Source organism: Dipodomys spectabilis, unplaced genomic scaffold, assembly GCF_019054845.1.
Source record: "Dipodomys spectabilis isolate Male_0828 unplaced genomic scaffold, ASM1905484v1 ptg000504l, whole genome shotgun sequence".
Lineage (NCBI taxonomy): Eukaryota > Metazoa > Chordata > Mammalia > Rodentia > Heteromyidae > Dipodomys > Dipodomys spectabilis.
This window is the reverse complement of record NW_024871181.1, coordinates 2,167,029-2,238,033: the sequence shown is the minus strand read 5'-3', so window position 1 is coordinate 2,238,033 and position 71,005 is coordinate 2,167,029. Positions and strand designations below refer to the sequence as shown.

The 71,005-nt window shown below is 45.2% G+C and overlaps 2 protein-coding genes across 4 annotated transcripts; both read right to left on the bottom strand.

Moving 5' to 3' along the window:
• Window positions 1–12,904: 12,904 nt before the first annotated feature.
• On the bottom strand, window positions 12,905–16,352 carry Rsc1a1 (regulator of solute carriers 1). Its single transcript, XM_042669697.1, has one exon. The coding sequence runs from the start codon at window positions 16,350–16,352 to the stop codon at window positions 14,583–14,585; it is 1,770 nt and encodes a 589-aa protein (XP_042525631.1). The 3' UTR covers window positions 12,905–14,582.
• A 2,724-nt stretch (window positions 16,353–19,076) lies between these two features.
• Window positions 19,077–54,890, bottom strand: Ddi2 (DNA damage inducible 1 homolog 2). Of its 3 annotated transcripts, none has more exons than XM_042669699.1 (9): window positions 54,676–54,890; window positions 41,771–41,900; window positions 37,655–37,891; window positions 34,366–34,492; window positions 30,117–30,244; window positions 28,225–28,353; window positions 25,264–25,367; window positions 22,906–23,098; window positions 19,077–19,139 (listed from the first exon to the last, which is right to left on the bottom strand). In XM_042669699.1, the coding sequence occupies exons 1-9, from the start codon at window positions 54,811–54,813 to the stop codon at window positions 19,123–19,125; spliced, it is 1,203 nt and encodes a 400-aa protein (XP_042525633.1). In that variant the 5' UTR covers window positions 54,814–54,890; the 3' UTR covers window positions 19,077–19,122. The 3 variants fall into 3 exon arrangements, with proteins under 3 accessions (XP_042525633.1, XP_042525635.1, XP_042525632.1); XM_042669701.1 differs by having other exon boundaries at window positions 19,077–19,142; window positions 22,912–23,098; XM_042669698.1 differs by lacking the exon at window positions 19,077–19,139 and having other exon boundaries at window positions 22,877–23,098.
• Between the last annotated feature and the right edge of the window lie 16,115 nt (window positions 54,891–71,005).

Below are 71,005 nucleotides of genomic sequence, written 5' to 3'. Positions count from 1 at the left end.
GGCCCAGAGTTCAGGCCCCACGACTGGACCCAAAAAAAAAAAAAAAAAAAAAGACTCTTATGGACTTTCCTGCCAGCAGGAGCTCGCTTCAAACCACAATCCTCAGATCTCAGCCTCTTGAATAGTCAGGATTACAGGTGCAAGTCACTGGTATCCAGCTTTTAGAAGGACTTACCATTTCCCTACCCACCAGGTTTCCTAAGATTGCACTGGAATGCAGTGGTGGGAGAAGAGAGAGATGGCTGGCTTGACAAGCCTGAGAAGAGGTCAGGTGTGTTCCTGCATAGGTAATGGTTCTGACAGGGGATATACACTGCCAGGAAAGCACAGGATGCCTCTTAGTTCTGTTGTTGGGAGTCATTTACATTTACAATTGAAGCCCATTTATTTATTGTGCAAGACTTGGCTGGTCACATGGGAGGTGCATGAGACTCTGAGTCAAAAGGCAACAAGAATTAAAAGCTTGGACTGATTCATGCCAAGGCCACAGGCAAGTCATTCTCCGCCTTCGCCTTCGCTTCCAAATCAGTGACACAGGACAAAGGATTTCAATGTGTATGTGTTTAATATTGTCTTCTTGTAAGTCTCACAATGCTTAGTGCCATCAGATGAGGCAAGATGGGAGGCCAGGCAAGAATCTAGAGAGGGGTGCGAGGGCCTCTTAATATTCTATTTTATTTTTTTGGTGCCTGTGTTAGGGTTTGAACTCAGGGCCTGGATGCTTTCAGTTTAGCTTTTTCACTCAAGGCTGGCACTGTACCACTTGAGCCACATAGCTATTTCTGGATTTTTTATGGTTAATTGGAGATGAGTCTCATGGAAGCCAGGCACTGGTGGCTCATGCCTGTCATCCTAGCTACTCAGGAGTCTGAGATCTGAGGATTGCGGTGTGAAGCCAGCCAAAAGTCTGTGAGACTTTTTTTTTTTTTGTCAGTTGTGGGGCTTGAACTCTGGGCCTAGGCACTGTTCTTCAGCTCTTCAGCTCAGGGCTAGCACTCTACCACTTGAGCCACAGCACCACTTCTGGTTTTTTGGTAGTTTATTGGAGACAAGAGTTTCACGGACTTTCCTGCCCAGGCTGGCTTTGAACCTCGATCCTCAGATCTCAGCCTCCTGAGCAGCTAGGATTACAGGCATGAGCCACTGGTACCCAGCTAGTCTGTGAGACTCGTCGCCAATAAATTATTCAAAAAAGCCAGAGTGGCACTGTGGCTCAAGTAGTAGAGCTCTAGCCTTGAGCTAAAGGTCAGGGACAGTACCCAGGCCGAGTTCAAGCCCTAGGACTGGCCAAAAGAAAAAAAAAACAACATTTAAGGGACTTTCCTGCCTGAGCTGGTCTTGAACCAAGATACTCAGATCTCAGCTTCCTGAATAGTTAGGATTACAGATGTGAGCCACTAGTGCTCTTTGCAGTGATGTAGACTGCCTCAGAGAGAAAAAAGGCAGGAAAAAAATTCTGTCAGTTTTATCTCTAAAAAGTCATTCGAGAGGGTTATTTAAAAGAAGAAAGAAAAGGAAATCAGAATGGTAGAGCACACCTGTAATCCTGGCATAGCACTTGGGATGCTGAGGCAGAAAGACTGTGAGCCAGCTTGAGCCAGACTCTCTCAGGAACCCGTGGGGGCTGGCAATGTGGCTTACTGGTAGAGTGCTTGCTTAGCATGCATGAAGCCCTGGGTTCGATTCATCAGTACCACATAAACAGAAAAAGCTGAAAGTGGTGCTGTGGCTCAAGTGGTAAAGCGCTAGCCTTGAGCAAAAGAAGCTTAGAGATAGTGCCCAAGTCCTGAGTTCAAACCCTGTGACTGGCAAAAACAAAAACAAGACAAAGAAAAATCCCCGGGGAAGAGGTGAAGGGTTTAGGGCCACATACACCTGTAGTCCTAGCTACTTGGGACACTGATGTAGAAGGAGGAATTGAGCCTAGGAGTTAAAGGCCAGCCTGGGAATATAATGAGATCTGTATATATGTAATTTATCATTTATTATCTCTCTTTATCTTTTCTCTCTCTCTCTGTCTATCTATATCTTTATCTTTTCATCTATCTTTTTGCTGGTACTAGAGCTTGAATTCAGGACCTGGGAACTGTCCCTTAGATAGCAGCTACAATTTTAGACAAAGAAGTAGGCGAAAGGCCTTATTAGGTAATGTTAGGTTTTTAAAAAGAGGTAGCCGAGTAAGAACAGCACCAGTCACGTGGTATTCAGGTAAGGGGTAGGTTTATTCAGTAGACCTGCTGGGATCAGGCAAGGTTGGCACTCCACGTGGCTGGGAAAGGCCTGGGAATGAGAGAGCTGGGAAAGAGAGGAAAGAGAGAGGAAAGAGCTAGAGCAGAGAGAGCTAGAAAAGAGCAACGAGAGAGATAGAGAGAGCTAGAAAAGAGCAGCAAGAGAGAGTCTGGGCCTGCGCTAGGCCTTATGTAGAGTATGGGCGGAGAAAGGTGTGGCCACATCAAATTCAGATGTGACCTCAGCGGATGCAGATGTGACCTATTCCAGGTGTCCCAGTTGCCTAGGTAACGCAGGTACTGGGTGGAGACTTTGCTGCGAGGAGGGTGGAGTCTGTTAGCCATCCAGGAGTGGACCTTACAGGTAAAGCTTAAGAAAAGATCTGAACTGGGCACTGCTGGCTCACACCTGTAATCCTAGCTTTACAGGAGGCTAAGATCATGGTTTGAACCAGCCCAGGCCCAGGCAAGAAAGTCCATGAAACTCCAAGAAATCACACAAAAAAGTCAGAAGTGGGGTGTGAGTCAGGTGGTAGAATGCCAGCTTTGAGTGAAAACGCTGAGAGGGAGCACAAGGCCCCAAGTTCAAGCTCCAGTACACACACACACACACACACACACACACACACACACACACACACATACACACTCAGGCCTGAAAGAAATGAGAGATGAAACCAGGAAGCATCTAAGGGAGGAGCATTCTAGGTGAAGGAAGAGCAGTTCCAGGGCCCTGGCTGGGAGTAGGATCACAGAGACCATGGTACTTACAGGACGGGGAGGGGAGGAAAGTAGGAAGTGAAGGCAGAGGGGTAAGGAGGGGCTTTGGAGGCATCCCAGCTGGGTTTGTACACTCTCACAGATGCAGAGAGCTCAGGACAGCATGCAGGTGAAGGAGGGCGGGGCAGGGGGATCTGCTGCTTCCCTGGGTGAGGAGGGATGCTGCCTGCTGGTTCAGGCTTCTGTTACAGCTTGAAGTTGGATGGGTTGGACACAGGATGGGAAGAAAGGAGTCCAAATTTTATTTTTGTTTTTTTATCTTTTTTGCTGGTCCTGGGGCTTGAACTCAGGGACAGGCCAGTGTGCTACTACTTTGAGACAAACTCCTCTTCTGGTTTTCTGGGGGCTAACTGGAGATAAGAATCTCATGGATTTTCCTGACCAGGCAGGCTTTGAACTGCAATCCTCAGATTTTAACCTCTTTAATAGCTAGGATTACAGGTGTGAGCCACCAGTGCCAAGCTTGAAACTTTTTTTTATTTTTTGTCAGTCATGGGGCTTGTACTCAGGGCCTGGGTGCTGTCCATTGGCATTTTCACTCAAAGCTAGTACTCTACCACTTTAAGACACAGCATTATTTCCTTGGCTCCTACTTATAAATGACTGTCTACCCTTACATTTTCCTCCTGGAAGCTATAGGCATGGATTTTTGGCTATAATCACCACCCCTTCCCCCATGCTTTTTCCTCCTTGATTCTTTGTTTTGTATAGGCTTGCGTGTTTATCTTTGGTGCCAGTACTGGAGCTTGAATTATGAACCTGATCCCCGTCCCCCCCCCTTTTTTTTTTTTGTCAGTCCTGGGGCTTGAACTCTGGGCTTGGGCGTTGTCCCTGTGCTCTTCAGCTCAAGGCAAGCGCTCTACCGCTTGAGCCACAGCACCACTTCTGGTTTTCTAGTGGTTTATTGGAGATAAGAGTCTCACCGAGTTTCCTGCCTGGGCTGGCTTTGAACCGCGATCCTCAGATCTCAGCCTCCTGAGTAGCTAGGATTACATGCTTGAACCACTGGCGACTGGCAGTCCCTTAACCTTTTCAGTCAAGGCTAGTACTCTGCTATTTGAACCACACCTCCACTTTTGGTGTTTTGCTGGTTCATTGGTGATAATTTTTTTTTTTTTCTGTCGGTGGTGGGGCTTGATCTCTGGGCTTAGGCACTGTCCCTGCACTTTTCAGCTCAAGGTAAGCACTCTACCACTTGAGCCACAGCGCCACTTCCAGCTTTCTAGTGGTTTATTGGAGATAAGTCTCACAGACTTTCCTGCCCGGGCTGGCTTTGAACTGCGATTCTCAGATCTCAGCGTCCTGAGTAGCTAGGATTACAGGCGTGAGCCACTGATGCCCGGCGTGATAAATGTCTTATAGATTTTTTTTTTTAACCTGGGCTGTCTTCAAACCTTAATCCTCATGGGCTAGGAAGGTGGCTCAGTGATAGAGCGCTTGCCTTGCACACCTGAGGCCCTGGGTTCGATTCCTCAGCACCACATAAGCAAAAAAGAAAAAAGTTGGAAGTGGCGCTGTGGCTCAACTGGTAGAGGGCTAGCCTTGAGCTGAAGAGCTGAGGGACAGCGCCCAGACCCAGAGTTCAGGCCCCACAATCGGACCCTCCCCCCAAAAACAAAACAAAACAAAACACCTTAATCCTCAGATATTGGCTTCCTGAGAAGCTAGGGATACAGGCTTAAGCCATCAGTGCTGAGCCTCGTTTATTTTTGAGGTGTGAGAATTGTTCAACAAGCACTCTACCACTGAGCCCAACCCAGTCTTCATGGTGTTTTAATACTCCCCTTTTTTTCCTCAGTCAAGAATACCTTCTTTCCATTCTACTCTTACTAACCAGAGCTCTTTCTTTCTCAAATACTATAAATCTCATTTCAAATGAAACTGAATAGCAAAGGTTGAAATCTGAACAGCAACTAGAAATGGCCTCTATGCTCATATTTTTAGGCAGGTAAGGAAAGATAACCACAGAGGCAGGGGTTTATCTGAGCCATTTTCTGCTTAGCCAGCTAGCTGTCTGTACACTGAGTCTCTTAAATAAAGACCTTGTGGAACACAAAGCACAAAACAATTATTCTACCTTGGTTATTTAACTCCCCCAAGACAATTTAAGTTCTTCAAGAATCTTAAAAACATAGCTTGGGCTGGGCACCAGTGGCTCATGCTTATAATCCTAGCTACTCAGGAGACTGAAATCTGATGATCATGGTTTGAAGCCAGCCTAGACAGAAAAGTCGCTGTGAGACTTTTTTCTTCTGGCCGGCCCTGGGCTTAAACTTAGTACCTGGGCAATATCCCTGAGCCTCTGTGCTCAAGGCTAGTGCTCTATCACTTGAGCCACAGCACCACTCTACTTCTAGCTTTTTGTGTTTATGTGGTACTGAGGAATCACACCCAGGGCTTCATGCATGCTAAGTACTCTACCACTAAGCCACATTCATTCTCAGCACCCTCTGTGAGACTCTTATCTCCAATACACTTACTCAAAAAACCCGTGAGACTCTGATCTCCAGTAAACTACTAAAAAAAAGCTGCTTTTTCTGTTTATGTGGTACTGAGGAAGCGAACCCAGGGCTTCAGGCATGCTAGGCAAGCACTCTACCACTAAGCCATATTCCCAACCCCAGAAGTAAGGTTTAATTGATAAACTGACATTTGAGGCTGGTTTGCCGCAGCAGTTAGCTTGCCATAATTCACACAGAAATTGTTACTGAAATGGAACTTGGTTTGTCATAAAAAGCTGACACTGGCTTGGCGGCTTGATTACACCTGTAATCCTAGCTACATGAAAGCTTGAAATCTGATTGATATTTGAAGCTAGCTTGGAAAATCCATAAAATTCCATCCCAAAAGAAACCCAGCAAAATCCAGAGTTGGAGGCGTGACTCAAGTAATAGAATACCAATTAGGCAAAGAAGCCAAGCAAATGTGAGGCCCTGAGTTCAATTTAGCCCCTGGCTAAATTAAAAAAAAAAAAAAAAAAGGCTGCAAAAATGGAGATCCATGTTACTGAGGACCACAAAACACTGAAATGGTTGCCTCCTGTGGTGACGTGGACATTCACTCAACAGCCTAAAGTTCTCATTAGGAAGAAAAACTTCAGTCATGGTAGGATGTTGGCTTCTATGTTATGGTCTTTTCACAAGGACCTAAGCTCAGGAGAGAATTGGCTGATTATAAAAAAGAAAAAAGCTGGAAGTGGCGCTGTGGCTCAAGTGGTAGAGCGCTAGCCTTGAGCTGAAGAGCTGAGGGACAGCGCCCAGGCCCAGAGTTCAGGCCCCACTACCGGATCAAAAAAAAAAGAGAATTGGCTGATTATAAACAGGTATAACAAGGAATTGAAGTAGGGTGCCAGTGGCTCACACCTGTAATCCTAGCTACTTAGGAGACTGAGATCTGAGGGTTGTGGTTCAAAGCCAGCCCAGGCAGGAAAGTCTGTGAGACTTTTTTTTTCTTGTCTGGCATAGGGCTTGAACTCAGAGCCTGAGTGCTGTCCCTCAGCTCTTCAGCTCAAGGCGAGTACTCTACCACTTTGAGCTACAGTGCCACTTCCGGTTTTCTGGTGGTTTATGTAGATAAGAGTCTCACAGACTGTTCTTCCCTGGGCTGGCTTTGAACCGCGATCCTCAGATCTCAGCTTTCTGAGTAGCTAGGTTTACAGGCATGAGCCACCGGCGCCCAGCCATGAGACTCTTATCTCCAATAAAAGCAGAAGTGGCACTGTGGCTCAAGCAGTAGAGTGCTAGCCTTGAACTGAAGAGCTGAGGGATAGAACCCAGGCTGAGTTCAAGCCCCACAACTGACAAAAAAAAAAAAAACCCAAAAAACAAAAACAAAAACAAGGAATAGAGCAGGAATATGTGGGACCTCAAGAGGTTGAAAATAAAAACCAAACAACTTCTTACCTGGGTATAGCAGCACACACTTGTAATCCCAGAAGACATCAAAGCAGGAAACATTAGGCCAGCCTAAGCTACATACCAAAACCCTGTCTGAAAAACCAACAAGTAGTTTATACTGCACAGCCTGCCTTGTGGCCTAGCATGGTCATGTGATCGAGTTCCAACAGTGAAATGTGTGCAGAAGTGATCCACACATCACACACCACTTTCTAGGCCTGGTATGAGTAAGACCACCCTCACTCATTTCCTGGTGTGGCCGCTGGTGCTGGTGTCTAAGGCAGTCTTGGACGAGACCCACTAAAGGAGGTAGATCCACAGGTCTCTGGGGCAGAGACCTCGCTGCACTTCTGGTAAGTCCTTTGAGCAACTTCAAATCCCTGGAGAGACAATGGACACTGCCTCACATCTAATGAGAACTTGTTCAAATTCCTACAATCAACCTTATTATTCCTCATTTTACTGGTGAGGAAACGGAGGAACTTATATTATTACCCCATCATATAAGCTAAGTGGCAAATAGAGAATTGATACCCAGGCAGTCTGGCTCCAGTCAAGCCTCAACCACTGCACTCCATCGTCAGCTCCATGTGTCATGGCATAACGTAGTTACAAAATTCATGTCTCAGGACACTCATTGCTTCTGGCCCAAGCATGAAACTGGCCACAGGTTACAAGAATTGGGTATAAGCATTTAAAGGGGGCATAAGACAAAGACGAAGAAAGTAGTGAGGTAACTACCTCAACTTAAAAGAAACTGATCAAACCAAAGTCTTATGATAAAAACTTTATTGTCTTAAATATCAAATTGTTTTACACACCACTTTTTCTTCAGAAAGTTCCAATTTAAAAAAAGAAAAATAAAGTGTTTTGATTATTTAGGGCTGACTTACATTTCAGTATGTGACAAAAAAGTTCAAACTCAAATGCATCTAGTTTGCTCAGCTATAGACCGGTCCTGTGTTCAGCCCCCTAAACCAATGGCACCATGCAACCAACTTTGGGATTCCTGAGTTTGATTCCCTAAATTCTCAAGAGTTTTCCCAACTCTCAAAATTTCCAAAGCATTGGGGAATAACTAAGCCACTGGCAAGTCGATTCTGCCAACAAGCTTAGCTCTTTTCATAAGATGCAGTAGTTTCAAAGCTGAAAAAGAAAAGCTAGAAAATTTTGCAATACATCCACAACTCCAAGGGTAAGGGAAAGAAGACAGGGGTGGCTATTTACTACACATTGCCAAATATGGCTAGAAAACCAGTAAACACATCTTTTCTGAGTGCAAAGGCATTAATTAGGTTGACTTGCCAGGAAGATGAGACTCTGAACAAAAATGCACAAATCATTTGTCACTATTGGTACAGGCAAATTAAATCATGTTGAGTGACTTTAGGCTTCACACCAGAGCTACTTCAAGAGCATGACCAGGGGAATGGAGAATGCAACCCAAGTGGTCAGATGGAAAGGTCTTGTAAACACAAGAGATCTGTGGGTAAGGAAAGCAAAGGAATCTGGCCAAAGAATATGGAAATAAATCCATCTGACTGGCTCTGGCAGTCAAGCCAGTCAGACGCCACAGACGCTTTTATTGGAGGTTGCAGGTGAAAACAAACTGGTAAACAAAACTACATCCCAGCACAACTCTGCCCCAAATCAGTGAACAAGAACCTTACTATGCAGATAGTTCTATAAAAAGGGTTCTAATACTGTATTCCACACCACCATCTGATTATCTCTAGTTGGCTGAACTCTTTTCAGTGGAGAAGTATTTTCCAACTCCTATGCCTTTAAGCTATTTCCTGGGTAAATTTCATAAGGCAGTGAATGCTCTGTATTTAGCAATCTTCCTCCCACACAGTCCAAACCTGCAGGGTCCATATGACAAATCACCAATAGACAACTGATTAAAAAAAAAAAAAAAAAAAAGACGAGCCTTTTAAACTGTAAACTTCTGAAATCACTAGTGAAGATGTAGAAATTTTACCTTTATGGTTCAGGATTACAACTTATAGTGGTATTGTAAATAATGGGTTAGAATACCTCTCTGATGGAGACTTAGGGCCTTGAATTCCATATATCAATCCTGCCTCCTACCCTCTCCTATGCTTCATTTTTTTCTTGATCTAGATTCCCATTTTCATATACTTTTTTTTTTTTTTTTGGGGGGGGGGGCTGGTCATGGGGCCTGAACTCTGGGCCTGGGCACTGTCCCTCAGCTTTTCAGCTCAAGGCTAGCGCTCTACCACCACTTGAGCCACAGCACCACTTCTGGCTTTCTTTTTTGCTTATGTGGTGCTGAGGAATCGAACCTAGGGCCTCAGGCATGCAAAGCAAGTGCTCTACCACTGAGCCACTTTCCCAGCCCTCATATACTTTGAAATAGTGTGTTTTGCAGAGCCCTCTGCTATCCTGCTAGTCCAGACGATCCTGATTCTAGAGCAATGCACGGGCAGAGTATGAAGGGGAAGGCAGGCCCCAGAGGGAAAGCTGGCACTGAGGCATATGCTGGGTCATTTTTCATTTATTTGAACTTCTGTCCATCCTTTTCCTGCCACCAGCATCATAAATTGCTTTCTCAATGCCTCATCTCTCCAAGTTCTTCTTTCAAAACAATATTTTTTAAACATTTCTTGTTTTATTTTGGTGCTGGGACTGAATCCTGTGCTCTACCATTTGAGCCATGCTCCCAGACTTGATTCAGCCTTTAAAGTCTCCCCCCACCCCAGCATTCAGGAGGTAGACAGGAGGACTTCAAGTTCTAGGTTAGCCTGGGCTACATAGCAAGACCTTGTCTCAAAACCGCCATCTCTCCTTCCTTTTAAAATAAAAACAAAAAAACAAACACCTCTAAACCTAAATTTTTGGAGTAGTCTGCCTGTGCTACGCAAGTTGAGACACTATTTCAAAAACACAATCAAGCTCACAGGCAAAAATAGATTCTGTGTTTGAAGCCACAATTTGCTTTCCTCCCTTTTGTACTGGAAGCGCCACAAGGCAAGATTCCAAGTCTGTTCCAGCTGCCCTGAATCCCAAGTCTGCTGTCTCCGACAGCATGGACAACTCAGCATTTGTTGAGACAATCAAGCAACCACAACAAATGCACAATTAACCTCTGGAAGCCATTTTTGGCATGCTGGATACAAAGCCCATGTAGTGGTCCTCTCTATCTGGAACTATCTGATGCTTGTCATAGTGACATGGGCCAGCCCAAGGGCCATATCTCCTGAGGCCCTCCACCTCCAGTAGGGCTTTAAACCCCTTCCCCCCACTTCCATTCCCCACAACTTGATGTCTCTGCTAATCAAAGAAACTAAGGCACAAAAGAAAAGCAAGTACATCAAAGGCTCCTAGTAGCAGCTACAGGGGGCTCCAGTACCATTGAAGGCTTGAGGGGGGGGCTTCACTCACAGTTCTCAGGACAGGCTTTGAGCTTCACTGTGCTGAAGAGGAATTGGCATTCATTCTTAGGAAAGAAGGAAAAAAAAGCCGTCTTTATGAAATTCCTAACATTCCTGAGGAGGCCTCTCTCATCTTCCACAGAAGCACATCCCGATTTCTAGTCAGTCACAGCCTACACTCACCAAATTCACGAGAACTTTTTATTTGTGCTGCAGAATGCAAAATTCATTAGTTTCTCTTAGCTATGTATTAGCTATCTCTGGTGCTCGGAATCAAACCTGAGGCCTCACACGTTAACATGCACTCTCTCACACTGAGCCTCACCCCTATGCTCCTTAGCCTAAGGATCTATGACCAGTGGGAAGTTTCAAACATGGCAATTCAACCATAATGCTCCCTTTCCAGGAAGCAAGGAAAATGAGCTGCCTGTCCTGGCCAGTGGTTTGCAAGGCAGTGTATGGCATACATGCAGGATAAAATTACCATGTAGAATATAGGTAGAACAGGGGCTGGGAAGGTGGCTCAGCGGTAGAGCGCTTGCCTTGCATGCCTGAGGCCCTGGGTTCGATTCCTCAGCACCACATAAGCAAAAAGAAAAAAAGCCAGAAGTGGCGCTGTGGCTCAAGTGGTAAAGCACTAGCCTTGAGCTGAAGAGCTGAGGGACAGTGCCCAGGCCCAGAGTTCAGGCCCCACGACCGGACCCAAAAAAAAAAAAAAAAAAAAAAAAAAAATATATATATATATATATATAGGTAGAACAAACTTTTTTTTGCTTTTGAGCCTTTGGAAGATGAACTCTAGGCTATCATCACCAGATGCATGTGATATGTACAGACAGGAGCTGAAGAGTCAACCAAATAAATTTTTATAGCTTTCACTAGATAGAAAGATTTAAGAACCATCAGACTCCATGTTCACTGATTATCATAAGAACAGTGACAAAGTCTCAAATCTCATTCCTAGGCATCTGGTGCTAGGGGGGTGCTTGGGGAAAGCCACAGGGTTGTATCTCCAGCTTGTACATAGAGGCAAGGAGCTCTGGAGAACATGGGTACAGAAGCTAGCTTACGCATGCACACACGCACATGCACGCACACTCACACACACTCACTCACCATCTCAACTTCCCTTGCCAAGTAACTGATCATCTTTCCATTAGATGAAGCACATCCTGCTGGATGGAAGCTTCTGGCTAGAGATCTTGAGGCCTCCATAGTTATAAAATGATTTAACAGTCAAAAAGCAAAAATCTACAGCTTAGGAATGGTTGACGGCACCTTCTCTACACAGGACGCAATTTAAGGATATAGTACACATTTTACAGGAAAATCCTCTTTGGTGAATAAACAGACATCCCTGAAGACAAGCTATTCACCAGCTGCCTGTGGCTGGCTACGGCAAAGGAGCTGTCCAGGACAACTCACCCTTGCCGGTTATGTTCTGTGGACAACCAGGCAGGTTCACAATCTGATCTTCTTAGAAGTTGACGAAAATTTCTGCACTTCCAGAATCATAAAGTGTTAAACACAGGATAAAAGCTGTTCACCTACCTAGTGTAATCTCCTTTAATGTACTTTGCATTCTATAACTGCTCAATTTGTCATTCAGAATGCTAACAATTAACTACTTTTTAAAATATGTGCTGGAAACATTTAAGAAATCAAAAGCAATTATAGGTTCAATAAAAAAAGATCAAAAGGGACAAGATATTTGGTAGGTAAGTGTAAGCTCAAAGTATTCTTAACAAGAATTCTAGGCTTATTCAATTTTCTCATATATATGTGTATATATGTGTGTGTGTATATATATACATACATTATATATATGTATATGTGTGTATATATATATACATACATTATATATATGTGTGTATGTATATATATATATATATATATATATATATATATATATATATATATGAGAAAAGCTATTGTAAAGAGGTTTTTGCCAGACTGATATTAGATACTCTACCTGGGACTGCCCCAAACTTGCACATTGTAAAAATCTAGTGACATCTGCTGAACAGTGGCAGAGTTTGGTCTGTTCACACAGAAGGCCTTTGGAGAAGAACCTTGGGTGAGATTCCTCCATCCATCCCACCCAGAGAGCAGTAGTAAGCTTAAAATACACTCCCAAATCATCGCCCCTAAAGCAAATTCAAGCTCCCACTGTACTGCTGCTGGATTTCACTTCAATCACAAGCACCAACTAGTTAACTACAATCACAGTTCTAAAAACTGGCAGACAAATCCTATGATTTGTGCATTTTTTCATCTTTGGTGTAGGACAGGCAGTAACACAAGGCTGTCTAAAAAGACTATCCTAAAGACAGACTGACCAATCTGTTCTGAGAGCCCTCTGGAAAGCAGTAAACTGGAACTCCTGTCAACCCATTCTGTAACTTGAGAAAGGATCATGATGAATCTAAGTGACTTGCCATGCTGCTGCTGTTTTCACACACAAGCAATACAAAAGAAAGGAAGGAAGGAAGGAGGGAAGGAAGGAAGGAAGGAAGAGAGCGAGGAGGGAGGGAGGGAGGGAAGGAAGAAAAAGGAAACCGGGATAGACAAGTGTCCCACAGTAAAGTTCCAAAGAAACAACTCCTGAGATACAAGCCTCCATTTAATTGTTAGACGACTTGGATTTTGACAGGAAGAACCAACTTTCAGAAAATGAGATTTCAGACAATATCATTTAGCACTAAGGACAGAGATCACTCTTTCAAAGCTTCTATTTCAAACATGGTGAAAATGATTAACTTGGAACCAAGAATTATCCTTCTCAAGAAAAGCAAGATTCCAGAATCCTGCTAGTCCCTAAGAGTTTACTTTCCAGGAAAGAATTACCCAAAACCTATCTAGCAGGATTATTGCACAGTGGGGCCCGCAGGACAATGACTTCCAAGGGCTAGTCCTTACATTTAAAAAGGCCACAATACATACACCTATATAGTATGCCCCACCCTAACCAGACATGGGAAATACAAATATGCATCTTGCTTAAAAGAAACTCCTGAGGAAAGAAAGGGAGAACTCTACAAAGGCCACTTGACTCAGAAACTGCTTGACTATTTCCACTGCCATGAAGGACACTTGCTGAACAGCCCATGTCCCAAGCACCAAGATGAATGGTGATAGATATCACACTTCACTATTTACCTCTGATTATAGCTCAAACAAAATTTCTTCAGAAGGAAGAACTTCTTTGGGGTTGGGAGGATGATATTCATGTTTGAACTCAGGGCCTTGAGCATGCAAGGCAAAGGGCTATTATACCACTTGATCCACACACTAAGCCCTTGATCATTTTCCTAGGAAAGGTTGAGTTAAAAAGGAGATCAGCTGTTGGTAATCAACCTATTAGCTGAACTTCCCTTTTCATCAGTCATATAGTATTGAGGTGTTATTGGTGAGAGGCTAGCAAACCCAATCTCAAGCAAATTCCAGTGTTTATTTAGGCTATTATTTTTTACCCAGTCCTTGACATTTAAATGCAAATGTTTTTTTATCCCTGTTCCCTTTTAAATCTGGGTAGCACCACTTTTTCAGTTAATTCCCCTATAATATACCCCACCCAATGTTAAGAAAGATTTTTAGCCATCCATCCACACAGCAGCCTGTGACCCCTATATAGGAGGAATTTTGAGCCCTCCCACTCACCCTATTAAAATATCAAACCCTGAGCACACAAAATAAAAACATAGGACTCTAGGAGTTATTGAATTATCTTCCATTTCCTGTTATAACTGGTGAATCATCATACACAGACACTGGGTATTAATTTCAAACACCAAACGATTGTTTAAGTTTCTAAACTGACAGTTTAACTGAGTCAATCAACTGTACCCTGTCAACAGCACACACACACAGCCAGTGTGGAAGTGGATCTGTTTCTAGCTGCATGGGTTGTAGGAGTTTTCATAATTTCTCATGCTTTTCAAAGCATTCACTCTCATTCTAAAATGGTATACTATACACAAAACCATTCATTTTATTCCAGAATACATCATCTTAATGAGAATAAAAAGCTTTTGTATGCACATAACTGCCAATACATTTAAAAAGGCCCAAATCTTAACAAGTAGAATAGACAAAAAAATCATCAGACAAGAGATCATAAATTACTTTGGCCGGAAAAAAAAATCTTAAAAAAAAAAAAAGTCTGGCTCAACATTCTGCTTGCAGGTTTCTACATATACTGTGTATGTGGTGAGTGTGTATGTGTGTATATAGAGCTTTGTTTGTGTAAGGGAATGAAGTACGGTCTAGCCCATTTCCCATAGTTATGTAGGAACTACAATGTTCTTTGCTAGCAAAACAAGAAGTGCAAGGTCTGCATTTCCACCAACTCGATGTAAAGCCCCAAGTGCTTCCTGCAAAGTAAAGCCTGCACGGAGAATCCGGTCAATATCTGCAGCAGGAAAGATGAATGGTGGAAGAGTGGAGGGACTTGATGGTGGCTGGCTGGTAGGTGGTTCCAATTCAAGCAATGACCTTGTAGCTTCAGGAGAGATGTTTTCTCCAGTTTCAGGCCTGGCTATTGCTGGATTATGTCTACCCTGACCCAAGTCCTTAACCAGTATGAAACCGGAGGGCAAAGACTTAGTTTGCTCAGAAGTCTGACTGAGTGCACCCCCCTCACCCCCTTCACCAGGGACAATACTTAAGGTGCAGTGTAATTGGTTAGATGATTTAGTTGAAGTTACAGTATCAGAACTCCTCTCGCTTATTGACCCCCTAGACCTGGGGACCCCCTCCTTGTCAGCTGACTGATCGCCACCTGGACCTCCAAAGCAAGTATTTTCTCCATCTTCTAAGCCTAAGTTTCCTGTCTTCACTGATAGGCCATCAGAACTGGCCTGGTGACAGGAGACTTGAGGACACTGGTCACAGTGGGTCAGATGCTCACACTGGATCCACTTTTCTGATAGATCCTCAATACTTGTTTGGTCCTCAGCTACTGTTTCTGATTGGCAGGTAGTTTCCTCAGATGCATTTTCTGAGGCTGGCTTACTACTGATGACCAAAAGTTCATGAAGTTCTTTCAAGGCTGCTGTTACAGATGAACAAGATTCTTCTGATTCCATGGAGGGCTGACAACTTAAAGAGGGGGAGTAATTGCCATATTCTTTATTTGTTCCAGATATTTCAACATTAATTCCAGCTGGCTGCAAATCCTGAGTGCAGATGGAATCACTGAAACTTTCTGAGGAGTCTTGTTTTGATGGTTCTACTTCCATTGAAAGACTATCTGAGGCAAGATCCGATACGTCAGTGTTCTTGATCCTGGTGCTCACATGGCCTGCTGAATCAAGCACAGTAGTTAGGGACTGTTCAACGACATCTACTTCCATCAGAATGTCTGCATCAGAGCAGCTAAAGCATCCTGCACCTGGAAGGACACTCTCTTGATGCCCAGCTTCTTTCATTGCAGCTTCCATATCAGCAAATTTTGGCTGTTCTTGTCTTTCCTCATGAAGCTCAAGGTCCCCCATGTCACAGAGGTGTCCTCTGTCCCATGGAGCTCTCTGCTGTGCCACCTCATGTTGTTCACTCCCTGGCTCGTGGTGCTGCTGAAGGCCATTCATTTGACTCAGGCTCTGATTTTCTGGGTGCCAATTCTTTTCACCTACAAATGTCAGTGATTCATGCATGGTAGTAGTTGTGACAGATAAACTAGCTTCCTGTCTTGTGTGGAAATAAAATTCGAGGCCCTGGGTGTTTTTTTCAGATTTCTGCAGAGTATCTGTAATGACTGCTTCTTCAGATGAATTATGCAAAGGCATAACTGGAGTCTGGTCTGCTGAGGGAGCGAGGTCAGGAAGATCCTGTGGAGAAAGAGTGTCTTTCTCTTTAGAATTCATGTGGAACTCAGCTGAAGCCTTCACAGCCTTCACAGCTGTAGTTTCAATGCTATCTGGGTCACTGGGCTTGATAGGGCAGACTGAAGCAGAGACAGAGCGAGCAAGACTCGGAGGACTATCAATCTCAGGACTCTGTCCCAAAGAATGAGCTGGATGGTTAAATCCATCTGAAGTTGGTAACGATGACATTCCCAGTGAGGTAGATTCTTTACCACTTTTTTCTGTTAACAAAATGGAAAGAAAGAGATTAATAAGCAGGTAATAAAGGCCATTATGTTACCAGAGGATACAAATCTAAACAGGAGATTCCAACTTGGGTTCTTAAAACTCAGGTTTCTCTTATTCATGTTGAGTTTGAAATATATACAAGTATCTTTGTGCTGGACAATTTTTTTCCCAACACCGAGGACTGAATTTAGGACCTCAAGCTTGTTAAGACAAAAGTTCTATAATAAACAACTTAAAATCATAGAAGCAGAGTAAGAAGTAGGCATATTCTTAATAAACTTGTTTATTGTAGTTCAATGTGACTGTTTAAGTAAGCCTTTACAGAATGGCTTTACAGTGATGGTACTCAGGACTGAAGGACACTTGGCTTGTGCATTGCTTTTGTTGTTCTTTTCAGACAGATGTCTGAATTCCAGGCTGGCCTGGAACTCCAGATCCTCCTGCCTCAACCTCCTGAGTACTGGGACCAGTGACACTACATAGGCATCTTTGTCTTCAATGAATCGAAAATTCAGGAATAGCTTCTTCAAGTGTGTTTACTCTACCACTTGCCCTAAGACACCTGAGATGACTTGGTGAGCATGTGAGTTCTGAGGTGCCATCCTTGAAGCCAATTCAGAAGTTTGCATTTCCCATAAGCTCCTCAGGTATTTTCTCTCTTTTTTTTTGCCAGTCCTGGACACTGCCCCTGATCATCTTTTGCTCAAGGCTAGCACTCTACGATTTGCGTCACAGCGGCACTTCTTTTTTTTTTTTTTTCTGCTTTTTCTGTTTATGTGATTCTGAGGAATCAAACCCAGGGCTTCACGCGTGGTAGGCAAGCACTCTACCACTAAGCTACATTTCCAGCTTCCTTGAACATATTGTAAACTCTGAGAATATTTGCAGCTGAGCAAGTCTCACAAAAATGAGTGCTTCAGATGAGAACACTGCTTAATATATTCAGAAGTGACAGTTATAAAGAGAAAAAAATTTGGAGACTTCCAGAAGATAGAGAAGTAAACATTAAATTGTATTGCTACTCACACTTCCCAAAAAATGTGGTCAAACTATGTGATCATCTTAAGTCAGACAACAAAAGTAAAGCTGAAGATCAAACAAATGTAATCACAACCACCTTCCTACCACATATTGCAACGTCATGCTTTAAACTACAAGTCAAATGGCTGCTAACAAGGCCCATCACATTACACAATAATCAGGCTTAAGGGCAACTCAAATGTTATGATGTCCAAAGTAAGAGTCTGACCTTCACTTACGAAGTCATGAAGTAATGCACCTATGATTTAAATGTCTTAAAATATTCCAGCCAGACACTGGTTAACAGTTCAAAATCAAGCACTGTGAGAAAGTCCTCAACTTCTTAGGAAATAGTGTTATCTTACAATTTAGTGGTAAAAAGGGAAATAGCACTTGTCTCAGTTTAAACAATACCCACTTGGATCTAGAAAGGTATTAGGTATTAGTTTATCATTCTAATTGATAGGTTAACTCTGTAACTTTGAACTGCTGTTAACAGAAAACAGCACTGTGGCCCGGGCATGCCAGTCACAGACAAGCATGTATGTAATGTGTGTGTGGCACAGCCGGTAGACTCTGTACTCACTACGAGAGCAGTTGCAGTCCTCCTGAGGCTGAGACAGCCAGGTCCACTGGCCCCACTCTAACTGTAGGAGAGGACTGGGTCAGTACTATAGGATGATTAGGAGAAGAGGAGGAAATGGGTATTAAGATTAAATTGTGCCTACTTTTAACCTGTTATAGGGAGGTAGAGGTGGGAGGAGAAAAGGGAAAAGGAAAAGGAAGAGGGAGGAAAAGGGAGGGAGAGATGAAGGGAGAGGGGGAGAAAGTGAGAGAGGGAAAGGAACAGAGAGGAGATGCTACAAATTATAACCAGTCTCCAAACCCCTCAAGTTCTCAGTTCATTGAAAGATCACCTTTCTTCCTCCTAATTTCTCATGCTGACACACTGATCTTACTTATTTACATCATAGGTTAATGGGAAAATAAAATGTCTCATCTACTTTGTACCCTGAATTACTTTAGAGGCATGGTCTTGCTATGTAGTCCAGGCTAGCCTTTAACTTTCTTACAATGCTAGGGACTGAACTTTGCCAGACAAGTTCTCTACCACTGGTCTACATCCTCAGAACTGGTCTTTAACTCTTGATTCCTCTGCCTTAGCACCTAGAGTGCTGGGATTGTAGTAGTGTATTACCATACTGGGTCTGCCTATGTAAGTGACTCTGTTATCCTGGACAAGGCATCAGGCTTAAGTTTCCACTTCAAAAGAATGAAAATTTCTGCCCTTTAATTCCAGGTAGTCATGTGCAATGTTATGAAAAAAGAGCTTGCTGCTTTTCAGAGGCAAGGGACTCATGGAATCCATAAAAGCATAGTCGTCATTGACCAGGTGCTGTGACACCAACACCCTTGCTATGCTACTCACGACAGTGAGATGTAGAAGTTGTACAAAGGACACCTCCCTCCCACTATTCTAGTAACAACAACAACAACAAAAATTTTAAAAGCAATTTATGCTTATGTATGCATACATGCCAACATACATTCAAACATATGTGCAAGGCTAGTTGTAACCAGATTGAACAGTAGAGACTAACTTCCAAAATGCTCCAGATAGACTTTGAAATCACAGGCGACAAATGGGATGGTGTCTATAAATACCTGGTCTGGGGCCCACTCCAGCTGCAGCACACACACACTACATGCATCATGGCTTCGGACGCTCTGTTTGGGTTAGGAAACAGACAAGCAAACTCGGGTTAACAATGCAAACCACACAGCATGCAGGGTTATAGTCTTCACTCTTGCGCCAGGAACCACAAAGTCAACGCTGGGACGCATCTAACCTTTGGAAACCCAAAGATGTGCTGTTGCTTCAATTCTCTCACCGTATGTTAAACAATGTGTCTGTCAGCTCCAACAGCCTCCCCACTCCCCCCCATTCAGGAATTCACAAATGCAGGCTGGTCTTTCACTCCAGCCCATAAAGATCTTGGAATTACACACGTGCACATCCATACTCAATTCTAGTTTGATATTGAATTTAGAAAGAAATTAACTTCAACACACTATACATATAATTTATAAGCAAAAACATAGGACAGGAAAAGAGTCAATCTGTCAAAACTGTGAAAAAAGAAATCTTATAAAGGTTAATAAACATGTGTAACAATCACTTCCTAATTTGCTCAGTTGAGATTCACTGTTTTTTTTGTTTTTTTGTCGGCCGTGGGTTTTGAACTCTGGGGCTAGGCACTGTCCCTCAGCTCTTCAGCTCAAGGCGAACGCTCTACCACTTGAGCTACAGCGCCACTTCCGGTTTTCTGGTGGTTTATTGGAGATAGGAGTCTCACGGTCTCTCCTGCCCGGGCTGGCTTTGAACCGCGATACTCAGATCTCAGCCTCCTGAGTAGCTAGGATTACAGGCGTGAGCCACCAGCGCCCGGCCACTGTTGTTTTTTTTATAAAACATTCTCTCCACTGAGTCCAGGGTAGCTTTTAACTCTGATTCCCTTGTTTGTGATTCTCCAGTGCTGTGATTATATTCTTTTTTTTTTTTTTGGGGGGGGGGGGGGATCCAGTTGTGGGGCCTGAACTCTGGGCCTGGGCGTTGTCCCTCAGCTCTTCAGCTCAAGGCTAGCGCTCTACCACTTGAGCCACAGTGCCACTTCCAGCCTTTTTTTTTTTTGCTTATGTGGTGCTGAGGAATCAAACCCAAGGCCTCAGGCATGCAAGGCAAGCGCTCTACCACTGAGCCACCTTCCCAGCCCCTAGTGCTGTGATTATAGACATCATACCTGACTCAAGACTCATTTTTACAGGAAAATAAAACAAATCTGATTAAGTTGTATCCTTACCTTCTTTTTGATCAGCTTTTAGAAATATACCAGATATAGCCAGTACTCTAAATTATTTGTCAATGAATAGAAGAGATAAACATACTCAAAGTACTCTAAATTATTTGTCAATGAATAGAAGAGATAAACATACCCAAATGTGATATAGCTACCAAAGAAAAAGCTCTCCAAAATGCTTTTGTCTACCATGTGACATTTTGATTTTTTTCCCCTTGTTCATGGGGCGCTCTACCATGTGAGCCATGGTGCCATTTTCAGCTTTCTGATGGTTTATTGGAGAAAAAAGTTTCAGGGAGAGCTGGGAATGTGGCTTAGTGGTAGAGTACTTGCTTAGCATGCATGAAGTCCTGGGTTCGGTTCCTCAGTACCACATACACAGAAAAAGCTGGAAGTGGCACTGTGGCTCAAGTGGTAGTGCTAGCCTTGAGCAAAAGAAGCTCAGGGACAGTGTCCAGGACCAGAGTTCAAGCCCCAGGACTGGCAAAAAGAAAAAGAAAAAAAAGAAACAAAATAAAGTCACTGTCCTACAAAGACAGTTGTGAATAATAGGTTTAAAAAGTCATGGCTACTACCAGCTAGTGTTTCTCCAGTAGTAATACCAAGACTGGGGAAGGAAAAGAAAAGAACTTTGAAAAGCTGCACACACAAGATTAGTACACAACACTGTGACTAAACTGACAAGTTATCCGCAATGTGGTAAGTGGGTGTGTCAAACTCAAGCAAGCTTACACGGCTGGGAAGATTAAAATGACTGTTGGCAGTTCAAAGTTCTTCCCTTCTTTCAAAACAGTATAGTTGCAACCAAAACTCTACTCTATATGTAAAACTAGGTCAAAAGGTGACAGATTCTGTCAGGCCATCCTGGGAAACCCTACCTGCTTCCCAGACCCATACCAGGGCTCAAAGGTATACTGTTCACAGGAACGTTTTCCAGTAAAGTCTGTTTGGCTGGCTTGCTTATTATTTACTTGCTATATTCATTCATATTTATTGTTCAGGGGGTTTGAACTCAGGGCCTCATGCTTGCTAATAGGGAGTCTACCACTTTAGCGTGGCCCTAGTCTTTTTTTATTTTTGGGAGACAGGGTCTCAAAGTTTTTGGCCAGGCCAGGTTAGATTGTGATCCTATTTATGCTTCCATGTATCTGGGATGGGTCACTCACCACAATATCCACCTAGTGGTTGAGATAGGGTCTCATTAGCTTTGCCCAGGCTGGCCTCAAACGCTCTTCTGGAATTACAACCATGACTCACACCTAGCCTGGCTGCTTATTTTTCAGTTTATTGTCTCTTTTGTCTTTAGGAAAAAGCTGTTCCCTAAACTTGTAACTCTGATATATTTTATTGTTCATAAAAAGCAATGTGTGCCGGGCGCTGGTGGCTCACGCCTGTAATCCTAGCTACTCAGGAGGCTGAGATCTGAGAATCGCGGTTCAAAGCCAGCCCGGGCAGGAGAGACCGTGAGACTCCTATCTCCAATAAACCACCAGAAAACCGGAAGTGGCGCTGTAGCTCAAGTGGTAGAGCGCTCGCCTTGAGCTGAAGAGCTGAGGGACAGCGCCCAGGCCCAGAGTTCAAGCCCCACGACCGACAAAAAAAAAAAAGCAATGTGTGAGCTTAGTCATATTGATGAATAATAAGCCTGGCTCAAGACTTTAAAATTACTCAAACCTAAAAAAAGTTATTTCTTTTCAGCTTTAGAAAATGCATTTCAGGGGGCTGGGAAGGTGGCTCAGTGGTAGAGTGCTTGCCTTGAGCTGAAGAGCTGAGGGACAGTGCCCAAGCCCAGAGTTCAGGCCCCACGACTGGACCCAAAAAAAAAAAAAGAAAATGCATTTCAGTCACTGTTCTGTAACAGGATTCCAACACAAGTGTGCTGGGCCATTTTACCCAGAGATTTGGCCCTGTCTTTAGATTTGGGACTTACCTGACACTGTTCCATTGCCCAAAGACAGTATTGCAATCTAAATCTACATCTCACCATGTTCAATACATCTTTTCATTGCGTGTGTGTGTATACCATGCCAGTCCTGGGTTTGAGCTCAGGGCCTGGACACTGCTGTCCCTGAGTTTTGTTTGCTCAAGGTCAGTGCTACAGTTGCGGCTTTTTGAGGGGAGGTTAATTAGAGTTAAGAATCTCATGGACTTTCCTGCCCAGGCTAGCTTAGAATCTTGATCTTCAGAATTCACTGGTCCCTACTTCCAAGTATGCCTCTTATTGCTGGCTCTTCCCCCTTTGGGGCAACAGCACTTTCACCAAATTTATAACAGCCAGCACTGCTTAGCCAGTGACAAGGTACTCTTCAGCATGAATGGGTTCACAAAAATGAAAAGCAATTTTCAGGGAAATAACTGCTGAACTCAGAAGTGTCTGCTTACTGTTCTAACTTCCTGTGGGGAAAAAACATGAGTCTGAGGAAACCCAAGAAAGGGATACCACCATCTATCCTGGTCACAGCAATGGACTGCTGCTTTTTGAAATGTTGACAATGAGTATTAAGTGATGAGAGGAGAAAGAAAAATGGCAAACAAAAGCCTTATCTACTACTAAGAATGATACATTACTGACTAGAAGGGTCCTTTCCCTCTCTGGTAACACAAACATTATTCAAGGGGCTGGCCATTCCAAATACCTGCTGCTTCCTCTGCTGACTTCTGAATGGCTTCTGCTAACTCTCGGTCTGCAATTTCCTCTGGCCGCACATCCTCTCGCCCGGCTCCATATGCCAAGCGTGCGCACTCTGGTAGTTCTCCCTCAGGAAGAAAGGTAGTCTGTGAGCCTGTGGTGCCAATCACCAGGACATTTTTCTTGAGGTCAATGGAACACTTAGAAAGAAGAATACAGAAAAATCATGATCTAGGATTTAAAATTACACTCACAGAGAATCTTAAATTCGTAGGCTTCAGTATAGAAATAACACTACAAATTAATATACTTTCTAATTATTTGTAGAGATGGAGTCCTTAATCAAATGTACCTTGTCCTTACTGTTTGCCAACTATCTAAGACTTGCTGAATAGTTACTAAACTAACATCAATACCAAAAACCACAAGCTGACTCCAGGAGCTGGTGGGTCACACTTTTGATGCTAGCTATAATACTGAAACTCAGGCTAAGATCTGAATGATCAAGGTTAAAAGCTAGGCAAATTCTCCACATTAACTAGCAAAAAAGCTGGGAGTGGAGATGTGGCTCAAGTAGTTGGGCAATAGCCATGAGTGAAAAAGAAGAATGTAAGTATAAGGACTTGATTTTAAGCCCTGATATCAGCACCAAAAAACAAAAACAAAACCCAAATCCCACCAAATCCAAAAAGTTTCAATCCTATCTACTAGGAAGGCAGAGAAGAAATCAGGAGGAATACAGTTTGAGGCCAGCCTACAAATAAACATAAGAATCCATTCTCATCCAACAGCTGGACATGGTGTCAAGAGCCTGAGATCCTCTGTGGGAAGTTTATGTAAGTGGATCACTGTCTAGGATAATCTAAGTATACCCTATGTGAAAAGTAAACAAGAAGAAAAACAAAAGGGGGCCAGGGGTGTAACTCTACAGATAGAGAATGAGCCTAGCAATACAAAGCCCTGAGTTCAATTCCCCAGAAACACTTAAGCCTTACCTGTGAAAAATAAGGTAACTTAAGCCATGTCTGCATCACCCCCTTTCTCAATTAGCTGTGTTCAATGTAGAATTTTTTTTTTTTTGCAGGTCCTGGGACTTGAACTCAGGGTCTGGGCACTGTCCCTGAATCTCTTCTGTGCTCAAAGCTAGCACTATCACTTGAGCCACAGTGACACTTCTGGCTTTTTCTAAGTGGTTTACTGTAGATAAGTCTCATGGACTTTCCTGTCTGGGCTGGCTTCACATCATGATCCTCAGGTCTTAGCCTCTGGGAGTAGCTAGAATTATAGCTGGGAGCTACCAGCACCTGGCCAAGGTAGAATTCTTGATTTATGTCTGGGCTTGCCTGGACTGCAATCTTGTTGCTTGTCCCTGTTGCTGGGGATGATAGAGGTAGGCCACTGGGCCCAGCTCAACATGGAGTCTTGTCAACTTTTTTTCTTGGTTTGTATGTGCTGGTACTGGGGTGAACTTACAGCCTTGTGCTCTTATTCAGCTTTCTTACTCACAGCCGGTATTTACCACTCAAGCCATATATCCAATCCAGCATTTTTGCTGACTAGAGGTGGAATCTCCTAGATTTGTCTGCCCTTCCTGGCTTCGAACCTCAATCCTACAGGACTCAGCCTCCTGAGTAGCTATAATTATAGGATTCAGGTCTTATATACCTATTCCTTTTGGCTATACTGGGGCTTGAACTCAGTGCCCGCAAACTGACTCAACTTGATTGATTCCTTTTTTTTTTTGGCAGGTCCTGGGGCTTGAACTCAGGGTCTGGGCACTGTCCCTCAGCTCTTCAGCTCAAGGTGAGCACTCTACCACTAGAGCCACAGCGCCATTTCCAGCCTTTTCTGCTTATGTGGTGCCGAGGAATCGAACCCAGGGCCATATGCATACAGGGCGAGCACTCTACCACTGAGCCACCTTCCCAGCCCTTAGATTCTATTTTTCAATGGCACATCATCTCCATCTTTGTATGATGACAAAATAGACAAAAGACACTTGTACAGGTTTGAAAAGTCATTCATCTTGGCTTTCCATTGTATGTAACACCAACAGAAATGTAGTGATTGTAACACAGCAAAAGCAGATATATAAAAAATAAAATTCTTAGCCGGGCGCTGGTGGCTCACGCCTGTAATCCTAGCTACTCAGGAGGCTGAGATCTGAGGATCGCGGTTCAAAGCCAGCCCGGGCAGGAGAGACCGTGAGACTCCTATCTCCAATAAACCACCAGAAAACCGGAAGTGGCGCTGTAGCTCAAGTGGTAGAGCGCTCACCTTGAGCTGAAGAGCTGAGGGACAGCGCCCAGGCCCAGAGTTCAAGCCCCACGACCAACAAAAATAAATAAATAAAATTCTTAATCACCTGATGCCGTTTAAGCATGTCCAGTCCCAGAAGCATGTCCATGGGCTGTTCCTCCAGTATAGAGAAGGAGCATGCAAGAAAATCTCCTTCAATCTGAACCTGAGCTAAAACACAGGAAGAGAACAGATTACTCATGGCTCTGGAAGTGAACCCATCATCCTGAGCCCTGGTTTCCTTCACTCAATCATAGCCAAATCTCAATTCAGAAACTAGTAGGTTAAATACCTAAAACCAGTCAAACTGGAAGTAGAGCTGTGGCTCAAGTAGGTAGATCACTAGCCTTGAGTAAAAAAGTTCAGGGACAGCACCAAGGCCGAGTTCAAGCCCCAACACACACACACACACCCCAAGGCCGAGTTCAAGCCCCAACACACACACACACACACACACACACACACACACACACACACACACACACACACACACACACACACACACACACACACACACACACACACACGAGACCAAGGCCGAGTTCAAGCCCCAACACACACACACACACACACACACACACACACATACGAGACCAAGGCCGAGTTCAAGCCCCAACACACACACACACACACTCTCTCTGAAACAGTCAAAAGACCAGTTTGAAAGCTATCACTAGCCTTGAGCAAAAAAGTTCAGGGACAGCACCAAGGCCCTGAGTTCAAGCGCCCCCCTCCCCCCCCCCAAAAAAAAAACACTGAAACAGTAAAATACCAGTTTGAAAGCCAATGAAGACCTGAACTTACCATGGATCAGAGAGATGTACCTTAGTTGTACAGTACTTGTCTAGCATTCATAAATCCTGGGTTCTAGCCCTAGCATGGCTGAAAAATAGTTTGCCATTGGCTCACACCTATAATCCTAGCTACTCAAAAAGCTGAGATCTGAGGATTGTGGTTCAAAGCCAGCCCAGACAAGATAGTCCATGAGACTCTTATATCCAATTAAGCACCAAAAAGCCACAAGTCAAGCTGTGGCTCCAGTGGTAGAGCTAGTTCAGAGACAGGACCCAGGCCCTGGACTGGCACCAAAAATCCCAAAACCCAAAACCCAAAAAACTAAGAACTAAACACATGCATGGATATTTATTCCTAAAAAGTTATGAAGATTTTTGTAGTTTTTGCAGTATGGGAAATAGGATCCAGTGCTTACACTACCATTAAGCTGTATTTCCAGACCTCTTGTTTTTTGTTGGTTATGGGGCTTGAACTCAGGGCCTGGGCTCTGTCCTTAAGCTTTTTTGCTCAACGCTAGTGCTTGGCAACTTTGAGCCACAGTTCTACTTCCAGTTTTCTGGTGGTTATTTTAGAAATAAAGAGTGTCACAGAGACATTTCTGCCTAGGCTGGCTTTGAATGTGATCTTCCTGAGTACCTAGGATTACAGGCATGAGCCACAAGTGCCCAGCCACATGTTTTTTTCTCCCATAAGGTACAAATTCCTAAGACCAAAAATGATGGAAGAGACAAAAGAAATAAAGAACTCAATTTATGGTACAACTAGAGACAAAATGGTGAAAGCAGAAGGCTAGTCTGTCTAGACACCATGAGGTCCTAACTGACTCCTGTGCTCTTCTTTACCCTCCTTTGGGAGGGAAAAGGAAAGGAGTGACAGCTCAATGGAAGACTACACTTGATGTGTACCTAGGTCCACCCAGGGTTCATCCCCAGAAACTGAAGGGCCAGAGTTTCCAGATTGAAAAGGCTATCAAATATCACCCACACAGATGCAAGATCCACATCCAGATACATCAAAATACCCCGTTAGAGGAGATCTACAAAGTGTAAAGAAAAAGTTGTGAATTAGTGCCAGGCATTGGGCTCATGCCTATAAATCCTAGCTACTCAGGGGACTGAGATCTAAAGAAACTGTAGTTAAAAATTAGCCCAGAGGGGCTGGGAAGGTGGCTCAGTGGTAGAGCGCTTGCCTTGCATGCATGAGGCCCTGGGTTCAATTCCTCAGCACCACCTAAGCAGAAAGAAACAAGCCAGAAGTGGTGCTGTGGCTCAAGTGGTAGAGTGCTAGCCTTGAGCTGAAGAGCTGAGGGACAGTGTCCAGGCCCAGAGTTCAGGCCCCACAACCGGACCCAAAAAAAAAAAAAAATTTAGCCCAGAGAGATGGGTGCTGGTGGCTCACATGTAATCCTAACTACTTAGGAGGCTGAGATCTTGAGGATCACCATTCAAAGTCAGCCAGGCAGGAAAGTCTGTGTAACTTTTTTTTTTCTTTGCCAATCCTGGGACTTGAACTCAGGGCCTTGGCACTGTCCCTGATCATCCCTGTGCTCAAGAATAGCACTCTACCACTTAAGCCACAGTGCCACTTCCGACTTTTTCTGTGTATGTGGTACTGAGGAATAGAACCTTCATGCATGCTAGGCACTCTACCACTAAGCCACTTCATGCATGCTAGGCAAGCACTCTACCACTAAGCCACATTCCTAGCCTCCTGCCCTGTGAGACTCTATCTCCAATAAACCATCAGAAAACTGGAAGTGGCACTGTGCCTCAAGTAGCAGAGTGCTGGCCTTGAGCTGAAGAGCTGAGGGACAGCACTCAGGCCCAGAGGTCAAGCCCTGTGACTGACAAAAACAAACAAACAAACAAATAAATAAATAAGACCAGAGGGCCAGGCACTGGAGGCTCATGCCGTAATCCTAGCTACTTAGGAGACTGAGATCTGAGGATTGCGGTTCAAAGCCAGCCCAGGCAGGAAAGTCCGTGAGACTTTTATCTCCAATTAACCACCAGAAAACCAGAAGTGGCTTGTCCAAGTGGTAGAATGCTAGCCTTGACCTGAAGAGCTCAGGGACAGTGCCCAAGCCCAGAGTTCAAGCCCACAACCAACCTCCCCGCACCTCCCAAAAAAAATTTAGCCCTGACAGGAAAGTCTAAGACTGTTTTGTTTTGTTTTTTAACTCAGAGACTTGGCATTGTCCCTTAGATGGCAACTCCCAATGGCTTCCACTCACCTAGGTGAACCCTTCCAATAATCTTCTGGGTGCCCACTCCTTTGGCAATACCTGCCCACCGCCGGTCCACCAGTCTCATTATATTACACCTTTCTGCGCAAGCCTGGCTCATAATAGTCATCTGGGCACCTGGAGGGAGACAGAACCATCACATAACAAAAATGCAATTCACACTGTATCAAGATCCAAAACACAGCAATTAAAAGAGCAGCAATGAATTTGGAAGGAAGCCTGTCTGTACCTGGTAGTTCTTCACCTTGCATTTCCTCACCAGTGCTCTGCCTAACATTTGCAGCTGGAATAGAAAGCAGAACTACCTGGAAGGGACCTCCTAAAAGTTCAGATGCTGGGAAGGTGACTTAGTGGTAGAGTGCTTGCCTTGCATGCATGAGGCCCTGGTTTCGATTCCTCAGCACCACATAAGCAGAAAAAGCCAGAAGTAGTGCGGTGGCTCAAGTGGCAGAGCGGTAGGGTAGCTGTGAGCTGAAGAGCTTAGGGACAGCACCTAGGCTCAGAGTTCAGGCCCCACAACCGAGCAAAAAAAAAAAAAAAAGTTAAGATGATGAGACTCTGATGAGACTCCTGGCAGCAATGCTAAGCAGCAATTCACATTCAGAGCAGTTTTCACTGAGATTAATCCCCAGAGCAGATGACTCAACAATAAAATCCAATACTACGTGGCAATAAGCAGCCCTACTTCCTTCTAAATTTAGGAATATTTAGGCAGTTTTCTATTGCCCCAGGTCCATGTACTCAGCTGTAATAGACAAGATCTTCTCTTTCTCTAATCTTTGCGTACAATTTTCATCTCTCTGAATTTTCCTTCCTGTGTTAACTTTCTGAGAGCCAAAGGTATAAAAGACTTCCGACCCTAGTATTTCCTACTTGGGATTTCTCCATCTTTACCAATGGAAGACTTTCCTTGACAATCCTAAAACTGGGGCAAACTTTGCTGTTACTCTTCTTTCTTCCTTTCTGCTCTCAAACTCTAACCCAGCCCTGCTGAAAAACAGTTCACTGAGGTCTCTGCAGTCTGCTACTTCTGAACCCTCCTCCCGACAGCTATTGGTCCAATTAGCACTTTCTTACCACTTGAATGTGGCCACATCTCTGCTTCCATTCCATTTGGTGGATGTGTAATTTATTAGCTACAACCTTTATGGGTCCAGAATGCTCCAGATCTGTCTCTATCCTCAGTCTTCCTCAACTCTCACCTTCAAATCACTTACCTTCTGAGGTATTGCAAAGCCCTCAATGGTTTGTGCTTTTTAAGAGCTCAACCCATACCACTATGGCTTTACATCCCACCTTACACCAGCTGCTGCACATCTCTAGCCTCGTATTTCCATTATGCTACTGTCTACTTTGGCAAGAGTAATGTGTCCCCTTCTAAGCTCTTTCTCTGAAGTTCACCTGCATTTAAGGAAGGGCCAGGTCTTGAGCTCACCTATTGAGATCTCATCTCAGCGATAAAGTCCAGAACTTATCTCACTCATTAGACTTTCCAGAGTCAGAGGAAAAGGAATGTGTGGGAAGGCAATTCTCTTTCCTTCCTCCTTTCTCCTAGTTAGTTACTAACCTAAAGTAAGCAAACTAGGGTGACAAGAGGCCGTTGCCTCTTCTCCCACCTACCCAGATCTGTCTTAATTTTTTTTTAGAGAAATGCCTGAGAAATCAGGAAAGTAAGAAAATAAAATACAATGCAAAAACACAAAAGAAATGGTTTAGGAAATAAACCTATTACCAATAAGAAGACTGGCAAGCAAACCATTACTTCCATGCTTGTGGCCGACCAAAGAACCATGGTTGCCATGGTTCTTTACTGTTTGTCTCCCCTTCTCCCATATGTAACGATGTTAGAGGACATGGGACACACAAGGATGGAGCAGCACCTGAGTCAACAAAGGCTTTCACAGGATGTCCATTCACTTTGCAGTTAATGTAAAGCATCACTACTTGGCCAAAGCTCTCTGGAGCCTCTTCCATAGCTATTGTCATGTTTTCCTCAATGTTCTGTTGCCTGTAACAAAACAAGCAAGGTACACTGAATACTCTACTTCCAGGAAGAAAAGTCTGTTTCAAAGTTACAATGTTTAAAAACAGATTTGTCCACATCTTTTGCCATAGGATTGGGAATTAACACTATGCAGATCCAAGATACAGAGCTGGCAGAAGACCTAAAATCATTTAGAAAAAAAAAAAAAGACCTTCCTGTAAAACAACTGTGCATTTTTTTTTTTTTTTTGGTCAGTCTCGGGACTTGAACTCTGGGCCTGGGCGCTGTCCCTCAGCTTTTCAGCTTAAAGCAAGTGCTCTACCACTTGAGCCACAGCGCCACTTCTGGTTTTCTAGTGGTTTGTTGGAGTTAGGAGTCTCACGGTCTTTCCTGCCAGGGCTGGCTTTGAACTGAGATCCTCAGATCTCAGCCTCCTGAGTAGCTAGGCATTATAGGCGTGAGCCACCAGTGCCCGGGAACTGTGCATCTTTATAAAGTTCTTTTTTTTTTTTTAAGGAGTCATAGGGCTTGAACTCTCTTTATAAGCTCAGAAATAGAAAAATAAATTCCTTGAAATCAGGGTGTTAACCCTTTGCTGTTAGAATTTCATGAATGCTGTTGCTTCGTTTTTGGGTCTGGTCGTGGGGCCTGAACTCTGGGCCTGGGCACTGTCCCTCAGCTCTTCAGCTCAAGGCTAGCGCTCTACCACTTGAGCCACAGCGCCACTTCCGGCTTTTTTCTTTTTGCTTATGTGATACTGAGGAATTGAACCCAGGGCCCAGGGCCTCAGGCATGCAAGGTAAGCACTCTACCACTGAGCCACCTTCCCAGCCGTCTTTGAGACTCTTATCTCCAATTAACCACCAGAAAACCAGAAGTGGCACTGTTGCCCAAGTGGTAGAGTGCTAGGAGTGCTAGCCTTGAGCTGAAGAGCTGAGGGACAGAGCCCAGGCCCTGAGTTCAAGCCCACAACCAGCTAAAAACAACAATAACAATGAAAAAAAAAAACAACAAATCTCACAAACCTGGGCTGGGAATGTGGCTTAGTGGTAGAGTATTTGCCTAGCATGCATGAAGGTCTAGGTTCGATTCCTCAGTACCACATAAACAGGAAAAGCTGGAAGTGGTTCTGTGGCTCAAGTGGTAGAGTGCTAACCTTGAGCAAAAGAAGCTCAGGAACAGTGCCTAGGCCGAGTTTGACTGACCAAAAAAACAAAGAAAAAAAGAAAAAGAAAAAATAGCATATAAAAGTCTGTTATCTCATGTCATCATTCTCAACTTTTTCTTTACACTATCAAACACTACCAATAGTAATGAAAGCTAGAGGGCTGGGAAGGCAGCTCAGTGGTAGAGCACTTGCCTTGTATGCCTGGGCTCCATTCCTCAGCACCACATAAGCAAAAAGAAAAAAGCCGGAAGTGGTGCTGTGTCTCAAGTGGTAGACTAGCCTTGAGCTGAAGAGCTGAGGGACAGCACCCAGGCCCAGAGTTCAGGCCCCACGACCGGACCCCTCCCCCCCCAAAAAAAGTAATGAAAGCTAGATCAGCAGTGAAGACTGAGACAGTACCAGAAGAGGGTAGCCCAAAACTTAGGGGTTAGCCATACTGAACCAGGAACTTTCAAAGTATATTTCCTACCAGGGGCAGGTGGTTTATTTCTGTAATCCTAGCTACTCAGGAAGCTGAGATCTAAGGATTGTGGTTTAAAGCTAGCCCAGGAAAGACAGTCTCTGAGACTCTTATCTCCAATTAATTATAGAAAAAGCCCGAAGTGGAACCATGGCTCAAGTGGTAAAGCACTAGTCGTGAACAAAAATAAGTTCAGGAGTAGCATCCAGGCCTAGAGTTCAAGCCCTAGTACTGGCAAAAAACAAAAACAAAAAACAGCTACATCTCCTTATCTGCTTATATGGACAGCATTTTATGGGGGCATCATGCATTTACACTGTCCTGCTCACTATGGTTGCTCTCACGTGGCATTGGCAGAGCTGAGCATGAGTGGTAGAGATCATATGGCTTGCCACGCCTAAAATATTTATTACCTCCCTCTATGGAAAATATCCCCTTATCCTTTCCTCTAAACTATAGTGCCTGTCCTTTTAGTAATAATGCTTTAGTAATCAGCCAAATTGATGGCTTAACCCAGCCATCTTTAATACAATATTAAAGGAAGTCAAAGGCACCCTTATTTAATTTAATTAGACAAATAGAAAAGCTATTATACCTCAGTGCACACATGCCCCGTGCACAGCATGTTAAATAAAACTTTAATAGACACTTGATATAATTATACCACTTTTTTTTTTTTTTTGGCCAATCCTGGGGCTTGAACTCAAGGTTTGGGTATAGTCCCTGAGCTTCTTTTTACTCAAGGCTAGTACTCTATCACTTGAGCCATAGTGCCACTTCAGCTTTCTCTGAATAGTTTATTATACTACTGTACTCACTCAAATCAAGTATGTTTCAACAGAAGAAACCCACTGATATAAAACCAGTTGTTTTGGTTGTTATGGGTTGTATTCAGAGGCACTTTCTCCCTTATAAAGAAATGAATGCATTATCCAGTCTCCAATATAGCACTTGTGGGGTGGAATACAAGCTATCTGGAGATGCTCCAATTCACTTCTACTCTATGACTTGCGGATAATGTCTTCATAAACTTCCTGCTTCTAGAGTTAAAAAAAAACTATTCCAAAACTTTTGGAGTAGTAGTGGGGGGGGGGGGAATAGCTGTCTTTTTACTCAAATTGCATATTGCTGTGACTAATGATATAGCTAAGACTGCCATTAACATCGCTGTGCTAGCTGAGGTTCCACTCTTGAAGATTCTGACTCATCAGAGTCAGAAGGAAGAGCTGAAGCATCTACATCAGGGGCGAGGGGATGGGGTAACCAGGGCTTAAACTCAGGGCCTCGGGTTCTTAGTCAACTATCTTGCTCATGGCTGATACTCCTTCACTTGAGCCATGTCTCCAGTTTGGCTCCTTGCAAGTTAATTGGATATGGAGTCTCAGACTTTTCTGCTCAAGTTGGCTTCAAACAGAGATCTTCCTGAATAGCCAGGATTGCAGGCATGAGCTACTAGTGTAATCTATATGTTTAAAGCTTCTAGCTTTTAATATAGCTCCAGATGAGAACCACTACATTACAGAAGCCAGAGTTGCTGCCAAGCAGTTTATTCAGTGGGGTCAGTAAAGAAAAAAGGAAGATGAGATAAGGTTCCATCAGTGCAGGTATCACTCTAATCCAGTCATCTTCAGGCTCGTATATATCAGCCTTGTGGTTTCTACCTGTTAGGGTCATTTCTTTTGATACTGGGGTTATATACCTGGCTCTAATGATATGTTGTCTGCCAGTCAGAGACACTGTGTAATATTTTAGAAGGAGGGGTGGGCAGGGAGGGCAACAAGTTAAACAAGAAATGTTACTTATGTAACTGTAACTTCTCTGTACATCATCTTGACAATAAAATTATTTAAAAAATTTTAGAACAGAAAGTCAATAATAAGTGTATCTTTGCAAAGTTGATTCAAAACATGAGGAACAGGAACAAGGAGAAAATTATCTTTTTTTTTTTTTTTTTGGGTCCGGTCGTGGGGCCTGAACTCTGGGCCTAGGCACTGTCCCTCAGCTCTTCAGCTCAAGGCTAGCGCTCTACCACTTGAGCCACACAGCGCCACTTCCCGCTTTTTTCTTTTTTCTTATGTGGTGCTGAGGAATCGAACCCAGGGCCTCATGCATGCAAGGCAAGCACTCTACCACTGAGCCACCTTCCCAGTCCCAAGGAGAAAATTATCTAAGATTTCCTTAGGTTATCTTTGAAATAGGAAGCTGTCGCCAAACAGACATTTAACTTATACTAGATAATATTTAGTTGGGGAACCTTGGTTGCTCTAAGTTTATTTGTTTGTTTGTTTGCCAGTCGTGGAGCCTGAACTCTGAGCCTGGGCGCTGTCCCTCAGCTCTTCAGCTCAAGGCTAGTGCTCTACCACTTGAGCCACAGCGCCACTTCTGGCTTTTTCTGCTTATGTGGTGCTGAGGAATCAAACCCAGGGCCTCATGCATGCAAGGCAAGCACTCTACCACTGAGCCACATTCCCAGCCCTGGTTGCTCTAAGTTTGGTCATTAGGTCCATGGGTCATTACCTTATATCTTCTTCTATCTTTGCCTGAGCTTCAAGGTCAAAGGGGTCAGCAGAAAAGAGACGAATCCTTTCTTGCTCCCTCCGGGCTCGGTCCTGCTGCTGCTCTACCAGGACCCTAGAAAATCTGTCTATAGAAATAAGGAAGGGATATCTTCAATTTCACTGTATTTTCATTCTCATTTGTGTAACATGCAACATTTTATTTCAAACGTATATGTCAATATAGTTTTTCATGATCACAAACCCTGTTAGCCTCAGCTGCAAATCAGAAGGAAGACAGGATAAATGTGTTGGATACCAAACACTTTTTTTTTTTGCCAGTCCTGGGGATTGAACTCGGCCTGGGCACTGTCCTTCAGCTTCTTTTGCTCAAGGCTAGCACTCTACCATTTGAGTCACAGCACTACTTCTGGCCTTTTCTGTCTATATGGTACTGAGGAATTGAACCCAGGGCTTCATCATGCTAGGCAAGCACTCTACCCCTAAGCTATCTTCCCAGCCCACCAAACACATTTTTTTTTGGTCAGTTGTGGGGCTTGAATTCAGCCTGGGCGCTGTCCCTGACCTCTTTAACTCAAGGCGAGCACTCTACCACTTGAGCCACAGCGCCCACTTCTGGTTTTCTAGTGGTTTATTGAAGATAAGAATCTCACAGACTTTCCTGCCTGGGCTGGCTTTGAACTGTGATCCTCAGATCTCAGCTTCCTGAGTAGCTACGATTACAGGAGTCAGCCACGGGCGCCCAGCCCCAAACACTTTAAAGTGTCTTAAATTTTTTAAAAAGCAAAATCATTACTTTTCCATACCACATGATTTTTTTTTTTTTTTTGTCAGTTGTGGGGCCTGAACTCTGGGCCTGGGCGCTGTCCCTCAGCTCTTCAGCTCAAGGCTAGCGCTTACCACTTGAGTCACAGCTCCACTACTGGCTTTTTCTGCTTATGTGGTGCTGAGGAGTCGAACCCAGGGCCTCATGCATGCAAGGCAAGCGCTCTACCACTGAGCCACCTTCCCAGCCCACCACATGATTTCTTAAAATAGAACTAAAATCTCAGCTACTTAGAAGGCTAAGGATAGTAGTTTGAAGCAGCCCAGGTAGAAAAGTCTGCAAAACTCCATCTCCAACATAACCAGCAAAAGGCTATGCTGAAGGAATGGCTCAGGTGGTAAAGTACCAGACAAGAGTACAAACTAAACAAGCAAACACAAGGCCCTGAATTTAAACTCAGGACTGGCCAAAAGCAGGGATGATGACAAAGATTTTTTTTTTTTTTTGGGTCCAGCCCTGGGGCCTGAACTCTGGGCCTGGGCACTGTCCCTCAGCTCTTCAGCTCAAGGCTAGTGCTCTACCACTTGAGCCACAGCGCCACTTCCGGCTTTTTTCTTATGTGGTGCTGAGGAATCGAACTCAGGGCCTCTGGCATGAAAGGCATGCGCTCTACCACTGAGCCACCTTCCCAGCCCACGACAAAGAAAAAAAAAAAAAAAAGGAAAAAGGAAAAATAAAATATAAAAAACACCTGTGAAAAATGTAGAAAGGATGCCTAAAAAAGACTCTTTTTATGCAATGAATATTTACTTTCTATTTGGAGGCCAGATACTTTCTTCATTCAGTTTCAGTATAAAGATATAGTACTAGCCAGGCACCGATGGCTCACGCCTGTAATCCTAATTACTTAGGAAGCTGAGATTTGAGGATCAAGGTACAAAGCCAGCCCAGGCAGGAATGTTTGTGAGACTTTCTAACCACCAGAAAACCAGAAGTGGCACTGTGGCTCAAGTGGTAGAGCGCTTACCTTGAGTTGAAGAAAGAGCTGAGCGACAGCACTCAGGTCCAGAGTTTTAGCCCCACAACTGACACCCCCCAAAAAAAGCCGGGTAGCAGTGGCTCATGCCTGTAATCCTAAGTACTCAGGAGGTTGAGATGTGAGGATCATGGTTTGAAGCCAGCCTAGGCAGGAAAGTGTGTGGGAGTCTTATCTCCAATTAACCTCCAGAAAACTGGAAGTGGCGCTGTGGCTCAAAGTGGTAGAGTACTAGCCTTGAGTAAAAAAGTTCAGGGATAGCACCCAGGCCGCAGGTTCAAACCCCAGGACATACACACAAAAAAAGCAGAAAGATGGAAGCAGAGTCATGGCTCAAGTGGTAGAATGCCAGCCAAGAAGCACATGAGGTCTTGAATTCAAGTCCCAGTATCAGCACTCATGCGCACACGCATATGCTTGTACACAGAGAAAAGGTTGGCATCTGAGGCCACCTTGGGCTACATGGAGATACCGTCTTAAAAACAAAACCAATGGGGGCTGGGAAGATGGCTCAGTGGTAGAGCGCTTGCCTTGCATGCATGAGGCCCTGGGTTCGATTCCTCAGCACCACATAAGCAAAAAAGAAAAAAGCCAGAAGTGACACTGTGGCTCAAGTGGTAGAGTGCTAGCCTTGAGCTGAAGAGCTGAGGGACAGTGCCCAGGCCCAGAGTTCAGGCCCCACGACCGGACCCAAAAAAAAAAAAAAAAAAAAACCAATGGGCTGGGAAGGTGGCTCAGTGGTAGAGCGCTTGCCTTGCATGCATGAGGCCCTGGGTTCGATTCCTCAGCACCACATAAGCAAAAGGAAAAATGCCGGAAGTGGTGCTGTGGCTCAAGTGGTAGAGTGCTAGCCTTGAGCTGAAGAGCTGAGGCACAGCGCCCAGGCCCAGAGTTCAGGCCCCACGACTGGACCCCCCCCCCCCAAAAAAAAAAAAAAAAACAACAATGGGGGCTGGGAAGATGGCTCAGTGGTAAAGCGCTTGCCTTGCATGCCTGAGGCCCTGGGTTCGATTCCTCAGCACCACATAAGCAAAAAAGAAAAAAGCCGGAAGTGACACTGTGGCTCAAGTGGTAGAGTGCTAGCCTTGAGCTGAAGAGCTGAGGGACAGTGCCCAGGCCCAGAGTTCAGGCCCCACGACCGGACCCAAAAAAAAAAAAAAAAAACCAATGGGCTGGGAAGGTGGCTCAGTGGTAGAGCGCTTGCCTTGCATGCATGAGGCCCTGGGTTCGATTCCTCAGCACCACATAAGAAAAAAGAAAAAAAGCCGGAAGTGGCGCTGTGGCTCAAGTGGTAGAGCACTAGCCCTGAGCTGAAGAGCTAAGGGACAGCAGCGCCCAGGCCCAGAGTTCAGGCCCCATGACCGGACCCAAAAAAACAAAAAAAAAAAACAAAAACAAATGTTCTATTTAACAAAAGAATGGCTTAAGGGCTGGGAATGTGGCTTAGTGACAAATAATCCAGTCTTTGACAAGAGCAGGCAAGCTTACCTAGGTCTCCACTGAGCAGGGCTTCAGCAAGAGGTGGGTTACGCTCCTTCAGCAAGGACAGTTCATGCGGGTTGGCCAGCAGCATGTCTCGGAGCAGAGCTGGGTTGTCCAAGCCCTGAGGAGATGATGCCATTTCTCTAGGAGATGGGTGGGCCTGCTGTGCTCCTAGCGACTGGCGCTGCCGGGGACCTGATGTGCCAGGCACTGCTATGCTACTAAAGTCTATCCGAGGTAAGTCTGTGGGGAAGATATATACAATACACTCAAATGAGTAAAAAACAAGCTCATACACAGTGTGCAATAGTAGCAGGTCTTTCCACTTGATCATACTTTTGACTATAAAAACTGTATTCTTTTTTTTTTTGCCAGTCCTGGAGCTTGAACTCAGGGCCTGGGCACTGTCCTTGAGCCTCTCTGTGCTCAAGGCTAGTGCTCTACCACTTGAGCCACAGCGCCACTTCTGGCTTTTTCTGTTTATGTGGTACTGAGAAATTAAACCCAGGGCTTCATGCATGCTAGGCAAGCACCCTACCACTAAGCCATGTTCCCAGACCAAAAACTGTAGTCTTGAGAATGAGTTGATAGGAAAAGGGGGACAGAAAACGGAGCAGTGGTTCAAGTGGTAGAGTGCCTTCCTTGAGCAAAAAAACTCAGCAACAGCCTCTAGACTCCTAAGTTTGAGACCCAGAACCAGCAAAAACAAAACAACAGCTCCCCCCACCTCACCCCCCAAAAAAATAAAGCAATCAATAGTTCATATCAGTAATACTACAGTAATACTAGCTACTAAGAAGGTAGAGATCTGATGATTATAGTTCAAAGCCAGTCCAGGTAGACAAACTAGAGAGTCTATCTCTAATTAATAAGCAAAAAACTAGAACTGGCAGCATGCATGCATCAAGTGGTAGAACTCCAGACATGAGAGAAAAACCCAAATGAGAGCAAGAGGCATTAAATTCAAGCCTCATGCTATCATAAAAACAAAACAAAAAACACAAAAGACTGAGAAAACAGTTCAACTGGTGGAGCACTTACCCTAAGAAGTGAAAGACAAGTAGAGCCAAAACGAAGGTATTGGCCTGGGTCAATCTATTGTTTTTCTACCCCAAAAATACATGTATCCTCAAACAATCTGTCCCAAGTTTGGGACTATCAAAAGGAATGTTTAAACTCAGGGGTAAGGTTTCAACTTCACATTTGAGGGTTCAACTAGTTACCATGTTCAAAAACTCAGCTGAGCTGGGTGCTGGTGGCTCATGCCTGGATAATTCTATTCAGGAGGCTGAGATCTGAGGTTCGAGGTTCAAAGCCAGCCTAGGCAGGAAAGTCCATGAGACTCTTCACTTGATCTTAGCCAAAAGGCCAAGAAGCGATGTCCATGAGACTTTTTTTTTTGTAGGTCGTGGGGCTTGAACTCTGGGCCTGAGTGCTGTCCCTTAGCTCTTCAGCTCGAGGCGAGCGCTCTACCACTTGAGCTACAGTGCCACTTCCGGTTTTCTGGTGGCTTATTGGAGATAAGAGTCTCATGGTCTTTCCTGCCTGGGCTGGCTTTGAACCGCGATCCTCAGATCTCAGCCTCCTGAGTAGCTAGGATTACAGGCATGAGCCACCAGCGCCCGGCTTCCATGAGACTCTTATCTCCAATAAACCACCAGAAAACCAAAAGTGGTACTGTGGCTCAAGTGGTAGAGGGCTTGCCTTGAGCTGAAGAGCTCAGGGACAGCACCCAGGTCCAGAGTTCAAGCCCCACAACCAACAAAACAAACAAACTCAGCTGAGCAGGGCACAGGTGGTTCACATCTATAATCCTAGCTACACTCTAGAGGTTGAGATTTGAGAATCAGGGTTTGAAGCCAGGCCAGGCAGGAAAGTCAGTAAGATTCTTATTGCCAATAAACTACTGAGAAAAAGCCAGAAGTGGCACTGTGGCTCAAGTGGTGGAGTGCTAGCCTTTAGCAAAAGAAGCTCAGGGACAGTGCCCAGGCTGAGTTCAAGCCAAGACCAGGAAAAGAAATACCCAGCTAGGAGCTGGAGAATATGCATCCAACAAGAAAATGAACAAATGGCTTATCTATGCTAGTTTAAACATCTATGGAGCATGCCTTCTGTTAGAAATTTGATTCCTACCCACTATACATTACCATTCTCTTTAGAATAACTTTGAAACACTTGTGTACTCTAAACCAGATCTTGCTATTCTCTCAAACCTACTTGCTGTCCTGTTCATATGGAAACAGCGACTTGCTAGTACCAACAACATCACCAGATTAGCCAAAGTGAAGATTTGGTTTTTATTGCCTAGAGTTATTTGAACCACTATCTTTCTAAAGTTTAGCTGTAGCCTGCCAGGGATTAATGCAATCAAGATGAGAAGGACCCAGAGCTTGCTGCTCTCTGTGGCTCCAGTGTCAGACTGAATGGAAGCCCTGTGCTTCAAGCTGGAGTACATTACCCACAACACCTATCATCTTCTGTAACTTTCAAACCAGGTCACCCAGTGGCCAAGCATTGTTTAAAGAACTCTACCAGTTATGGCAGGAAGTAGAACACTAGCACATTCATCAGGTAGTTCTACATCAAGACCTATGATGTCAGGATACTGGGGTAGGATTGTGAGTTCAAGGCCAGCCTGGACTACATAGGAGGACAACGTATGTGTCCTTTTCATGGATCGTGAACCCCTTTGCGTGTCTTAAGGAAAACTATGGATCCTATCATAAAATGCTCTTACATGCCCACAATTCTGTGTATTTCTGGGACAAATGAACTTTTTTTTTTTTTTTTGATTGTGGGGCCTGAACTCTGGGCCTGGGCCCGGCTTTTCATGAAGCTCAAGGCTAGTGCTCTACCACTTGAGCCACAGCACTACTTCTGGCTTTTGGTGCTTATGTGGTGCTGAGAACTCGAACCCAGGGATTCATGCATGCATGAGCCACTGAGCCACCTTCCCAACCCCCAAAGGAACTTCTTATAACCAAATACAAACTCCAAACTTTTATGAATGGAGCATTCAAGATTGTTTTAGTGTGAAGGGAAAGAGCACCAAGTTTTGAGTTCCTGTGCTTTTTTTTTTTTTTGCAGGGTATGGGGGGGGGGGGGGGGGCGGGGAGTGGTAATGGTGGTGGTGATAAGTTGTGGGGCCTGGACGTAGTTCCTGAGCATATTAGCTCAAAGCTAGTTCTCTACCATTTTAAGCCACAACTCACTTCTGGTTTTTGAATGGTTAATTGGAGATAAGAGTCTCATGGATTCTTTGCCTGGGCTGCCTTTGAACTATGATCCACAGATCTCAGCCTCCTGAGTAGCTGGAACTACAAGCATGAGCCACCAGCAATCAGGTGAGTTTCTGTGCTTTATTTACTAGCTATATCATTCTGCTAACATCAGTGAAGTCTGAGCTTCATTTCTCTTTTTTTTTTGGTTGTGGGGCTTGAACTCTGGGCCTGGGCATTGTCCCTCAGCTCTTTAGCTCAAGGTGAGCACTCTACCACTTGAGCCACAGTGCCACTTCCAGTTTTCTGGTGTTTTATTGGAGATTAGAGTCTCATGGACTTTCCTGCCCCAGCTGGCTTTGAATCATGATCCTCAGATCTCAAACTCCTAAGTTGCTAGAATTATAGGCATGAGCTACCAGCGCCCGGCCTCATTTCTTATAATAGTAATAGTAAAGAGGTATCAAGTGATGCCCCACAACCGAGAAAAAAAAGAGGGACTAAGTGAAAAAATGTAAGTCCAAGTCCTAACCACCAGACAAGAATAGCAAGTCAATCAGTAATCACAGGCTCACACAGTCTCTCAAAGTGCTTCTCTAGGACAAAGCTTACTGTGTTAATTATCACTGGTAATGACAGAAGCTAATGCTTACCACAGGCTCTCTGTACCAAAGATTTCACATGCACTGGTCTCACCTCAGCTCTCAGGGCTAGGATTCGTTATTATGACAGCTACCTTTACAGAAGAGGAAACCAATCTGAAAAGTCAAACAACTTTTCCAAGGTCACCCACTAGGTGAAGTTGGAAACTATACCCCAGAAAGCAGAACCCAAAGCAAATCCACAATGCAGAAACACTAGAGGTGCTCAAGTTAGGGGAGGCTAACCACAGGGATTATCTTACTTGAGAACTGTACTGGAGGCCGAGGATCTGCATTCTCCTTTTGGCGCAAAATCACAACATCTCCATCCTTCAAGCCATAAGAAGCCAGTGACCTATGGTTATCTGTGAGTGGTCTTTCAGCATGGACGATCTACAAAAAAATATTTAACACAGCATAAAGCAAAGGATCACAGTTTTCCTCTTAATCAGATAAGGTTCATCCCTATTAGAAACCTCCCAAGCAAAGGTTGGAAGTGTGGCTCAGTTGGTAGAGCACCAGCTAATGAATGAAAGTATCAGTTACTGAGTTTGAGTTCCAGTTCAGACCTTTAAAAAAGGAAAGAAGAGGGGCTGGGAAAGTAGCTCAGTGGTAGAGCGCTTGCCTTGCATGCATGAGGCCCTGGGTTTGATTCCTCAGCACCACATAAGAAAAAAGAAAAAAGCCAGAAGTTGGACTATGGCTCAAGTGGTAGAGTGCTAGCCTTGAGCTGAAGAGCTGAGGGACAGCACCCAGGCCCAGAGTTCAGGCCTCATGACCAGACCCCCCCAAATAGATAGGGAAAAAAGAAATCTCCTGGGCTGGGAAGGTGGCTCAGTGGTAGAGCACTTGCCTTGCATGCTCGAGGCCCTGGGTTCGATTCCTTAGCACCACATAAGCAAAAAGAAAAAAGCCGGAAGTGGCGCTGTGGCTCAAGTGGTAGAGCGCTAGCCTTGAGCTGAAGAGCTGAGAGACAGCGCCCAGGCCCAGAGTTCAGGCTTCACTACCACACCCAAAAAAAAAAAAAAAGAAAGAAAGAAATCTCCCAAGGATTCCCATTATACTTAGAACGAACCCCAAAGCCCTTCCTAACATCTACTGGGTTCCGCTGCCCACAGACCACAGTTCACACTGGGATTGCTTTCCTCAAGAAATGGGATTCACTACCCTCAGGGCTGTTCATTTGTTCCTTCTCTACTTCAGCAGGGTCTTTTCTCCTGTCCTTCCATCAAGTCGTGCCCCTTTAGTTTTCTAATACCCTCTCTAGGGCTAGAGCTCAGTGTTTAAAACTGCTTGCCTAGCAGTTTTGAGTAGTTATTTGTAGAAGATACCATACTTTGCTACATAAAAAGGAGAAGGGGCTGGGTGCTGGCAGTTCACACCTGTAATCCTAGCCATTCAAGAGGCTGAGACTAAGGATCTAAAAGTCAATGAGACTCTTATCTCCAATTAATCACAGAAAAAGCTGGAAGTGGTTCTGTAGCAAGTGGTAGACTGCTATTCGTGAGCAAAAAAGCTTAGGGACAGCACCCAGGCCCAGAGTTCAAGGACCAAGACTGGCAAAAACAAAAAAGCCTGCTTATCTAATAAATAAACATGAGGCCCTAGGTTCCAACTTCAGCAACACAAGAATTTTTTATAAAATGTACCCTTGCCTCATCCACTTGCTTACTTGTTTAATGCCTTCCTGGTCCCACTAAAATGTAGCTACTTGTTTCTTGAAATATGAACTGATGGTAGTATATGTAATCTAAGATTTAATTCTGAGCAACAAGAGAAATGGGGGAAGACATATTCTTGGTATGCCATTACAGTACAAATCCATATTGTATACACTTTACAATGAGCTTGTCCAGTGACACTCTACTACCTTCCTGCATGTTTTCTTCTCTCTTAACCAGCCCCAAGCTGTTTTTTTTTCTTTTTTTGGTTGGCCATGGGGCTTGAATTCTGGGCCTGGGTGCTGTCCCTCAGCTCTTCAGCTCAAGGTGAGCACTCTATGGCTTGAGCCACAGCACCACTTCTGGTTTTCTGGTGATTAATTGGAGATAAGAGTCTCACAGACTTTCCTGTCTAGTCAGCCCCAAACTTTTAAGAATTTTATTATATCCATGAAGGAAAAATAAAAGTGAAAGAGGGGAGAAAAAAAAGTGAAAGAAATTCAGAAAATATGAACTAAAACAGATGGAAGAATGTAGAACCAATAGTTAATAAAACTTTTTTTTTTTTTGCTCGAGGGTCTTGAACTCTGAGCCTGGGTGCTGTCCCTGCACTCTTCAACTAAAGGCTAGCACTTTACCACTTGAGCCACAGCACTACTTCTGGTTTTCTGGTGATTAATTGGAGATAAGAGTCTTACTGATGTTCCTGCCTGGGCTGGCTTTGAACCGAGATCCTCAGATCTCAGCTTCCTGAGCAGCTAGGATTACAGGCGTGAACCACCAGTGCCCAGCTAAAAAATTTCTTTTTTATTTTGTCGGTCGTGGGGCTTGAACTCTGGGCCTGGGCGCTGTCCCTCAGCTCTTCAGCTCAAGGCAAGTGCTCTACCGCTTGAGCCACAGTGCCACTTCCGGTTTTCTGGTGGTTTAGTGGAGACAAGAGTTTCACGGATTTTCCTGCAAAGCTGGCTTTGAATCGCGATCCTCAGATCTCAGCCTCCTGAATAGCTAGGATTACAGGCATGAGCGACGCCTGGCAAATTCTTCTTTCTTTAATATTGTATAATAAAAAACAAAAATAGGCCGGTGCTGCCTTGAACTGAAGAGCTGAGGCCCAGAGTTCAAGCCCCACGACCAAAAAAAAAAGGTAAAAGGAAAAGAACAAACACATAAAGGCATACTATAATTCAAAAAAAAATTTTGGGGGGTCCAGTGGTGGGGCCTGAACTCTGTCCCTCAGCTCTTCAGCTCAAGGCTAGCGCTCTACCACTTGAGCCACGGTGCCACTTCCGGCTTTTTTCTTTTTGCTTATGTGGTGCTGAGGAATCGAACCCAGGGCCTCATGCATGCAAGGCAAGCGCTCTACCACTGAGCCACCTTCCCAGCCCCAAAGGCATACTATAATTTTATCACAAAAGAACAAAGATCTGATTGCATTATTATATACTCCAGAGGAGCATTCACTTTAAGACTTTTTCTTGTTTATACTGGGCCACATGCAAAAAAGGCAACTTGAGTTAGGTCCTGATTCTCCAAGTCCCTGGGAGAGACCTGCCACCCAGCTGGACTAGGCCTCACATTTCCCATTAGTCAAGCAGGCAGCTGGGGCAAGATCATCGTTACAGCTGTCCCTTTCAGTTCGTTTTGTACACTATCATCTACCATGTTCCATCACCTGTCCTCAAAGCTCTCCTGGTCAGGTTACCTGTACACTGAAACCAAGAGTACAGTATTTATTTAAACTGCAAAACTTGGTTCTGTCATATCTTTTTTTTTTTTGTCGGTCATGGGGCTTGAACTCTGGGCTTGGGTGCTATCCCTCAGCTCTTCAGCTCAAGGTAAGTGGCTCTGCCACTTGAGCCACAGCACCACTTCTGGTTTTCTAGTGGTTTATTGGAGATAAACCAGATTTTCCTGCCCAGGCTGGCTTTGAACCATGATCCTCAGGTTTTAGCCTCCTGAACACAGGTGTGAGCCACCGGCACCCAGCTTCATATCTACTCTTAAGATGTGCCCTACAAGAGTAGAATGATCCTCCAAAATCAAATCCTTCTGTAGAGGAGTATAAAACTGATTTATAGAACTTGCAGGTCTCATCATACAAGTTGCACAAATTACTAGAAAAAAATTAAATTCTCATGTTGAATCAGCAGAGCTGAAGACATCTTAATACACTGTCCCTGGGATCATGCCATTCACAAACCCTTACTTATGCATTAGTCTCACAGTAAAGCCAGAGAGTATACATCATAATGTTCAACCACCAGGATTTTACTAAACATTACAATCAACACATACTTTGTGAGACTGCACTGAAAAACCACCAATAAATCAGAAGTGATAAGGGATCCAGGCACAGCCTATAATCCTGGCTACTCAAGAAGCTGAGATCTGAGGATAGAGGTTTAGAGCCACCCTGGGCAGACAAATCCAAATCTGAAAGACAGCAGAAAGTCAGAAGGAGACATCTGACTCAAGTAGAAAAGCACCACCAGGGCTGGGAAGGTGGCTCAGTGGTAGAGCGCTTGCCTTGCATGCATGAGGCCCTGAGTTCGATTCCTCAGCACCACATAAGCAAAAAGAAAAAAGCCAGAAGTGGCGCTGTGGCTCAAGTGGTAGAGCGCTAGCCTTGAGCTGAAGAGCTGAGGGACAGCGCCCAGGCCCAGAGTTCAGGTCCCACAACCGGACCCCCCCTCCCCCCAAAAAAAGAAAGTCAACTAAAATAGGTTATTGAATGGCAAGTATCACTTTTCTTTTTCTTTTTTTTTTTCAGGAGTACTAGGGATTCAACTCAGGGATTCATGCTTGTGGAACAGATGCTCTACCACTCAAGCCACACCTCCAGTCCCTTTTTAACTTACTTTTTTTGGGGGTGGTCATGGGGCTTGAATTCTTTTGCTCAAGGCCAGCACTTTTCCACTTTGAGCCACAGTTCCACTTCTAGTTTTCTGGTGGTTGAGATAAGCATCAGAGGACTTTCCTGCCAGCTGGCTCTGAACTTTGATCCTTAGCTCGCAGGCTATTCCAGGTGTGAGTCACCAGCACCCAGCCTACTTTGATTACTTTTGAGATAAGGTCTCTTTACTTCACTTTATACCTGGATTGGTTTGGGCTACAACCATTCTATTTGTGCTTACAATGTCCCTGGGGATGAGAGGCATGGGCCCCATGTCCAGCCCAAGAGGGGGATCTCAAAACCTTCATGCCCAGGCATGTAGGGGCTTCAATTATTGAATCCCCATCTATGTCTCTGTAGCTAGTGTTACAGACCTGAGCCACTAATACAGGCACCAAGTGCCACTTCTGATTATAGCTCTTTCCGTATTACCAATTACCAATTGTTGAGATAATGCTACTAAGCTAGCAACAGTCTCCATTTGGTCCTCATATCCCCCACTGATGTATCACTATTATTTTGTGAAGCATTATCTGTCCAATTTCATGGGCTGAAAAAGACATGGAGGCCACAGAACTACTGAGAACTGAGAGACAGTGCCACACACATTTGCTTGTCATTAAAGCCTGTACTCTTCTCTGGTGCCACACTACTTCTGCAAACATAGCCCCATAACCCACGGCCTCATGAATCATGGGGTGACTTTAACTAGGGCTATGGAGCCATCCATCATCACCAAGGATCTACATTCACCAAAATCAAAATGTCCTTTGAGGGCTGGGAAGGTGGCTTAGTGGTAGAGCGCTTGCCTTGCATGTATGAGGCCCTGGGTTCGATTCCTCAGCACCACATAAGCAGAAAAAAAAAGCCAGAAGTGGTGCTGTGGCTCAAGTGGTAGAGCACTAGCCTTAAGCTGAAGAGCTGAGGGACAGCGCCCAAGCCAGAGTTCAGGCCCTCAACCGGACCCCCCCAAAAAACACAAAAAACAAAATGTCCTTTGACTGAACATGAATAGCAGGGCCAGGGATGTAGCTCAATGGTACAACACTAGAAGGGAAGAGGAGGGAAGAAAGGAGAGAAGAGGGAAGGGGGAGAGAGAGGGGAAAAGGAGAAAGGAAGAAAGAAAAGGAAATGAAAAAGAATTATGCAACTCCTGGCCTTCTGGATTTTGCTTTACAGACAACAACCATGTGCCAAATAGGGCAGCAAAGCTGCTCTATCTTTACTGCAACAGATACTATTACTTTTTGTTTCTGTCCTGTAATCCTAGCTACTCAGGAGGCTGAGATCTGAGGACTGAGGTTCAAAGCAGGCATGAGCAGGAAAGTCCTTGAATCTCTTATCTCAAATTAAGCACCAAAAAAAGCTGGAAGTGGAGCTCAAGTGGCAGAATGCTAGTCTTGAGCAAAAAAGCTCAGAGGGCTGGACACAGGTGGCTATAATCCTAGCTACTCAGGAGGCTAAGATCTGAGGATCACAGTTGAAAGCCAGCCTGGGCAGAAAAGTCCCGGTGAGACTCTTATCTCCAATTAACCACTCAAAAACCGGAACTGGTGCTATGGCTCAAAGTAGTAGAGCACTAGCCTTCCAGAACTGAATTCAGGGACAGCGCCCAGGACTTGAGTTCAAGTCCCAGGACAGCTCCCCGCTGCATGGTTCAGGTATTCACTAACATCAAGCATATTTATGAACTATGGAATGAACAGTGCTATCTGCTCTAATTTTTTAGTGATACTAGACAAGGACTTGGGTAAAGAGCAAACATCCTTCACACTGAGGTGGTTATAGACCTGTGATCTCAGGAGACAGGAGAGAGTTGTGAGTTCAAGGTCAGCTTGAGGTATGGACCAAGGTATCATGCTGTTATACAACAGTGGCTTCAAATCCCTACCAGTGCCGGGCGCTGGTGGCTCACGCCTGTAATCCTAGCTACTCAGGAGGCTGAGATCTGAGGATCGCGGTTCAAAGCCAGCCCGGGCAGGAGAGACCGTGAGACTCGTATCTCCAATAAACCACCAGAAAACCGGAAGTGGCGCTGTAGCTCAAGTGGTAGAGTGCTCGCCTTGAGCTGAAGAGCTGAGGGACAGCACCCAGGCCCAGAGTTCAAGCCCCACGACCGACAAAAAAAAAAAAAAAAAAAAAAATCCCTACCAGTGGAAACAAAAGGAACACCACAATGGCTGGGCTCTCAGCCTTGCAAATTTCCCAAGTCCAAAGCTACAATGAACAATGTGTCAGTCATAAGCCATACATTGGATGCCATAGAGCCACAAGTGTAGAGCTGCAGAACTGGCACAGCAGCTTGTACTTACTGCAGAGAAGTCCCCCTAGAGACTACATTCTAATAGTAATCAACATTTAACCAGAGGCTAATTAAAAAGACTCCAAAATCTTTAAGCAAGAGGTCTCTGAGAGCCTTTGATTAGCAGAAATTTTTTTTTGTGAAGGACAAATGCTAGGGATTGAACCCAAGTCCTCACACAAGCTAGACATTTACCACTGAGTTATATCCCAGCACTAAGAAACATTTCTAGCACTTACATTTACTATTTCTAGCACTAAGGGCTATAATATGGCCACAAACTCTTGGAATCACACTTAAATGGACTCAGAATTACTCATAATAATTAATATACGTAACAGCCAGCTTGACTATTATGATCCTTCTAGAAGGCAATTTGGCAAATTACTCAAAAGTCTTTCAGAAAGGATCTGCTTTTGACTGGGCAATTCTGTAATCCTCAAGATCAAGAGGATCAAGGCTTGTGGTTTAAGGCCAACATGATTAAAAAGTTTACCAAAACACCATCTCAACAAAAGCTAGATGTGTGGGGCAAGATTGCACCTGTAGCCCCAGCTACAGGCCATGGACAGAGGGTTGTAGCCCAGGCCAGCCCAGACAAAACTAGCTAAAAAAAGAAACAACAAAAACAAATCTAAATTTAAAAAAGACTGAAGATGTGGCTCAAGTAGTAGAGCACTTGCCTAGAAATCATAAAGCCCTGGTTCAAACCCCAGTACCAAATACCTATCTTAAGAAAACAATCAGGGGGGCTGGGAAGTTGGCTCAGTGGTAGAGTGCTTGCCTTGCATGCTCGAGGCCCTGGGTTCGATTCCTCAACACCACATAAGCAAAAAGAAAAAAGCCGGAAGTGGCGCTGTGGCTCAAGTGGTAGAGTGCTAGCCTTGAGCTGAAGAGCTGAGGTTACAGTGCCCAGGCCCAGAGTTCAGGTCCCACGACCGGACCCAAAAAAAAAAAAAAAGAAAACAATCAGGGGGCTGGGAAGGTGGCTCAGTGGTAGAGCACCTGCCTTGCATGCTTGAGGCCCTGGGTTCGATTCCTCAGCACCACATAAGAAAAAAGCCGGAAGTGGCGCTGTGGCTCAAGTGGTAGAGTGCTAGCCTTGAGCTGAGGGACAGCGCCCAGGCCCAGAGTTCAGGCCCCACGACCGGACCCCCCCCCCAAAAAAAAAAAAAAGAAAACAATCAGAAGTGGGGGACAAATCCCTAAGCATTTGGATGTCTGTGGCAATATCAGTTAGAACTGCTTCCAATTTTTTCCAACTCAAATGCCCAGAAACAAGAAAATGTTAAATATATTACACTATACTTAGTTAAGTGCTTACTTGGCATGCACCAAGGCCATGAGTTCAATCCTCAGCATTGCAGGGGAAAACACAATACTTTACACACTTCAGTATAGGAGTATTAGCTGACCTATAAATCCCAGCACTGGGGTGGCTGAGGCAGTGCCTGGGCTACATGGCAAGACCCTGTTTCAAAATGTCAACAACAGAGAAGATGAAGTGCTCTCATCTCTGGGTTATGAAGCAACACAAACTGTATCCTTAATCGTTTTCTATTATTACAAGTTTTATGTAATTTATTAGAAACATATACACGAAAAACACCTGAGAAAATAAACTTGCCCAAACTAACTACAATATAAAGTTTCAGTTTCTACGAGTTCTACAAACCACAGACAGGCAGGGCTACTATTTGGCATTCAAATACGCTTTTAACTTGAGGGTTCTTCTATTGTTTGTATCATGATGCTTCAGTAATACCAAGCCATAGCCAGACTTTGCAGACTCACATCTGCAAACCTCCTCAGGAGGCTGATATCTGAGGATCACAGTTTGAAGCCAGTCAGGTAATGAAGTCTGTGAGACCATCTGCAACAAACTACCAAAAAGCTGACAGCAGGTTGGGAATGTGGCTTAGTGATAGGGTGCTTGCCTAGCATCCATGAAGCCCTGGGTTTGATTCCTCAACACCACATAAACAGAAAAAGCCAGATATAGTGCTGTGGCTCAAGTAGAGTGGTAGCCTTAAGCAAAAGGATCTCAAGGGGTCTGGGAAGGTGGCTCAATGGTAGAGTGCTTGCCTTGCATGCATGAGGCCCTGGGTTCCATTCCTCAGCACCACATAAGCAGAAAAAGCCAGAAGTAGTGCTGTGGCTCAAGTGGTAGAGCGCTAGCCTTGAGCTGAAGAGCTCAGGGACAGCGCCCAGGCCCAGAGTTCAGGCTCCACGACAAAAAAAAAGCAGCCCCAGGACTGGCAGAAAAAGAAAAAATGATCATCTTTACATTTGTCTGCTAAGGTACAAGTGATACTGACATGACATGAAAGATGGATTATAAGCCCATAATCCACCTCCAAGGTGGGTATAATGAAGTAAGGAGACTGGGTCTAAGCAAAGGCATTAATTAATAGAAGACATTCTCTAACTTACAAATGTGTTTTGAGTTGATAAGCTCTACAAAAGTCTTATTCTGTTTAGATAATTCTTTTGCTGGTGTCAGTGGCTCACACCTGTGATTCTAGCTACTCAGGAGGCTGAGATCTGAGGATCTCTGTTCAAAGCCAGCCTGAGCAGGAAAGTCTGTGAGAATCTTCTCTCCAATTAACCACCAGAAAACTGGAAGTGGTGCTGTGGCTCAAGTGGTAGAGCGCTTGCCTTGAGCTGAAGAGCTCAGGGACAGCACCCAGGCTCAGAGTTCAGGCCCCATGACCAACAAAAAATAAATAAAATGAAAAATTAGTTCCTCTTTTTTTTGGGGGGGGGGGGGGGAGGGGGTTATTCCTGAGACTTGAACTCAGAGCCTGGGCTTTGTCCCTGAGCTTCTTTTGCTCAAGGCTAGCACTCTACCACTTCAGCCACAGCTCCACTTCTGCCTTTTCTGTTTATGTGTACTGAGGAATCAAACCTAGGGCTTCATGCATGCTAAGCAAGCACTCTATCACTAAGCCACAATCCCAACCCAGATGATTGATTCTTGATTACCTTTAATTATGTCATTTGATTTGTTTTGGCTTATATTTAACATCTTTGTTAGATCTAAGTGTTCAGTTTTTTAAAATTTACTTTTGTGCTCATATCTGAGCTGCTTTCTATTTTGTTAAGATTAATTTCTATGCACTTTATATGGTTTTTGGCCATATAAGCTCTGTTAGTGGTATTCAGGGCAGTAGGGCTTTGTGACAGGAATCTCCTTGCCACCAGCTAGGACTCCAATAAAGACTCCATATTCAGTCTTTTAAGTGGTGGCTTCTATGTTCTTACAACTGAATCTACCTTGCAACAATAGGAAGAAACAGAATACTACAACTTTCATTCCCATTTATTTTATCAATCCTCAAACTGTTTTGTTATTTTTTTCATATACAATATGTATTAGTCCATGTGTATAATGTAGCTGATACACAAAGCATAATAAATGCAGCATAAACATGTACATACAAAACATAAAGGACCATTTATATATAACAAAGTAACGTATTATATATATTCGGAACATGGAGGATGTCCTGACACATCTCAGTGATACGGATTTATGAAAGAACATGTCTGGAGACCAGTGTGATCTGAACACACAAGGAATATTCAGGAGCCAGGAACCGATGACTCACAACTGTAATCCTAACTACTCAGGAGGCTGACTTCTGAGGATGGCAGTTTGAAGCCAGCCGGAGCAGGAAAATCCACAAGATTCTCATTTCCAACAAACTACTCAGAAAAGGCCGGAATTGGCGCTGTGACTTAAGTGGCAGAGTGCTAGCCTTGAACAAAAGAAGCTCCAGGACAGTACCCAGGCCTTGAGTTTAGGGACTGTTGCGTGGAGGGGAGTAGATTATTCAAAACAACAAAAGTGCACTTACCAGGCATGGCTGACTCACACATGTAATCTAGCAGCTCAGGAGGCTAAGATCGTGGTCAAAACCAGCCAGGGCAGCAAAGTCCACAAAGACTTTTATCTCAAATTGACCAGCAGAAAGAAGTAGAGCTGTGGCTCAAGTGGTACAGTGCTAGCCTTGAGCAAAAGCCCAGTGCCCAGGCCCTGAGTTCAAGCTCCAGGACTGGCATTGCCTCTCCTCCCCTATTTCCCCTCAAAAAGTCCTTATAGAACTGAGTCAGGAATGGGAAGTAAAGAAATGAGAAGGGAAGTGACCCCAGTGAGATAAACAGATTAGGAGAATGGAGAGGAAGGAGAGCAGAGTCCTGGAAGGTAAACCGGGGTAAAAACTATAATGTTTACTTTTATGATTTGATGGAAGGAAATGACTCAAGTGTCTGGGGTGGATCCTGTTCCTGCCTGATGGACAAGCCAGTGAAAGAAAACCGACCACCAGACATCTTAAAATAGACACTATGCTGTCAGGTTACAATAGAGCCAACAGAACAAACTTGAAAAACAGGCCGCTGTTTACAGCTACCAAATCCCAGTTTAACACTAGTTAGAGCCCAGGTTTCTTTATGCTAATTTGGCTTGGGAAGAAAGTAAATGCCAGAACTTTGACATAATGAACAAGGAAGAATTTGGAGCCAGCCTAACTGCTCAATTATAAATGTATTCCTAAATTTCCAACTGGCAGAGGGCAGAGCCTATCTGGATCATACAACTGTCTTCCAATCCAACACCCCTTTTAATCCACTTAAATTTCTTGTTTAATCTGAGTAATCTAGAGTGCAGCAGGCTGGAGGGGCAGCTGGGCGTTGTGTAAGCAGTACTTTCACAAGACCTGGATTCAACCCCTAGAACTTCACAAAAAAAAAAAAAAGGCGTGGAGAGAAACAATCTCAATTTCTGTTTTCCTAAATCTTAAAAAAAAAAATTCACAACTTCATTTTTTATTTCTCCAACCAGCTAGTGATTACAATAGGTGTAAATTAGTAGCCAGAGGGAAAAGAACCATTGAGAAGTGACCCTGAAAATCTGGTTTACTTTTCCCTCTCTCTTTCCTGGTTCCCCACATAAATTTAGGAAAAAACTGGTTCCTGAGTTTTTGTGGATTAAAAGAAAAAAAAGCTGAGAAAACAAAACCCTTTAAACCAATTTCTTTGTGTAGATTTTGCCATACTACATAACTGACAACTTGTGCCTTGGAATAAATTCTTTCCGAACTGAGTTTATGCTAAGGTTCTAAAGTTCATACTGTGTACTTCTGAAAAAAATATTGACACATTTGTTTATCGTAAGCCAGGAAAGAACAAGCTATAGTTGGGCAACCGTTTTTGGAACTACTTCATAACTGCAGTAAAAATCGAGATTTACATTCTGAGACCTGGGAAGTCTTCTGTCTCCTAATGTTTAGACATTATCAAGTAGAAAGCCCACTTTCTCAAGGTATAACCTAAGGGATGGCTGTAATGCCTACAGTTGACACCCATCTGTTTCATAATCATAGTGGCAGCCCAACAGCACTTTGAGAATAAATTACGTTGATAATTAAAATGTGAAACAGCTTAACTCCTTTTCCCGCAAGCAGGAGAGGGAAATGAAAACCAAGTCCCACGAAGAAGAAAGTAAACAATTTTCAAGCTAATATCCTTATAAAGCACTGAGCTTTGAACCGACCCAACTCAACTGTGAACTGAATTGTGATCCGAAAGAAGGTGGGACTTGGCTTGCCACCAGAAAAGGATCCAGAGAAATAAATAGCTTAAGTTAAACTGATTACTTTTTTCATTATTATTATTTCAAAAAGAATCTATCTAGAAAGGCCTGCGGTGACAAGAATAAGCACTTTTAAAGACCTCAAGACCAGACAGTGTGTCTCAAACTTTCCCCCTCACCCTAAAGTGTCAATCTGCACGTTTAAAGGTAAACTGCGTATATTTAAGCAGGAACTCTGCCCAAGCAGCAGATGGATGTCTCTCTGCCGGGATCCAAACTGGTATTTCTGGTTGGAGAAGCAGGAGTTAAGCACTCTGATGCTTGCAAAATCCGTGGCTGTTAATTGGGTCCACGGCGACACCCCCCAAAACTCTGGATCGAGAAGCGAGAAGGGGCCCGAGAGCCGGAAATCTGGGAAGGATGGAGGGAGAGGTGTCCACCGAACCGCCCGCCGTGCCCCTCTCTGCACCGGGCGGGGGCTGGGGGAGGGGGCCGCCGGCGGCCGAGATCTCTGTCCTCCTCCACAGCCCCCAGCGCACGCCCGGGACGCGTGGGGGCAGCCGCCGACGCGGACCTCTCCGTGAGGGCTGCGGGGCGGGCGTGCGGGGCGTGCGGGCGGGCACGAGGCTGTCTGCTCCCGCCACCCCTCCCAACTCCCCGCCCCCCCCGGGAGGCCCCGGGCCGGGGAGGCCCCGCTCGCTGCCCGGCGGGCGTACCTGGCTCTCGGCGGCGGGAATGCCGGACTCGAGCTCACACAGCGCGCGGAAGTTGTGCAGCTCGAAGTCGGCGTCGACCTGGAGGGAGAAGGTCACCTCGGAGAGGTCCCTCCGCACACAGTACACGGTGAGCAGCATGGCCCGGCCCGTCCGGCTCGGCCCGGCCCGGGCGCGGGGCGGAGGGGCGGAGAGGCGGGGGTGGCGGCGGGGCCTGGAGGGCGCTGCGGCGCACGGCGCGGGCTGCTCGCTGCTGCCCTCCCTCACACTCGCTCGGCGGCGCCCTCCCTTCCTTCTCCTTGCCTCCCTCCCGCCAGTCGGCCCGCCCGCCCTCACGAGCGAGCGCCGCCGCAGCCGCCACCCGCCTGCGAGTCCGTCTGCCGGCCTGCCTCCCACGGCTGCCGCCAAGCGCGCCCGCCGCTCCGCCCCGCCGCAACGCGGCTGCCGTAAAGCCCGCCCGGCTCTCCCCAGGTTTTCGCGACAGGCAGTCGGGGGCGGGGCCAAAAAGGGGAGGCGGGAAGCCTAGAGAAGATTGGAGCGTGCGGAGGAGGGGCGTGGCCTGCGGGCAGGAAACGTGGGGCGGGTGGGGGTGGGGTACAATATTGGCTGATTTAATAGTAACCCAACTCCAAGAGACTCCACAATCTCATTGTGCTTATTTGCTTATTTATGCATGCTGGTTCCGGGACTTGAACCCCGGTCCTGGGCCTTGTCCCATCGCTTTATCTGCTTAAGGAGCTACCACTTGAGCCAGAGCTCCACTTCCGGATTTTTACTGGTTACTTGGAGGTAATCGTGTCTTGGATTTCTCTGCCGAGGCTGGCTTCCAATCGTGATCTTCAGGCCGCAGCCTCCTGGGCAGCTGGAATTACAGGCATACTACGCAGCCTCCACACTCTCATTTATTCATCCAGCAGTTTATAAAGTCCTTGTAGTGAAGTAGGCACTAAGGATACTATAGATACCCATACATGACCTTGCCCTTAACTATCGACCTAGTACTGCAGCTAATAACTGAGCAGATAGTTCTGAAATTTACTTCTCTCGAGGTAGAAATGGAGGCTCATAGAGATATTAATTCACTTTTGTCTTAATGATGTACCATGAAAACCAAAATCATGAATCTGTCTACAGAAGCCAACTAGCTCTCTTGCCTATCTGTCCAGCTCAGCCTCCTGAACTTGTAGCTACATTGCTGGCTCACTTCCTCTAAGGCTCCATCCCTCTATTTTGTAAATACATTTCTTCCCTCTTGGACTGCAGCTGTTTGCCAGCCCTGGTAGCCCCCAGTATCTAACACAGTGCCTTTACTAGGCACAGATTCCAATCTACTCAGTAATATTGGCTACTTTAATGACGTAGTTAAGACTATGTAGTAGAGAACCAGACAAGAGGATGAGTAAGTAGAGCCAAATTGAGAGACCAATATAAAAATAGAGGTGAGAATAGCATTTCCATTTACTCCCACTCCCCTGGTCCAAGGAGCTGGACCCTCTTGTGTAAAAGGAGGGAAACAGGAAGAATGGCTGTGGATGCAGGTAAGTAGGTAGGTATGGTGCAAGAAAAATGGAAAACTCCAGCTGAAGTGTGTGTGTAAGTGTGTGTGTGTGTGTGTGTGTGTGTGTGTGTGTGTGTGTGTGTGTACTAAGGCTTGAACTGAGGGCCTGGGCATGCAGTCCTTTGGCTTTTTTGGTCAAGGCTGTCACTCTACCAATTGAGCCATAGCTTTACTAGCATTTTAGTAGTTAATTGGAGATTAAGAGTTTCATGGACTTTTCAGCCCTGGGCTGGCTTACAACTGTGATTCTCAGTTCTCATCCTCCTGAGTGTTATAGAATTATAATACTGGTGCCCAGCTTTAGAGCACTTTCTTTATCATGCCCAAAGGACTTGAGTTCAATCCCAAACACAGAACAGCTAGCCAGAATTTGGAATCCTGCTCTAGACCAACAGTGCTATCAAGAATAGATATCAGTTGGGCACTAGTGGCTGATGTCTCTAATCTTAAGTACTAAGGAGTCAGATCTGAGGATCACGGTTGGAAAGCAGCCTGGGTCAAAAGTCCTTGAGACTACCATTTCCAATTAACCAGGAAAAGGCCAGAAGTGGAGTCAAGGCTCAACTGTGAGAAGGCCAGTCTTCAGAAAAAAAAAAAAAAAGTGAGGACATAAGGCTCTGAGTTCAAGCCCCAGTACTGACCAGAAACAGAAAATAGGTCTCAATCATCTATCACTGCTATGTTAAGCACCTTAGAAATGATTTCTAACATTTACAAAGTTTTCACTTTTTGCCAAGCATTCTACTAACTACTTTGTTTCAAGTCATTTAGTCCTCAAAAAAATCCTATGAAGTAGCCAGGCAACGATAGCTCACGCCTGTAATCCTAGCTACTCAGGAGGCTGAGATCTGAGGATTGCGGTTCAAAGCCAGCCGAGGCAGGAAAGTCCATGAGACTCTTATCTCCAATAAACTACTCGAAAATTGGAAGTGGTACTGTGGCTCAAGCAGTAGAGCACTCGCCTTGAGCTGAAGAGTGCAAGGACAGCGCCCAGGCCCAGAGTTCAATCCCCACGACCTACAAAAAAAAAAAAGAAGAAGAATTGGCCCTGTGGTTCAAATAGTAGAGCGCTAGCCTTGAGCACAAAAAGATTCAGGGATGAGGCCAGGATTGTGGCTTAGTGGTAGGTTGCTTGCCTAGCATGCATGTAGCCCTGGGTTCCATTCCTCAGTATCACATAAACAGAAAAAGCTGGAAGTGGTGCTGTGGCTAGAGTGGTAGAGTCTTAGCCTTGAGCAAAAGAAGCTCAGGGAGAGTGCCCAGGCCCTGAGTTCAAGCCCCACAACTGACAAAACAACAGAAATCCTATGAAGTATCTCCATTTTACAGGTAAAGAAAATGAGGCACAGAAAAAATAGTCTTTTGTCGGGGGCCAGTGGCTCACGCCTATAATCCTAGCTACTCAGGAAGCTGAGATCTGAGAATTGTGGTTCAAAGCCAGCCCTGGCAGGAAAAATCTGTGAGACTCTTATCTCCAATAAACCCCCAGAAAACCGGGAGCCCTGTGGCTCAAGTGGTAGAGTGCTCACATTGAGCTGATGAGCTAAGGGACAGCCCCAGGCCCAGAGTTCAAGCCTCACAACCAAGGAAAAAGAAAGAAAAATAGTCTTTTGCCCCAGGATATACAAGTAAATAGGAGCTCCATGAGTCAAACCAAGCAATCTAAATGAACCCACAGTCTTTTTTTTTTTTTTTTGGGTCCAGTCGTGGGGCCTGAACTCTGGGCCTGGGCGCTGTCCCTCAGCTCTTCAGCTCAAGGCTAGTGCTCTACCACTTGAGCCACAGCGCCACTTCTGGCCTTTTTTCTTTTTGCTTATGTGGTACTGGGGAATCAAACCCAGGGCCTCAGGCATATAAGGCAAGCGCTCTACCACTGAGCCACCTTCCCAGCCCTGAACCCACAGTCTTAACCACTGTGCGCCACTGCTATGGATAGGACCTCATTGTATTCTAAATAACTCTAGAGGAAGGATTGCTATTTCACATATAAGGAATCTGAGGAAACTTAATAAGTTCACACAGATAGTGAGTAGCAAACTCTCTCAACTGAAGAATAAGACTATCGATTTTGTGTGTGTGTGTATGTGTGTGTGTCAGCATGTGCACACACGCACACAAAGCAGTATTGGAGCTTGAAATCAGGGATTTATGCTCTCATATGGCTTTTTCATCCAGTGCTGACACTCTACCACTTGAACCACAGCTCCACTTTCAGCTTTTTGCTGGTTAATTGGAGATCTGAGTCTCATGAACTTTCCTGCCCAGGCTGGCTTTGAACCTTGATCCTCAGATCTCAATCTCCTGAGTAGCTAGAATTCTAGGCTATGAGCCACCAATATCTAGCCTAACCTTTAACTGCTAAGAAATGCTCCACCTAGACTTTAGGTGTGAGGCCCATTTTCTTTTCAGAGAGACTTTTCTTTTTGCCGGTCCTGGCGCTTGAACTCAGGGCCTAGGAACTGTCCCTGAGCTTCCTTTGCTCAATGCTAGTACTCTGCCACTTGGACCACAACACCACTTCCAGCCTTTTCTGTTTATGTGGTACTAAGGAATGGAACCCAGGGCTTCATGCATGGTAGGCAAGCACTCTACCCCTAAGCCACATTCCCAGCCCCAGACATATTTTTATTCTGCAAGTTAGTTCATACTATTGCTATTGGTTGATGACACAATGAACACTATTTACTACCGGTTAATAGATGAGATTTCCTGTTCACCAGATAGGCATAAAGGAACAAGAAAGGGCAAAAAGGTTTTGTCAGTCGTGGGGACTGAATTTATGGACCTGGGCTCTGTCCCTGAGCTTTTTTTTTTTTTTGCCCGTCATGGGGCCTGAACTCTGGGTCTGGGCGCTGTCCCTCAGCTCAACTCAAGGCTAGCACTCTACCACTGGAGCCACAGCGCCACTTCCGGCTTTTTCTGTTTATGTGGTGCTGAGGAATCGAACCCAGGGCCTCATGCTTGCAAGGCATGCACTCTACCGCTGAGCTACCTTCCCAGCCCCCATCACCTGAGCTCTTAAGCTCAAGACTAGTGCTCTACCACTTGAGCCACAGTGCCACTTCCAGCTGTTTCTGCTTATGTGCTGCTTAGGAATCGAACGCAGGGCTTCATGCATGTAAGGCAAGCACTCTACCACTGAGCCACCTTCCAAGCCCTACATTTTACTCTTTTCAACACAAAAACTTTCCATTTCTTTGGCTAGCATCCTGCTTTTTGTTTGTTTGTTTGTTTGTTTTGGGTCCGGTCATAGGGCCTGAACTCTGGGCCTGGTCGTTGTCCCTCAGCTCTTCAGCTCAAGGCTAGCGCTCTACCACTTGAGCCACAGCACCACTTCCGGCTTTTTTCTTTTTTCTTATGTGGTGCTGAGGAATCGAAGCCAGGGCCTCAAGCATGCAAGGCAAGCACTCTACCACTGAGCCACCTTCCAAGCCCCGCATCCTGTGTTTTGTGTAATGAAATACCAGCTCCCTTTCTTGCTTATCTTTTTTTTTTTTTTTTTATTGTAAAGCTACTATACAGAGGGTTACAGTTACATGAGTGAGGTTATGAGTACACTTCCTCTTGAACATTGTTACCCCCTCCATTGTTTTCCCCCTACCATCCCCTCCCTCCCTCCCTTCCCCGAGGTTCTTTTTTTTTTTTTTTTTTTTTTGATTGTGATTAAATGATTACATAATTTCAAAGTCACAAGTTCATTTTAACTTCCCTGGAGCAAATTGTCTACCACAGTCTGTAATATATAACAGTGTTCACATGTTATATACCATATTTGTGATCAGCAGCATGAGGATATTTAGTAGTGGTTCAACCAGATGAGCGGGAGTTCTTTGTTTCTTAAGTCCTGTTAGTTTTGTCGTATCACCTAACCTTTTGGATTTAGCATCCACTTATGAGGGAGACCATGTACCGTTTGTCTCTTCGTTCTTGGCTTACCTCGCTCAACATGATTCCTTCTAGCTCCATCCATTTCCCTGCAAATGCCATTATTTTGTCATTTCTAATGGCTGCATAATATTCCTTGCTTATCTTTCTTAAGGGGCTTGAACTCAGGGCTGGAGCACCGTCCCTGAGCCTCTCTGTGCCCAAGCCTAGTACTCTACCACTTGAGCCATAGGGCCACTCATAGTCTTTTCTGTTTATGTGGTACTAGGAATGGAACCCAAGGCTTAATGCATGGTAGGCAAGCACTCTACCTCTAAGCCACATTCCCAGTCCAAGGGACAAATACGTTGTGACAAGAATCTAATCCATCCCCAGGCAACAATAACTCTTATGGTGATACAACCCCACTATACCAATTCTGAGATGCTAATCTGTTGGGTCTTCGTCTGTCCCACGGACGAGGTCTGAGGAAAGGTAAGTATGGCTGCTTGCTCACCCGCTCCCTCAGCCCGGGAAACAATCAGACACAGTGGGGAGTCAAATCAAGCAGGAAGAAACTCGTTTATTAACAAAGAGCAGCCCTTTTTAAAGCAAAAAAGAGCAGGTGGCATGGCAGGGGAGGAAGAGGAACCAATCACTGTCAAGGTCACACCCTATCATGCACCTAAGCTTCCACGGGCTGGTTACACACTGAACATAAAGCAAATTGGGCTCTACCCACTCAACTCCCTCTCAGCGCCATCTTTGCTGCCCATGTGCCCTACACTGATCTACTGGAGGTAGCTTTGACTAAGACTGCTTATTTATGCATACTTCTTGTCTCAGACCCCAATTCTTCTATTTAAATCTCAAGCTCATAGCAGTACCAGGAAGATGGCTTGAAATGCTTACACTCTATCTTCCTGCAGCCAAGTTTGAATAAATCCCCTTTCTCTGACCTTTACCAAAACAAGCCTTTTTACTTCGCACATTGGGGTGAGTGGCCAGCTCTGACACACTGGAGTCCCCTAGAGTGATCCTCTCTGGCCTGGACACCAGATTCAATCCTACAGGCAAGATGAGTCCCACTGTACTCTGAGTTAACCCTTTCCAATGAACTTGTACTCATTGGGTATTTAAAAAAGTTCAAGTGCTGGGTGCTGTTGACTCACACCTGTAAAAAAAAAATGGGGCGCCAGGAAGGTGGCTCAGCAGTAGAGTGCTTGCCACTCATGCATGAGGCCCTGGGTTTGATTCCTCAGCACCATATAAACAGAAAAGGCTGGAAGTGGCACTGTGGCTCAAGTGGTAGAGCGCTAGCCTTGAGCTGAAGAGCTCAGGAACAGTGCCTAGGGCTAGAGTTCAAACCCCACCACCGCCACCAACAACAACAAAAATCACATAATTCTGAACTTTGTTCATCAGATGCCATGATTTGCTGACTCACAAATTTGAGGCTAGAGATCAATAAGTATTTTGATTGTTAGAACCAGCCTAGACAAAAGTACAAAATAGGGCAAAGTTCATCCTCAGCAAGTTCAACTTTGTGCCCCTTCCTCTGCTCCTAGGCTTTTTCTCCACCTGACTCTCCTGAGTTGTCTAGTATTCCTTTTCTTTTCTTTTGTTGGTTGTGGGGCTTGAACTCTGGGCCTGGGCACTGTCCCTCAGCTCTTCAGCTCTAGGCTAGTGCCTTACCACTTGAGCCACAGTACCACTTCTGGCTTTTTTTTGGCTTATGTGGTACTGTGGAATCGAACCTAGGGCCTCATGCATGAAAGGCAAGCACTCTACCACTGAGCCAACTTCCCAGCCCCTAGTGTTCCTTTTCAAAACTGTTCTCTGTTAGGAAAATGGAGGAAAAAGGAAGGAAACAGGCTGGACTTGATCTTCCACAGGCAAGGATTGTTTACTGAGACATAACAGCAAGGGGCACAGCCTTCCCTAGGGCTTGGAGAATAAGCAAAGAGGTGGAACAGGAGTTGGGCTTTTATGAGATCTTAGCAGAGAGGCAGAGGTTAATGAAAAAGCTATAAGGTCTAGGTTGGTGGGGGTGGGGGTTTCAGTTGGGCCCACAATAGAATTCTTGCAGCCAGGTTTAGGTAGATTGCCCTGCCTGTGCCAGGCAGTCTTTGCATATTTTTGGTAGCTTGCCTGGTATCTGTATGCCCCTGGGAAAACAAGGTGGGAGTCAAACCTTCATAATCTATCTTTGGATGCATATCCAAGAATGGGCCAAGAGAGGAGAGACAAGTCCTTCATATAGGGTCTTTGGATACATAAAAAGAATGGGCTGAGAGGGGAGCAACATGGAGTTATAAGAACAAAGCAGATTCCCATCATTTGAAACCCTGAAGAATAAAAAGTTGAGAGACGTCATGGTCTTTTCTGGCTACTTCCTGCTGACATGGGGGCATCAAGGAGTCCACATCTGTGCTGGGCAGCACAGGCTGTTGTAAGTGAAGCCTCTGGTTGCCTGCAGTAATAGGATTGCCTTGAAGTGCTCCCAAGTAATGTCCTGAGTGAGGGCTGTTAACCTGTTAAAGAAAAACTTGAAAAAGGTGAGATCAGACAAAAGGCTGACAAGGTGACAGTACTGGTTGATATGAATGGCACAGGAAAACACACCTGGGCACATGCCAGAAAAGTTCCATTTGGAGCATCATCCCAGTTGTTGCCTATTATAGGGAAGGAGGAATTTCTATATAACTAGACTATAGATTCTATATAGTATGGATGTGAGATAGAAATAGCAGGTACCAAAGGCAAGAATGTAAGTTCCTGTCCAGTTAGAAGGTAGACAGGTATGGATATTAGAGAGGCATGCTTATGAATTATTTTCTCTTGATTTCCTGGCTTTTGATTACTTTTGAAAGGATGAGCACCAGTGACTCTATTCAGGATCCAACACCTTCCTTTCTTTTCTTTTCTTTTTTTTTTTTAATTTTTATTTTTAGGTCCGGTTGTGGGGCTTGAACTCTGGGCCTGGGCGCTGTCCCTCAGCTCTTCAGCTCAAGGCTAGCACTCTACCACTTGAGCCACAGCGCCACTTCCGGCTTGTTTCTTTCTGCTTATGTGGTGCTGAGGAATCGAACCCAGGGCCTCAGGCATGCAAGGCAAGCGCTCTACCACTGAGCAACCTTCCCAGCCCTAACACCTTCCTTTCTTAGCTGAGCAGTTCTTCCCAACTGCCCCTGTGTGGTCCCGGTCACCAGAAATGTTCAGGTGGGTCTGGGAGGTCTCTTCTTGCTGAGTTGATACTTGCCATTGATCGTTGCTAGAATGACATGTCCTAGTTGGCTGAATCCCACACTGGAGGGGGTGAGAGACTCTGTACCCTTTTATTGCCAATTTAAGCAATAAGGAAATCAATAGAAATTGTTTTTTTTGTTTTGTTTTTTTGGGTCCGGTCGTGGGGCCTGAATTCTGGGCCTGGACGCTGTCCCTCAGCTCTTCAGCTTAAGGCTAGCACTCTACCACTTGAGCCACAGCGCCACTTTTGGCTTTTTTCTTTTTGCTTATGTGGTGCTGAGGAATTGAACCCAGGGCCTCATGCATGCAAGGCAAGCACTCTACCACTGAGCCACCTTCCCAGCCCCTAGAAATTGGTTTTAAACAGGGCTTACCTGAAACTTAATAAGAATCAACGTTAAATCTGACAAACTTGTAAGTCATTTGTCCCTCTGTGAGTATAAATGCTACATAGGATAAAATTTGTAATGACAAACTCAGTAAACATGAGATCTTTGACACTGCAACTGATTAAATAATCTAGTTAATATTTAACTTTACATAGCACTTTAGGATACTAATTACTTGGGAAACAGACATTAAACAGGGCAAAATGGCATTTAAGGTGAAAGGTGTTCATTTGAAGGACCTTAACAAAAACAAACACTTAAGTGAACTTTGGTTCAGTTGCCACTTAGTTTTGTGTGACAAACTTAAGAGTGCACAAACAATCACTTTCATAGATGGACATAAAGAATGAAATGCTAGTTTTACATCAGTGTATTAATCTTGACCTTATTTATATAATAGCCAACTTGATTACTTATCAACTTTACTAACTTTACTCATACTGACTTCTCTTTTTTTTTTTTTTTCTTTTTTGTCAGTCGTGGGGCTTGAACTCTGGGCTTGGGCGCTTTCCCTCAGCTCTTCAGTTCAAAACAAGTGCTCTACCACTTAAGCCACATCACCACTTCTGGTTTTCTAGTGGTTTTATTGGAGATAAGGGTCTCATGGACTTTCTTGCCCTGGCTGACTTTGAACCATGATCCTCAGATCTCAGCCTCCTGAGTAGCTAGGATTACAGACATAAGCCACCAGCGCCCAGCCTCTCTCTTTTCTATTTTTTTGTTGGTCGTGGGGCTTGAACTCTGTGCCTGGGCACTATCCCTGAACTCTTCAGCTCAAGGCAAGTGCTTTACCACTTGAGCCACAATGCCACTTCTGGTTTTCTGGTGGTTAATTGGAGATAAGAGTGTCACAGAGCTGGAGCTGGGCACCAGTGGCTCACGCTTGTAATCCTAGCTACTCAGGAGGCTGAGATCTGAGGTTCAGGTTTAAAGACCAGCCAAGACAGGAAAGTCCATGAGACTCTTTTTTTTTTGTCAGTCGTGGGGCTTGAACTCTGGGCCTGGGCGCTGTCCCTCAGCTCTTCAGCTCAAGGGGAGCGCTTTACCACTTGAGCTACAGCGCCACTTCAGGTTTTCTGGTGGTTTATTGGAGATAGGAGTCTCACAGTCTCTCCTGCCCGGCTGGCTTTGAACCGTGATCCTCAGATCTCAGCCTCCTGAGTAGCTAGGATTACAGGCGTGAGCCACCAGCACCCGGCTCTTTCCATGAGACTCTTATCTCCAACTAACCACCAGAAAACTGGAAGTGAAGCTGTGGCTCAAGCAATAGAGTGCTTACCTTGAACTGAAGAGCATAGGGACAGTACCCAAGCCCAGAGTTCATGCCATGACCTACAAAAAAAAAAAAAAAAGAGTCTCACAGAGTTTCCTGCTGGGCTGACTTTGAACCGGGATCCTCAGATCTCAGCCTCCTGAGTAGCCAAGATTACAGGAGTGAACCACCAGCACCCAACACTTTTCTCTTTTTTTTACATTTCCTTATCTCCTGACTGGTTAGGACCAGGGCTGGGTCTCATTCCTTTAACTACTTCCATTGATAAAGACTTTTCTTTTTAACAAGCAGCACACTTGATAATTAACTCCTTTATAATACAAGGTCCACATTCCTCACATGGCTACTAGTTACAATTGCAATCAAAAAGCAAATAATTCTATGGGGCTGGGAAGTTGGCTCAGTGGTAGAGCGCTTGCCTTGCATGCCAGAGGCCCTGGGTTCGATTCCTCAGCACCACATAAGCAAAAAGAAAAAAGCCGGAAGTGGCACTGTGGCTCAAGTGGTAGAGCGCTCGCCTTGAGCTGAAGAGCTGAGGGACAGCGCCCAGGCCCAGAGTTCAGGCCCCACGACCAGACCCCCCCCCCCCAAAAAAAAAGCATATAATTCTAGGAAATACCAGTACCAAGAAATAGAAAAAATTACTTTTTCTCACACCACGATAACTGTTTTTATGTATTACAATGAGGTTACGTTGAACATGTTCACACACAGACACACACACTTGTACACAAAAGTTTTAAGGTGTGCTTAGGTTTTGAAAAAAATGAAAATTGGCCATAAGGCTTTTGGAATTCCAACGGCAAAGATATTTTTGCCCATTATATTATAAACCATATGGTCAATGCTAGAAAAATAAGCAACACCAAACAAAATACAAGTCAAAACTCAAGACACAACAAGCCAGAGGCACTTTAGTTTAACTTCTGCCAACAACAAAGAGAATTTAACACAATTTTCATGTTTAAACAGTGATAACAAGAACAGAAAACCTTTAAAAGAATTTTGGTAATGAGGCACATTAATATATGAACTGATTTTGAACACTTAGAAGGGTGAAGACAGAGTAAGCTTAGTGGAAGGTTGGGGGTTACAGAAAAACCCACCATGGTTTGGGAAGGTGGCTTAGTGGTAGAGTGCTTGCCTTGCATGCATGAGGCCCTGGGTTTGATTCCTCAGCACCACATAGCCAGAAAAAAAAGTCGGAAGTGGTGCTGTGGCTCAAGTGGTAGAGCACTAACCTTGAGCTGAAGTGCTGAGGGACAGCACCCAGGCCCAGAGTTCAGGCTCCATGACCGGACCCCCCCCCCAAAAAAAAAAAAAAAGAAAAAGAAAAACCCATCATGTGGCCTTTGTCTCTCTAGGCATAAGTCTCTAGGACCTACAGAGAGAACTAGGGGAGGAGGAGTTTCTCTAGGGGACCTTTAGCAGTCTCCTAGAGGAGATTGCCTTAAAGGAGAAACTAAGAATCCAAATTCTAAAGTGAGTAGACTCAGGAAAGAGAAAAGGAATGGATTAAGACCAAAAAAAAAGCGGTTTGTTTTTATTATGAGATTTAGGAGTGGTGAAAGGAGAGAAGCTAGCTTGGGGTGTTAGCCAGCTGGCCACTGTCAGTGATAGATTAGTGAAGGAGCCAGAGCAGAGACCCATTTATTTAGGGTTTACAGGGAAGAAGGTGTATTAGCCAGAGAAGGTAATTGGGAAATGTGTAAGTTTGAAGGGGCTTATTTTTTTTGTTTTTTGTTTTGGTCAGGTCGTGGGGCCTGAACTCTGGGCCTGGGCGCTGTCCCTCAGCTCTTCAGCTCAAGGCTAGTGCTCTACCACTTGAGCCACAGCGCCACTTCCGGCTTTTTTCTTTTTGCTTATGTGGTGCAGAGGAATCGAACCCAGGGCCTCTGGCATGCAAGGCAAGCTCTACCACTGAGCCACCTTCCCAGCCCCTGAAGGGGCTTATTTAGCAAGGTTTATGGGGAAGGGCGAAGAAGTGCTAGGGGTAAAAGTTTAACCCAGTCTTGTTTGAGCTCCACAGTTAATTGGGTTAAAATTTTCTTAAGGGTTTTGTTAGGTCTCTGACTTTTCAGAGGATTGAGGTTGGTAGGGAATATGATTGTCTGTCCTATGAAGTTAAAGAGTGAGTGGTGGGGCTGGGAAGTTGGCTCAGTGGTAAAGCGCTTGCCTTGCATGCCTGAGGCCCTGGGTTCGATTCCTCAGCACCACATAAGCAAAAAGAAAAAAGCTGGAAGTGGCGCTGTGGCTCAAGTGGTAGAGTGCTAGCCTTGAGCTGAAGAGCTGAGGGACAGCGTCCAGGCCCTGAGTTCAGGCCCCACGACCAGACCCAAAAAAAAAAAATAAAAGAGTGAGTGGTTAGTAAGAAAAAGAGAAGGGAGTTTAAGCAGGGTTGTTAGCTTGTTTTACCTTTGGAGGCTTATGCCCACCCCCACTTTGAGTCAGCTGCACTGACAGGCAGGCACACACACAGGAGCAAAGGTCGATAAAGGAAGTTTACTTAGAGGACAGATAGTTTTAGCTTAGAGAATCTAGACCAATTGCAGAAAGCAAGAATGTGCAAGGTTGGAGAAAAGGATCTCCAGTCTGGAGGTCATAGAAGGAGGAAAAGAAGGAGAAAGAGAAAGAGACACAGACAGACTGACTGACAGACAGACAGATTGTGCTATAAGAGCAAGGAAGAAGAAAAAGATCTCTGGTCTGGAGGTCATCAAAGAAGAGAGAGAGGAGAGACAGACTGAGCTGCTACAAGATAAGGAGAGTTACCTTTCTAGAGGAGATGGTTGGGAGGCTTATGGCAGAGGAGGGCTTGGTGAGCAAGGCAGGAGAGCTTGGAGGGGGGGGCGCATCTCAAGCGGAGATCAGAGAAAGACTTGGGGAGCAAAACAAGACCAGCAGAGGGGGTATGGGTATATGGGTATAGTGGACCTTGGACCCCTCGCCATTTCGTTGGAGAATTGTTTAAATCAGTAAGAATCTTAAAATGGAAGGTTCCAGGCCATTGTTTAAATGATACTGAGGCCCAATTTCAGTAGACAAGATGTTATAAGGTGAGAAGATAGAGAAGCCACTTTTTTTGGGGGGAGGGGTCTGTTGTAGGGCCTGAACTCTGGGCCTGGGCGCTGTCCCTCAGCTCTTCAGTTCAAGGCTAGCGCTCTACCACTTGAGCCACAGCATCACTTCTGGTTTCCTGAGTGGTTTATTGGCGATAAGAGTCTCACAGACTTTGCTGCCTGGGCTGGCTTTGAACTGCGATCCTCAGATCTCAACCTCCTGAGTAGCTGGTGGCATGAGCCACCAGTGCCCAGCTAAGAGAAGGTTGAATATTTGAAAGGTTGAATCTTGGGAGTATTATTCAAAGGCTGGCAACTGCATGGTAGACTAGCATCCAGAAAATACACTTAACATAAAGGCCCGAGAGGAAAGAAAAAACAAAAACAATACTAACAAATCAGTTCAGCTCCAAAGCAGAGCTAAATTGATGCCATGGTGACCAGAGGAGAAGCAGGAGACAGGAGGCAGGACACCAACACGGAGACACAAGGCATGGCACCATGGCACTTGAGCTGGTCCAGACCTAAATAGTCTCAGGTCAGGGGGCAGAGTCACAGGAAACTCCCAGTCCCAGGAACTGGACTGACAGGTTTAGTAACCTATTAGCCAAGTGCCCGCCCCTAGCTCCAGAGATTCAGGCATGCCCATCACCTAGGAAGCAGAGGCTTTACCTTCTTCCTCCACCAAGAAGACAAGATGCCAGACCCTACCATCCACTATCCAGCCAGACCCAAACTCCCTATTCCAAAGCAAGTCAGTTTTCTTTGACTGCAAATCAGTCAGCCGGAGAGTCTTACCGCAGGCAAGCCAATGGGGTGTCTCTGGAACAGACAACTTAGAGCTCATGTTGGAAAATTTGGTAGGACTACGGGAGTGACCTGTCCCACTGCTTTCAGGTGTCCCCGATGCTTTGGGAAGTAAAATGAACACACCCCCAATAGTTAGGAGAGGGCGTCCCCAAGGTCCTAATTAAAGGGTGTTAGGGTGTCAGCAAAGTGTGTGTGTGTGAGAGACAGAGACAGAGAGCATCGACTACCACCTCCAAGGTGGATTTAAAAGAGGAAGGGCTGCACCCCGAGATCTCAGATCTTTTCACCCGGGAAGGTCTGGGGGACCAGGTTGTGGCCCATCCTGGACCGCGGGTAGTGGGGTCTGGATTTCAGGAACCGACACGCTGATAACACAAACTTCTACTTCTCCGTTTACTGAGTCTCCAGGACGTCTTTCCGGTCCAATCAAACTCTTCCAGACCGCGCTGGATAAACAGTGTCCAGCTAGCCGCCCCCCGCCCCCCCAGCCTTCGGAGCCCAACAGATGTCCGCGTCCATCCACTGGGCCGAGCTTTCCGTGCTCCCTCAGGACACAGATTTTAGTCCCTGACGTCAGAGTCTTGCCCAGACGAGTTGTTCCCATCCCGCTGCGTTTGACTGCTTCACCCTGGCCACGGCCAAAGGCTGCAAAGTCCAAACAGCACCGAGATTGGGAACCGCAGGCCGCAGCACCCGGGGGCCGATCCGGAGCCGCCCCGGCGGCGCCCAGCTACGCGCTTGCGTGTGCGAGCGTCACGTGCGCTCAGGCCCGCTCCCAGTGGGCCCGCTGAGCTGGCTCACGTGATGCAAGCGGCCAATGAGGGCTGTCCGCGAGCGGCTCTGGTTGCTAGGCGACCCCGTTCCCGGCGGGCTTTGACAGCTGCAAACCAGGCTTTTTGCGGTTCATCGGTTCATCCCCGGCGCAGGTCCCCGGACGTCTCCGGACCTTGTGCGGCGGGGCGCTTCTCCGGTGGCCGCTTTCCTCCTGGGTGTTGGCCTCCGTCTTGGCCTGAGCCCTCCCGGGCGTCGGGCGTCACCCGGGGGTGCAACGCTAAATGTGGGGTGAGAAGCCTGGACGCGACTAGCCCCCGGCGTGGTTCAGGCCTCCTCCCCACGGCTCCGGCCAGGCCTCCGTGCTCGGCCTGAGAGGAGCTGTGCACCTGGACCTGTACGGCGCTTCCTGCGCCCATCCTTTACTCAAGGCCTGGGCGCTGTCCTCCGCTCTCTTGCTCAAGGCGAGCTCTCTACCACTTTGAGCCACAACGCCCCTTCGGGCTTTCTGGCGGTCAGTTGGAGATCAGAGTCTCACATAGGCTGGGAAGGTGGCTTAGTGGTACAGTGCTAGCCTAGCATGCATGAAGCCCTGGGTTCCATTCTTCAGTGCCACATACACAGAAAAGGCCAGAAGTGGCACTGTGGCTCAAGTGCTAGAGTGCTATCCTTGAGCAAAAACAAGTTCGGAGACCGTGTCCAGGCCCTGAGTTCAAACCCCAGGACTGGCAAAAAATCAAAAGTCTCAGGGACTTTTTTTTTTGCCGTAGCTGGTCTTGAACCACAATCCTCAGATCTAGCCTCCTGAGTAGCTAGGATTACAGACGTGAGCCTCCTGTGCCTGGCCCATTTTTGTTTTGAATAGTTATTTGCAGAGGATACCATATTTTGATACATAAAAAGAAGAGGTGGGGCACCTGCCTGCCTCCCTCCCTTCCTCCCCCTATGTATTGGTTGGTCTGTTCCAGGGGGGGGAAAATGTGAATTATATCTGGAAAACTTTTTTTTTGTTGGCACTGAGGATTGAACTTGGCCTTGTGCTTGCTAGGCATGGTCTCTACCCCTTGTACCTCCCTCCTTATGACCCATCTGGAATACTTTACCACCCCTCACCATTGAGTATTGAAGCTCTTTTAAGTTAGTTTAGATATTGTTGAACTTACAACCCAATTCCTCGCAAGGGAAGACAGCTATTATCCTGCTTTATATCCTTGTCAGACTTAACCAAAGCTTGGCACTTGGCTGAGGCTGGGAAGCTCTAAATGAATAAACTATTTTGAGCAAACAGCTGTTGATCAGCATATGGTGTTGATGGGTGTTTGCAGTTTTCTTGCCTGCCAGCAGCAAATGTAAGCCAAGA

Coding starts and splice junctions, on each gene's coding strand:
- Rsc1a1 (XM_042669697.1), bottom strand. CDS start 16,352: ATGTCATCGTTACCAACTTCAGATGGATTTAACCATCCAGCTCATTCT.
- Ddi2 (XM_042669698.1), bottom strand. CDS start 54,813: ATGCTGCTCACCGTGTACTGTGTGCGGAGGGACCTCTCCGAGGTGACC. Junction 37,892..41,770: donor GCCTCCAGTACAGTTCTCAA/GTAAGATAATCC, acceptor TCTTCCCCACAG/ACTTACCTCGGATAGACTTT. Junction 25,368..28,224: donor TATTGGAAGGGTTCACCTAG/GTGAGTGGAAGC, acceptor CCTGTGTTTTAG/CTCAGGTTCAGATTGAAGGA.